Raw genomic sequence first — 71,624 nt, forward strand, 5'->3', positions numbered from 1 at the left:
TTAAGGAGAATAATGGTTACTCTATTTATTTGAATAATACCTTCAATGGTCTTGCACCTAAAATGAATGGTTCATTGAATCTCAATTGTAGCAATACACATGTTCATGCCAAAAGATATAAGATAGTAATGATAGTACCACATACTTGTGGCACTGCCATTTGAGTCGTATTGGTATAAAACGCATGCAGAAGCTCCATGTTGATGGATCTTTGGACTCACTCGTTTTTTGAAAAGTTTGAGACATGCGAACCATGTCTATTGGTTTATACGCATGAAGAAACTCCATGCAGATGGATCGTTTGGACTCACTTGATTTTGAATCACTTGAGACATGTAAATCATACCACATGGGCAAGATGACTGAAAGGCCTCGTTTTCAGTGAGATGAAACAAGAGAGCAACTTGTTGGAAGTAATACATTTGATGTGTGCAATCCAATGAGAGCTGAGGCACGCAGTGAATATCGTTATGCTCTTACTTCGCAGATGATTTGAGTAGATTCTAAGTATATTTACTTGATGAAACACAAGTCTGAATTATTGAAAGGTTCAAGTAATTTCAGAGTGAAGTTGAAGATCGTCGTGACAAGAGGATAAAATGTCTATGATATGATCATAGAGATGAATATCTGAGTTACGTGTTTGGTACACAACTAAGACATTGTGGAAATTGTTTCACAACTAATGCCGCCTGGAACACCATAGTGTGATGGTGTGTCCGAACATCATAGCTGCACCCTATTGGATGTGGTGCAAACCATGATGTCTCTTATCGAATTACCACTATCGTTTATGGGTTAGGCATTAGAGACAACCGCATTCACTTTAAATAGGGCACCACATAATTTTGTTGAGATGACACCATATGAACTATGGTTTAGAGAAACCTAAGTTGTCATTTCTTAAAAGTTTGGGGCTGTGACGCTTATGTGAAAAGGGTGTACCTGATAAGCTCGAACCCAAAGCGGATAAATGCATCTTCATAGCACACCCAAAACAGTTGGGTATACCTCCTATTTCGGATATGGAAGCAAAAGTGATTGTTTCTAGAAACGGGTCCTTTCTCGAGGAAAAGTTTCTCTCGAAAGAATTGGGTGGGAGGATGGTGGAGACTTGATGAGGTTATTGAACCGTCACTTCAACCAGTGTGTAGCAGGGCACAGGAAGTTGTTCCTGTAGCGCCTACACCAATTGAAGTGGAAGCTGATGATAGTGATCATGAAACTTCGGATCAAGTCACTACCAAACCTCGTAGGTCGACAAGGATGCGTACTATTTCAGAGTGGTACGTAATCCTGTCTTGGAGGTCATGTTTCTAGACAACAATGAACCTACGAGCTATGGAGAAACGATGGTGGGCCCGGATTCCGACAAATGGCTCGGGGCCATAAAATCCGAGAGGATCCATGTGTGGAAATAAAGTATAGACTTTGGAAGAACTACTTGGTGGTCGTAAGGCTATCGGGTACAAATGGATTATAAAAGGAAGACGGACAATGATGGTAAGTATCACCATTAAGAAAGCTCGACTTGTTGTTAAGATGTTTTCCGACAAGTTCAAGGAGTTGACTGCGGTGAGACTTTCTCACTCGTAGCGATACTAAGAGTCTGTTGGAATTGTATTAGCAATTACTGCATTGTTTATGAAATCTTGCAGATAGGATGTCAAAACATTGTTTCCTCGACAATTTTCTTGAGGAAAGGTTGTATGTGATACAACCAGAAGGGTTTATCCAATCCTAAAAGATGCTAACAAGTATGCAAAGCTCCAGCAATCCTTCTAAGGACTGGATTAAGCATCTCGGAGTTGGAATATACGCTTTGATGAGATGATCAAAGATTTTGGGTTTATACAAAGTTTATGAGAAACTTGTATTTCCAAAGAAGTGAGTGGGAGCACTATAGAATTTCTGATGAGTATAGGTTGTTGACATATTTTTTATCAGAAATGATGTAGAATTTCTGGAAAGCATATAGGGTTATTTGAAAAGTGTTTTTCAATGGAAAACCTGGATTAACCTACTTGAACATTGAGCATCAAGATCTATAAGGATAGATAAAAACGCTTAATAGTACTTTCAAATGAATACATACCGTGACAAGATTTTGAAGCAATTCAAATAAGATCAGCAAAGAAGGAGTTCTTGGTTGTGTTATAAGGTGTGAGCATTGAGTGAGACTCAAGATCTGACCACGGTAGAAGAGAGAGAAAGGACGAAGGTCGTCCCCTATGCTTTAGATGTAGGCTCTACAGTATGCTATGCTGTGTACCGCACCTAAAGTGTGCCTTGCCACGAGTCAATCAAGGGGTACAAGAGTGACCCAGGAATGGATCACATGACAGCGGTCAAACTTATCATTAGTAACTAGTGGACTAAGGAATTTTCTTGATTATGGAGGTGGTAAAAGAGTTCGTCGTAAAGGGTTACGTCGATGCAAACTTTGACACTAACCCGGATGACTCTGAGTAGTAAACCGGATTCGTATAGTAGAACAGTTATTTGGAATAGCTCCAAGTAGTGCATGGTAGTTGCATCTACAAGATGACATAGAGATTTGTAAAGAACACACGGATCTGGAAGGTTTAGACCCGTTGACTAATACCCTCTCTCACAAGCGAGATATGATCAAACCCCATGGGTGTTGGATTCATTACAATCACATAGTGATGTGAACTAGATTATTGACTCTAGTGCAAGTGGGAGACTGTTGGAAATATGCCCTAGAGGCAATAATAAAATGGTTATTATTATATTTCCTTGTTCATGATAATTGTCTATTGTTCATGCTATAATTGTATTAACCGAAGACCGTAATACATGTGTGAATACATAGACCACAATATGTCCCTAGTAAGCCTCTAGTTGACTAGCTCGTTGATCAATAGGTGGTTATGGTTTCCTGACCATGGACATTGGATGTCGTTGATAACGGGATCACATCATTAGGAGAATGATGTGATGGACAAGACCCAATCCTAAGCATAGCACAAGATTGTGTAGTTCGTCTGCTAAAGCTTTTCTAATGTCAAGTATCATTTCCTTAGACCATGAGATTGTGCAACTCCCAGATACCGTAGGAATGCTTTGGGTGTGCCAAACGTCACAACGTAACTGGGTGGCTATAAAGGCACACTATGGGTATCTCCGAAAGTGTCTGTTAGGTTGGCACGAATCGAGACTGGGATCTGTCACTCCGTGTGATGGAGAGGTATCTCTGGGCCCACTCAGTAGGACATCATCATAATGAGATCAATGTGACCAAAGAGTTGATCACGGTATGATGTTACGGAATGAGTAAAAGTGACTTGCCGGTAACGAGATTGAATGAGGTATTGGGATACCGACGATCGAATCTCGGGAAAGTAACGTACTAATTGACAAAGGGAATTGTATACAGGATTGATTGAATCTCCAACATCGTGGTTCATCCGATGAGATCATCGTCGAACATGTGGGAGCCAACATGGGTATCCAGATCCCGTTGTTGGTTAGTGGCCAGAGAGTTGTCTCGGTCATGTCCGCATGATTCCCGAACCCGTAGGGTCTACACACTTAAGGTTCGGCGACGCTAGAGTTGTTATGGGAATTAGTGTGCAGTTACCGAATGTTGTTCGGAGTCCCGGATGAGATCCCGGACGTCACGAGGAGTTCTTGAATGGTCCGGAGGTAAAGATTTATATATGGGAAGTCCTATTTTGGCCATCGAAAAATGTTTGGGATTTTTCGGTAGTGGGGGAAAGGCCCCACACCCCTGGTCAAGGCGCACCAAGATCCCCCCTTAGAAGGAATAAGATCATACCCCGAAGGGATAAGATCAAGATCCCTAAAAAGGGGGGATAACAATTGGTGGGGAAAGGAAATGATGGGATTTCTTTCCCCCACCTTTGCCAACGCCCCAATGGACTTGGAGGGCAAGAAACTAGCCCCCTCCACCCCTATATATAGTGCGAAGGCGCATGGGAGCCGCACCCCATCCCCTGGCGCATCCCTCTCCCTCCCCAACACCTCCGTAGTAGTAGTAGTGCTTGGCGAAGCCCTGCCGGAGAACTGCAAGCTCCACCACCACACCGTCGTGCTGCCAGAGCTCTCCCTCAACTTCTCCTCTCCCCTTGCTGGATCAAGAAGGAGGAGATGTCCCCGGGCTGTACGTGTATTGAACACGGAGGCTTCGTTGTTCGGCGCTTAGATCAGAATCAACCGCGATCTGAATCACTACGAGTATGACTCCTTCATCCGCGTTCTTGTAACGCTTCCGCATCGCGATCTTCAAGGGTATGAATATGCACTCCCCTCTCTCTCGTTGCTAGTCTCTCCATAGATTGATCTTGGTGATGCATAGAAATTTTTTAATTTCTGCAACGATCCCCAACAGTGGGTTATCAAGACCTTTTTCTGGTGCCGTTGCCGGGGAGAAATAGCGTGGGGTGAATATTCTCGTGTGTGCTTGTTTGCTTTATCACTAAGTAATTTTTATTTGCTGTTCTTAGTTGCTCCCTATCTTTAGTTATGGATATGGAACATGAAATACCAAAAAAAATTAGGTGTAATTGCTACTCATGGAGATGGGGAACCTCCTAAAACCCTCGATGTTGGTTATGTGAAAAATATTATGTACTACTTTAATAATCTTGAGAAAACCCCATTCAATTATGTAATGGGAGTAACATTGGATCAACGTGAATACTATAGGGATTACCGCTTGACACAAAAAGGGAAACTATTATGGGACCAAATTCATATATTGAATTGGTATGCTAGGCAACTATGCTTGAGATATGATTATACTTGTTGCTCTAAGGTGAAGGCTCCACACCTTCCCTTTTCATGTGAATTTAATGATAATGAAACCTTAGATTCTTATGCTAATGGTATATATGATTACTATGATGTGGAACAAATAGAAGAATTTGTTGCTTTTAAGGGTGCTTATGAAATTGAATCTTTGTTTGAAAAGCATGAAGCTTATGATGATGATGTTTATAGGCCTGCAAATTTAGCTATCTTAAAATATTGCTATGATAATTATGAATATAATTCCTATATTAATGCGCTTATTGAGAAAGTCTCTGCTGTCCAAGAAGAGACTAATATTTTGCAGGAGTCTATGGAAGAAGAAATTGATGAAACTGTGAGCTCATTGGATAAAAAGATGAGGAGGAGAGCGAAGAACAAAAGGAGGAAGAGCGGATTAGCTACCCGTGCCCACCTTCTAATGAGAGTAACTCTTCAACTCATACATTGTTTACTTTCCCTTTGTGCTTACCGGAGGATGATTGTTATGATGATTATTATGATCCCTTTGATTCTCTTGAAATATCCCTTTTTGCTGATGCTTGCTATGCTTGTGGCCAAGATGCCAATATGAATTATGCTTATGAAGATGGACTTGATATAGTTCCTTATGTTAAACATGAAATTGTTGCTATTGCACCCACACATGATAGTCCTATTATCTTTTTGAATTCTCCAAACTACACTATATCGGAGAAGTTTGCTCTTATTAAGGAATATATTGATGGGTTGCCTTTTACCATTGCACATGATGATTTTGATGAATATAATATGCATGTGCTTGCTGCTCTTATTATGAGAGAGGAACTATATCTCCACCTCTCTATGTTTCCAATATGATAAAATTGCAAGAAACTATTTATACTATGCATTGGCCTTTACTATGTGTGCATGAATTGTTCTTTTATGACATGCCGATGCATAGGAAGAGAGTTAGACTTCGTTGTTACATGATATATGTTACTTTGTTCTCACTACTAAATTACAAATCATTGTTAATTAAAATTGGCTTTGATATACCTTGGGATCCGGGTGGATTCACTACTTGAGCACTATATGCCTAGCTTAATGGCTTTAAAGAAAGCGCTGCCAGGGAGACAACCCGGAAGTTTTATAGAGTCATTTATTTCTGTTGAGTGCTTTTATATAGTTTAAAAAATACAAAAATAAAGATGGGAACCCAAAACTTTTTCAAAAAGGAAAGCGATACTGAGAAAGACAAGCATTGTTGAAGTGGGAGCTAGCCTTGAACTTTGACTTTGTTCATGCTCATGGAAACTTTGTGAATCTTGATTACAGAAACTTTTCAATAAAAATAATTATCCCCTTGTACAATTCCATTGTATTATAAAAATAATGTGCCAAGGTTTGCCTTTAGGATGTTTACATTTGCTTAATGGTTTGTACGGTGCAGGACAAAAACTTTGGCTATAGTGCGTGATTTTACAGTTTTTGCTGGAACGTCAAATGGTTCTGAATCTTTTTGCACTGTCTTCCTATACAAATTGTTTATTTTTCCTAATTTGGGTAGAATTTTTCAAGTATCATAAGTATGGTGAATGTTCAGATTATTACAGACTGTTCTGTTTTAGACAGATTGTGTTTTTGATGCATAGTTTGCTTGTTTTGATGAAACTATCGATTCATATCAGTGGATTAATCCATGAAAAAGTTATATTACAGTAGACACAATGCAAAAAAATGAATTGGTTTGCAACAGTACTTAGAGTAGTGATTTTCTTTATTATACTAACGGATCTTACCGAGTTTTCTGTTGAAGTTTTGTGTGGGTGAAGTGTTCGATGATCGAGAAGGTCTCGATGTGAGGAGAAGGAAGAGAGGCAAGAGCTCAAGCTTGGGGATGCCTGAGGCACCCCAAGTAAATATTCAAGGAGACTCAAGCGTCTAAGCTTGGGGATGCCCCGGAAGGCATCCCCTCTTTCTTCAGCAAGTATCGGTCTGTTTTCGGATTCGTTTCGTTCATACGATATGTGCAATCTTGGAGCATCTTTTGCATTTATTTTTATTTTTTCTTTTATGCACCATGCTGGTATGCGATAGTCCTTGGTTGATTTATAGAATGCTTTATGCACTTCACTTATATCTTTTGAGTATGGCTTTATAGAATGTTGCATGTGCTTCACTTATATCATTTGAAGTTTGGATTGTTTGTTTCTCTTTACATAGAAAACCACCATTTGTAGAATGCTCTTTTGCTTCACTTATATTTGTTAGAGCATGGGCATATCTTTTGTAGAAAGAATTAAACTCTCTTGCTTCACTCATATCTGTTTAGAGAGATGACAGGAATTGGTCATTCACATGGTTAGTCATAAAATCCTACATAAAACTTGTAGATCACTGAATATAATAAGTTTGATTCCTTGCAATAGTTTTGCAGTATAAAGATGGTGACATTAGAGTCATGCTAGTGGGTAGTTGTGTATTAGTAGAAATACTTGTGTTGAGGTTTGTGATTCCCGTAGCATGCACGTATGGTGAACTATTATGTAACGAAGTTGGAGCATGAGGTATTTATTGATTGTCTTCCTTATGAGTGGCGGTCGGGGACTAGCGATGGTCTTTTCCTACCAATCTACCCCCTAGGGGCATGTGTAGTAGTACTTTGCTTCGAGGGATAATAAACTTTTGCAATAAGTATGTGAGTTCTTTATGACTAATGTTGAGTCCATGGATTATACGCACTCTCACCCTTCCACCATTGCTAGCCTCTCTAGTATCGCGCAATTTTTGCCGGTACCATAAACCCATCATATACCTTCCTCAAAACAGCCACCATACCTACCTATTATGGCATTTCCATAGCCATTCCAAGTATATTGCCATGCAACTTTCATCATCATCATATACATGACTTGAGCATTCATTGTCATATTGCTTTGCATGATCATAAGATAGCTAGCATGATGTTTTCATGGCTTGTCCGTTATTTGATGTCATTGCTACGCTAGATCATTGCACATCCCGGTACACCGCCGGAGGCATTCATATAGAGTCATATCTTTGTTCTAGATATCGAGTTGTAATATTGAGTTGTAAGTAAATAAAAGTGTGATGATCATCATTATTAGAACATTGTCCCATGTGAGGTTCTCAAAATAAATGTGGTCAAAGAAGCCCCCCCCCCCAAAAAAAAGAGAGAGGCCAAAGAAGCCTACAAAAAAATGATGAGAGAAAAATAGAGAAGGGGCAATGTTACTATCCTTTTACCACAGTTGTGCTTCAAAGTAGCACCATGTTCTTCATATAGAGAGTTTCTTGAGTTATCACTTTCATATACTAGTGGGAATTTTTATTATAGAACTTGGCTTGTGTATTCCAACGATGGGCTTCCTCAAATGCCCTAGGTCTTCATGAGCAAGCAAGTTGGATGCACACCCACTTATTTTCAGTTTGAGCTTTCATATACTTATAGCTCTAGTGCACCCGTTGCATGGCAATCCCTACTCACTCACATTGATATCTATTGATGGACATCTTCATAGCCCGTTGATACGCCTAGTTGATGTGAGACTATCTTCTCCTTTTTGTCTTCTCCACAACCACCATTCTATTCCACCTATAGTGCTATGTCCATGGCTCACGCTCATGTACTGCGTGAAGGTTGAAAATGCTGAAGCGCATTAAAAAGTATGAACCAATTGCTCAGCTTGTCATCGGGGTTGTGCATGATGTGAATATTTTGTGTGGTGAAGATGGAGCATAGCCAGACTATATGATTTTGTAGGAATAACTTTCTTTGGCCATGTTATTTTCAAAAGACATGATTGCTTTATTAGTAGGCTTGAAGTATTATTGTTTTTATGTCAAATGATAGACTATTGCTTTGAATCACTCGTATCTTAATATTCATGCCATGATTAGATTACATGATCAAGATTATGCTAGGTAGCATTCCACATCAAAAATTATCTTTTTATCATTTACCTACTCGAGGAAGAGCAGGAATTAAGCTTGGGGATGCAGATACGTCTCCGTCGTATCTATAATTTTTGATTGTTCCATGCCAATATTCTACAACTTTCATATACTTTTGGCAACTTTTTATACTATTTTTGGGACTAACATATTGATCCAGTGCCCAGTGCCAGTTCTTGTTTGTTGCAGGTTTTTTGTTTCGCAGAATATCCATATCAAACGGAGTCCAAACGGGATAAAAACTGACGGAGATTTTTTTTTGCAATATATATGATTTTTGGGAAGAAAAATCCACGCGAGACAGTGCCCGAGGTGGCCACGAGGCAGGGGGCGCGCCTGTCCCCCCTGGGCGCGCCCCTGACCCTCGTGGGCCACCCGTAAGGCAGTTGATACCCTTCTTTCGCCGCAAGAAAGCTAATATCCGGATAGAGATCCTGTAAAAATTTCAGCCCAATTGGAGTTACGGATCTTCGGGAATATAAGAAACGGTGAAAGGGAAGAATCTGAGAACGCAGAAAGAGAGAGAGAGACAGAGAGACAGATCCAATCTCGGAGGGGCTCTCGCCCCTCCCGTGTCATGGAGGCCATGGGCTAGAGGGGAAACCCTTCTCCCATCTAGGGAGGAGGTCAAGGAAGAAGAAGAAGGAGGGGGGCTCTCTCCCCCACGCTTCTGGTGGCACCGGAGTGCCACCGGGGGCCATCATCATCACCGCGGTCTACACCAACACCTCCGCCATCTTCACCAACATCTCCATCACCTTCCCCCCTCTATCTACAGCGGTCCACTCTCCCGCAACCCGCTGTACCCTCTACTTGAACATGGTGCTTTATGCTTCATATTATTATCCAATGATGTGTTGCCATCCTATGATGTCTGAGTAGATTTTCGTTGTCCTGTCGGTGGTTGATGAATTGATATAATTGATTTAATTTGCTTGTGGTTATGTTGTTGTCATTTGGTGCCCATCATATGATTGCGCGCATGGATCACACCCTAGGGTTAGTTGTATGTTGATAGGACTATGTATTGGAGGGCAAGTGTGACAGAAGCTTCAACCTAGCATAAAAATTGATGCATGCGGGATTGAAGGGGGACCAATATATCTTAATGCTATGATTGGGTTTTACCTTAATGAACGTTAGTAGTTGCGGACGCTTACTAATAGTTCCAATCATAAGTGCATAGTATTCCAAGTCAGGGATGACATGCTAGCAGTGGCCTCTCTCACATAATACTTGTTATCGGTCTAGTAAAGTAGTCAATTGCTTAAGGGGCAATTTCGCAACTCCTACCACCATTTTTCCACAGTCGCTATATTTACTTTATTGCTTCTTTACTTACAACAGCCCCTACTTTTTATTTACATAATCTTTATTATCTTGCAAACCTATCCAAAAACACCTACAAAGTACTTCTAGTTTCATACATGTTCTAGGTAAAGCGAACGTCAAGCGTGCGTAGAGTTGTATCGGTGGTCGATAGAACTTGAGGGAATATTTGTTCTACCTTTAGCTCCTCGTTGGATTCGACACTCTTACTTATCAAAAACTGTTGTGATCCCCTATATTTATGGGTTATCAGTGTTGTCAGACATGCCTCGATCATGTAGCCCATCCTCGGGGTCATCTGCTTGTGAGGATTGGGGTTCGAGGTTGCTCCCTCTTGTGCCGGTTGGATGGCCATACAACCAGATCTGGCAGATACCATTTGAACTCGTGGTCCACGATGGTCGGAGTGGCAACTATGATGGCATGCCCAATGTGGTCACGAGGGTTGTAGTAGCCATGCAATGGACCAAAAATGTACAATTAGGTGTGTGATTTATCTGCAAATTCAATGCCGGAGGCCGTGATCCCATGATCTGCATCCCCATTAGGCGCCCTCTGCTAGGACACACAGATGGCGTTGCGGTTCTGCGTGTTGCTGGCATCGACAGCACGACAACTGACATGTGGTGGTGGTGTCTGATGCAGGTTTGTCACCAGTTGCCACTTTGTGAGAACGGTGCGGGCCACCAAAGCATCCTGAATTAGGATTTTGGCATTGTCATTAACCTTTCTTCTCTAATGGATCACATAATAGTGGAGGCAACGAACACATGATGACTTTGACTTGGTTGTGCTTTATGAGTACCTGGTCTCGAGCTTCGGGGGCAATGGTGGTGTTTTTGCACCGTAGCTTGTTGAAGGCATTGCCTGACGTTTGCTCCGACTTAATCTTCAGGATGAAAACTCACGATCTGACCTTTGGTGGCTAGATTCGACAACTACAATGTTTACTCGTCGTTCCTTTCAGAAGATGTTGCTGTTGAAGAACATTTATCACATTTCTTGTGTTGTCATAAGATGGTTGATATTGATGGTAGTTGTTGTATTGCCTCGATCACTTCGAGTTTTTTTCTCTATCTTAGGCATAGTTTTGACCTTGTATGCCTTTGTTATTTGCAGGCGTGAATGTGCGTTGTTGTTGGCTAAGTGCATCCTAGTCATGGAGACGCCAGGTTTACTCATTGATTTTTATATCATTTTGATGCTATATTGTGAGTCAATAAAAATACTGTTTTATACGTATTATAAAAAAAAAAGTGCGTGCCACTCTTCATGCACCAGCGCGCCGATGCTTTCCACGGCGAAAGGCACCGTGCACCGGCCTACACAAAGGGCATCGACCAAATTTTTGGACCATCATGGGAATCAAGATGATGGAAATATGGAATGTACGCGACCACCCAACCACCGTGTGGATTAGCACGTCAGGATCACTAAAGCCCGTCCTGGTCTGAGACTCGAAAGAGGTCTGAGGCGTGCACCACAGCGAGGTCTCCCTCCAACGAAAATGGCGCGCACTCTTCATCTCTTCCTCCCGCTTCTCTGCGGCCTCGCCGCCGCCCGCGGCTCGGTGGGCTTCCGAGCGGACCTTAACCACCCCTACGCCGGCAGCTCGCTCTCTACGGCCCATGTCATCGGCCATGCTGCCCGCGCCAGCAAGGCCCGGGCGGCGAGGATCAACGCGAGGCTCGCGCGCGCCCTGGGCAAAGGCGGAGACATCTCGGCAGCTCGCGTGCCGCTCGCCCCGCTCGGCGACGAGGGCCACTCGCTGACTGTGGGCATCGGCACGCCGCCGCAGCCGCGTACGCTCATCGTCGACACGGGCAGCGACCTCATCTGGACGCAGTGTGAGCTGTCGCGCGGCCGCGCGGCGAGGCAGCGCGAGCCGCCGCTCTACGATCCCCGCAAGTCCTCCTCCTTCTCCTTCCTCCCCTGCGGCAGCAGGCTGTGCCAGGAGGGCCAGTTCAGCGGCAAGAACTGCACCGGGAGAAGGTGCATGTACGACGAGCTGTACGGCAGCGCCGAGGCGGACGGCGTCCTCGCGTCCGAGACCTTCACCTTCGGCGAGCAGCGCAGAAAGGTCTCCCTCCCCCTCGGCTTCGGATGCGGTGCGCTCTCGGCTGGGAGCCTCGCCGGCGCCTCCGGCCTCATGGGCCTCAGTCCGGGGACCATGTCACTCATATCGCAGCTGTCCGTGCCAAGGTTCTTCTACTGCCTCACCCCTTTCGCGGAGCGCAAGACCAGCCCGATGCTGTTCGGTGCCATGGCCGACCTGCGCAAGTACAACACGACGGGACCGATCCAGACCACCGCCATACTGACGAACCCGGCAGAGGACACCTTCTACTACTACGTGCCGCTGGTCGGCCTCTCGCTCGGGGCCAAGCGGCTGGGCGTGCCGGCGGCCAGCCTCGCGATAAAGCCCGACGGCAGCGGCGGCACCATCGTCGACTCCGGCAGCACAATCGCGTACCTCGCGGGGACGGCGTTCGAGGCCGTGAAGAGAGCCGTGCTGGAGGCGGTGAGGCTCCCGGTGTTTAACGGCACCGTCGAGGGCTACGAGCTGTGCTTCGCGCTGCCTAGCGGCGCGGCAATGGCCGCGGTCAAGACGCCGCCGCTCGTGCTCCACTTCGATGGCGGCGCGGCCATGGCGCTGCCGCGGGACAACTACTTCCAGGAGCCGAGGGCCGGGCTGATGTGTCTCGCGGTGGCCAGGTCGCCGGAGGACCTCGGCGCGTCCATCTCCGTCATCGGCAACGTCCAGCAGCAGAACATGCACGTGCTCTTTGATGTGCGCAACCAAAAGTTCTCCTTCGCGCCCACCAAATGCCACGACATCTGATCTTATCTCAGTGACCAATAGTGCAATTGCAACTTTGCAAGCACCTACAATAACTCCCTCTTTCTCAAAACGAAATTTGGAAAACGACGAGGATAATCTTTCATCGGTTCTCTCGATTTGGAGAAGTACTCCCTCTGTCCCATAATATAAAAACGTTTTTTACATTAGTATAGTGTCAAAAACGTTTTTATATTATGGAACAGAATGAGTATTTATCATTGTAGTACATGGCTAGCCAGTGCCCACGCGCTTGTTAGGGTTGAGTCATAAATATATGAAAATCTAAGTCGCCATGTTTTAAAATATATGACTATAGTATTACTGTGCAACTCAGGAATGTACATCATTAGTGCAGAATATTAGAGAAGATTTTGCAGAACTTTATGTATATTGCATAAATCACTGCGAGACTCCACTCTAAATCACTTGCTTAAGAAAAGTAAACCTAGATATCAGGTGATGTTATACCGCCAAACTCCAGGGTTTAGAAATCATGATACATAGTCCAAAAAACAATTAGCACTCATTCGAGAAATGTTAGCACGCCCGCTTTCAAATTCATGAAATGTTCATAGATTCAAACAAATGATCATAATATAAAATAATGTTCAGAAAATTTTAAATTTTCATTTTTTGTTTATTTCGGAAAACAAATCAATAATTTAGAAGAAACTAAGTCACGAATATGAATATATATTCATGAATTTTAATAATGTTCATGATTTTTTTTGAAAAAGTGAAGTAAAAAAGAAGAAAAACATTAACAAAAAACCCAAGAAAATTTGGAAAAAAACACCAAGAAAACTGATGTAGAAAATAAAAAAAGGACGGAACCTTGTCAAAACCGAGCTTAAGTTGCAAAACCGTAGGAAGAACCTTCACAATACTGCTGCAAGGTTTACTACACTCCCGCTAATGGGCCAGCCCATGCTGTAGTGGGCGATTCTTTCGACATTTATCACAATCAGCAAACTATGTGCTTAATAGGTTAAAGGACTTTCATGACTATAGCATTAGTGTGCAACTCGGAAATGTACATCACTAGAACATAAAGGCGCGCGTTGCTGCGCCCGACTATTTGAAGATAAGAAAAATTACAATTGAAGATGACATCAACCCTTGATGCCCTCCTCATACTTGCAGTCCATTGACCCAGCCAAGAGATTGATGCAAATATGCATGGTCACAATCATTTGCTAACAATGTGCAAGAGTTAGTTCAGGTGAGTATTTGCTTACATTATCGTTGGAGCAGTTGTAGAGATTGGGGTTATCAGTGGAGCAAAGGGGCTCGAATCAGCGGCATAACACCTGAACCTGATGCTTTCCTCCCAGGAGCTCAGGCCGATCAAAGTTACACTGCAGATGACTGGTAGCAGCTTCTTCACCGGTGCCGCCGCCGCGTCGCTCAATCGGTCAAATGACTCGAAAGACATTCACTCACAAAGCTTCTTCACATTGATTTTTTTTTTGAAAAGGAGGATAGACCCCCGTCCTCTGCATCTGGACGATGCATGCGACCATCTTATTAATTATTCACATTGATATGTACTACCTCCTCCGTTTCTAAATGTTTGTGTTTCTAGAGATTTCAATAAGTGACTACATACGGAGCAAAATGAGTAAATCTACACTCTAAAACATGTCTATATATGTTCGTATGTGATAGTCCATTTGAAATATCTAAAAGACAAATATTTAGGAAAGGAGGGAGTATTACGAATTGGTGAAAAAAAGAGATCTTAGAAATTTATTAGAAATCGAGAGAGATCGAGAAATGCATACATGTGCTGCGTCATTTGCGATTATGAGACCTACGATGGATCTAATGGTGTGCTAGCGTAATTTGCGATTAGGTGGGATTAGACTTTGGGAGCGGTTATAACAATACGGGAAGGCGAGCGGCCGGGGACGATCTCTCTCTCTCTCTTGTTTTTTCTGAGGGGTTTCTCTCTCTTTCTTTTCTTTTGAGATGGAAGGGGTCTTCTCTCGTGCGTGCAAGGCCAGCCAGAAAAGTATGGGCCGCGCAGTTTTCTCAGCCCGACTTAGGAGAATGCGTCGAGGTTAATCTCGGGAGCAGCAGCCCATTAACGTTGGCTGGCTGGGACGCGCGTGGTGTGGCAACCTTAAAAATCCTGGCGGCGTCTAGTGGGACAACGGAGCGATCTAGTGCGTTAATGAGTAAATCTAATGGTTGAGAGTGTCAAGTCGCTACGAGAAGGCCTAGGTGGCTCTGTTTTACTGTTTTTCAATTAGTGCATAATATTAGAGAAGACTTTTCAAAACTTTAAGTATATTGCATAAATCATCGCGAGACTCCGCCCCAAACTATAACAAATGAGGCAACACTAAAGTGTCAGAAAACAACAAAATGAGACTCCAGCTAATGGGCCGGCCCATGCTATAGTGGGCGATTTATTTGACATTTATCACAAGCAAACTACATGCTTAATATTGTTAAGGACTTTTATGGCTACAGCATTAGTGTGTAACTCGGAAATGCACATCATTAGTGCATAATATTAGAGACGACTTTGTAGAACTTTATGTATACTGCATAAATCATGACGAGACTCCGCTCTAAATCGCTTGCTTATTAGAAGTAAATCAACCCCCCCCCCCCCCCGCGTCGCCCCCGCCCGGGCGACTCGGGCGGGATCCCAACCCTAGCCGCCGGGGCTCCCCCTCCTTCCATCCCTCCCTCCGCCGCCGCCGAAGGACGCCGCCGGCCTTTTGCCCGGGGGCTGACGGTGGTGGCGGGGGCCTTTCCTCTCTCCCGCGCCATGGGGACGGTGCGGAGCTCCGCGGCGTGAGGTGGCACGGCCGATCTGGCCTCCGTGGCGTGGCGGGCCTGCCTTGACCGGCGGCGGCGGCCTCGTCCTAGGGCGGTGGTGGTGGCGGTTGCGGCGGCCGGCCCTGCGTCGGGCAGTGGCCTTGGCTGCGTTCGGCGGTGGTGGCCGGATCTGCAGCGGCGGACCATCTGTCCTCGGATCGGCGGTGGCGGTATGGAGGGCCTGGTGGTTGGGTCGGCGCCATGTGTGGTTTGCCCTCCGGACAGATCCGATCTGCCCGGTGCGGCTTGCTCGATGTGCGGCGGCTCAGATCGGCGGCGACCCGTGCGCACAATACGTGATGGAGGTTCTTCGAGCGGATCCGGGTGAAAACCTTGTGCTCGGCTTGTTGCCAAGACCGGCGTTGGTGGCACCCTGTGGTGTCATTACCTTCTTGAAGGCATCGCCGTGGAGAAGCTCTAGACCTCTATCCGCTACCTCCGGGGGAAACCCTAGATCAGTTGATCTGATGACGGCGACGCGTTGGTGTCGTTTCCTCCTTGGGGGCGTCATTCTTGGAGGCGTACACGGGATCGAGGGACCAGCGGGTGCCTTATTGGTGGAGCGGTACTTCATCCTTCACATTGATGACGGCGAATCTCGGCGGCGTGGTGCAGTGGAGACTCGACGCCCGATGCGCGGGGATGGACTCGCGCAGGTGGAGGTAGTTGTTTGGCGTCAAGGTGGCGTCGATGACGGAGTGGCCTGACAAGGTAGAAGCCTCAATATCTGCTCTGAAGACGGACCTGTGAAAGATGGCGGCGACGACACATGTGAGTGCGTCAGACCAGTTTATGCCCCAGACCCGGTATGTGGCTAGGCTGGAGCTTCTGGCTTTTGATGATAGGTTTAGGTGAGTAGACCGGGTATGTGGCCCAGGTAGCACCCCTTCATCATATGAATAGGAGTAGTGGCATATGTTGCCAAGATGGCGGATTCAGGCATATTGTTGTAATACTTTGTAATGTCCTCGAGAATAATCAATAAAGTGGCCGTATGCATCTCCCAGATGCAGAGGCCGGGGGTCATCCTCCTTTTCTAAAAAAAAAAAGTAAACCTAGATACCGGGTGATGTTATATCACCAAACTCATGACACATAGTCCCATAAACTTTGAGCATTCATTCGGTTTAACAGAAACTGAAATTGTCAAACAAATGAGGCACCACTAAAGCATCAGGAAACAGCAAAATATTACCGCACTTCGTACTAACGAATCAACCTATTCTCTGCCCAAATGATCATTTACAGACGACAAAGGACAGAAAGATATAAAGGAAAATAATCACCGAATGACCTATTATATGTATTGACCATCACGTACTGTTAGGATTTGAACCGATCGTCAATTTCAGCACTTGCATAATACCAGTACCAAGGACAGAAAGATATATTATAGAGGAAAACGGGATCCAGCCAGACAATTGAGGCAAAATCAAAGCGTAGGAATGGAGCCAAAGATTAGGACAGGAACCAAAGATTAACGAATGAGATTGCACACTGACATCCACAGCAAGTATGAAGAGTATCATTCTAGAATGTGACTGACAAAGGAAACAATCAAGTATGTAGTGTCCACATTTGGCTACATCTTTGTCGAAACAGAGCAAGCATCTTTGTCAAAACAGAGCAAGCAGAGAAGGCTCCCAGAGTTCAGAAGACTTCACTCACACTGATTGGAGCGACGAAATTTGAGCTAGCCGAGCCCTGGCGATGGCGGGCCGTTGCTGTGGCAAAACCTGCACGCCCTGTTGCCGGTGCCCAAGGGGTGGCCACAAGCCTGGCAGATCGGGCCCGAAGCGACGGCCGAGCTTGAGCTGGAACTGGAAGAAGGCCTAATGGCCGCAGCCCCTCGAGGCGGATGCACGTAGCGGATCTCCGGGTGCTTCTCAAACACGTTTCTGAGGACGATCTTGGTGTAGCAATCCACGCACAATGGCGTCGATCCGCCAAAAACGATCGCGGGCTTGTTGCAACGAGGGCACACTCGATCGAGGGAACTGACTGGCGCACCTGGCGCGCTTGTGCAAGAGATCGCCGAAGAAGGCTGCTCACCAATGCAATGATCCACGAAGAAATCAATGAGTTCATGGCGGCAGGACAAGCCCAAATAACGATTGAATGGAAGATACTGCATCGCAAATTACCCCGCCGGAGCCGGAGTGGCCGCGCGGCTGGCCTGTTCCTGTCTTCCTGGGGCCGGCGACGTGGTTCTGGGTCTGGCCGGGGAGCGAACCATGGCTGGTCGGAGCGTGGTACTGGTACGGGAAGGGCGCACTCACAACGGCTGCGACAGAAACCAAGAAATCGAACTCCGACGTCAATGAAGAACCAAGAAACCGCACGGACCAATGAATGGCGCCTTTCTTGGGAGGGAACTCACCTGGATTGCCCAGTGGCGGCCGGAGCATCTCCTGAGAGGGCATCTGCGGCGCCCTCCCATGCGACTGGGAGAATCCCCTGTACCCCGACCCGGCCCCGGCCCCGCGAGCAGCTGCAAGAAACGATCCAAGAGCCGGCATCAACGCAAGAACGAAGGACGCGCTCGCTCGTATGATTTGATTTCTTGAGCACCCACCTCCACCTACAGCGAAGGCTGGTGTAGTCGCCGTCTGCCCTGGAAAAGCCTGCCGGTGCGGCGGAGCAAATCCCCTTCCCCTCTGCCCCGACAAGGCCCTGCCCCCGAGAGCTGCAAGAAACGAAGTTACCGGAGGTTACAACCCCGCGCTCGTCGTATGCTTTGATTTCTTGGGCACCCACCTCCACCGAACTGGGAAGAGCCGCCGGCGGAGCCTGTATTCGCCGCCGTCAGCCCCGCAGGCGCCTGCAAATTCTGGGCAATGCCGCCGCCGGCTGGATTCGCCGTCCGCACTGCTGTCCGCGCCGATGCACCGGCGAGGTCGTAGCCGGCTGCAGGCTCCGTCCGCGCAGCCGGATGCCTTGTCCCGGTCAGGTTGTCGTCGGCCTTCCGCTTGCCCGCCATCTCGCCTCGATCGAACAGCTTCGCAAGAACGCCCAGATGAATAGGAGGAGAAGGAGGGCGCGGAGGGGAGGACGGAAGGCGAGGGAGGGAGGGTATATAGACGACGGACAGAGCGTCTCTCCCGGTGTAACCGATTTCAAGAAGCAGAGAGATTCAGGTCGGTTGATTTGGGGGGAAAGAAGACAGGAACAGATTCAGAAATGGTCCTAATGCATTTCCAATAGCCCAGCAAATGGCCCAAATAAGTTGGTTAGTTTTCCAAAGTTTCTGCAAGCCTTGAAAGAGGGCAAATCCTAAAGGGCGCCCTCTGCGGAGAAGTGCATGGATGAACCCGGGTACATATGAACCCACTTTGAAAAACACATTTTGCAATGTCAAAAAATTCCGAAAAAAGGTGCGCGCAGACATCTCCATATTCTTTGTGTGTGCAGAAAGTTTCAACGAAAAACAACTTTTTTTGTAGCCTGTGCAAAAAAGACAAAATTTTGTGCCGTGAAACGCTATTTAGAAGCAGTAGAATTTGTCTTTTTTACTGAGACAAAACAAAAATACTTTTTTACACAAAACTTTGTGCCATGGACATACCTTTGCCAACATGTATGCATAATTTTTTTTTAGAATTTTTGAACATTACAAAACGCGTAAAAAGTAATTTTTTGAAAAGCGGGTGCAGATGCCCCCGTGTGCAGATCGTCCACTCTCGCCCTCTGCGCCCCTTCCTTGACCGACAAGTTTCGAACCCACCACCTCCTCGTTGAGATTATGTACAACCTTTTTATTCCTTTGTTCTTCTTTCTTCTTTCTTTTTCTTTTTCATTTTTCATTTTGTTTTGTTTTTCCTTTTTCCTTTCTTTGCTTCGATGGAAAAAGTGCTGAATTTTATGAATGGTTTTTCGAATTCGGTGAACTTTTTCTCAAAATCGATGAATATTTTCTAATTCGTTGAACAATTTTTCAAATCCGATGAACTTTTCTAAAATCTGGGGGAGAAATTCGAATTAATTAACTTTTTTAAAATTTAATGCTTTTTTGCAAATTCGATGAACATTTTAATAAAAAATCTATGATTTTTTTAAAATCGCAAACTTTTTTCTAAAATGGTGAGGTTTTTTTCAAATTCGACAAACTTTTTTTCAAAATTGATGATCTTTTTTCAAATTGATGAACTTTTTTTAAAATTCGTTAACTATTTTTTATGTTTGCTAACTTTCTTACGAAACATTTTTGAATTCATGATATTTTTTGAATTTTATTTGTTTTCACTTTTTTCAAAATTCAATGGTCGACCGGTCAACCGCGAACGAGGTAACCTGGGCCGGCCTAGTTCATGGGCGCGTAAGCGTCAGACCCTCAAGCCGGCGCTGAAGGCGCCCTCCTTAGAAAGAGCTCCTCCTCAGCTCACGCCCATGTACCGCTCAAAACAAAACAAAAACTCACATGCCGATCAAACGGGCGACATATTTGCTCACCAGGGTGCACCCACCGCACCTCCATTGTTTGCCTAAAAAACCACACCTCCATGGTTTCCTAGGTTAACGGTTGACCAAGATTTTCGGAAGAAATGAAAAAAAAAGTTTGAAAAAAAAAGGTCATGAATATGAAAAAGTTCATGAGTTAAAAAAAGATAGTGGATTTGGAAAAATGTCCACAAATCCAAAAAATAGAAAAATGTTGTCAATTTTTTAGAAACAGTTTGCAAATTTGAAAAAAAAATCATCGATTTTGCAAAACAAAATCCACTCCATAAGTGGGGAGGATATGAGGTTGTTCGGGCATGTTGGATGTGGCCCACCCGGACCATCTTTTCTTTGTCTTTCTCCATCTCCACCAATCATATGCACATAATCGGACAATTTAGTGGCACGGCTATACGGACGAACGAACGAGTGTTGAAAGTGGATGTGTCTAAACACTGTCCAGGCGCGTCCATGGACTTATGAGTAAAATTAGCCCAGTGCAATTATAGATGCTCTATGAGCACAGGCAGGCCGGGTAGCCACCTAGGGCATGGACGAAAAATGTTTAGTTGAATGTAGCTACTTTACGCTGCCAACTTGTTTGGTTCGGGGGAATTAGAAATGGAGAATGAGAGTTGAGGGGTGAGGAAATTAAAAGTCCACTGTTTAATTAGAGTGACGAAAGTTTAGGTGAGAAGGGGAATGAGGGTTGAGGAAGCCAATTCCCACCCATTTCTTCCCAGGGGATACCCTGTTAATTCGTGAGCAGAGTTTTATCCTACGCTAATTCTCATCATATACCAAACAAGAGAATGGGGGTAAAACTCTACTTCCCTGCCTAATCCCACCACAAACACCCTTGTGAAAACACCCATTCCTCTGTCCCGAGTGGTTACCAAACATGCTGTGTGGGTCTAGCCTGGGGCATCTCTTCGTCATGGCTCCGCTACTATCTATAACCACACATAGCTAATTTGAGTTGCCAAATGTCTGCGGACGCGGCCAGGTGCGTCCGCGGACGGTGACCTGTCATACCCCATATTTCACCTTCCATGATCATAGTACCCGTTTCACGATTTGCATTTCCAAATAAAAGCATGCAATGACATGATCTACGTACTAAACTACTAGTCCCTCAGTTCCTAAGTATAAGTCATTTTAAAGATTTCAATATGGACTAATAAGGAGCAAAATGGATGAATCTACATCGAAAATACGTCTATATACATCTGTTTGTAGTCCATATAGAAATCTCTAAGATGACTTATATTTAGGAACGGGCGGAGTACAAACTACACTACTCGTCCTCCTCGTCTGAGATGTTGATGAAGTTTGTGCTGGAACCGCCAGTCTCGCGGTCATTGGCGCTACGCGCAAAGCGGCTCCTCCTCCTCATCCTCCTCTTCGTGGAAGATGTCCTCCAGCACCATGTTTGCCTCCTATAGTACACGACGGTTTGCCTCCACCTCCGCCTCCGATGCAATAGAGTCAACGATGGCATGCGGCTCTGCCGCCTGCTCGACATGGCCGAGCTCGAACTCCGCCAAGTCGTCTCCCATGGAAAAGCCCGCCTTCAGAGGCGCCCGTTCAGCCTCGCCTTCGGCCTCCTCCTCCTCCGACTCCACATCCTTCGTGGCCGCCTCCTCCTCCTACTGCTCCTCCTCCTCCTCCTCCAAGTTCGGCGAGTCCGGAGGTAGGCCGACTGTGATCTGAACTTCACACCTGCCCCGGATCTCCTACAACAATTGCAACCGCCCCTCCAGAGTGAGCATGACGTAGGTGGTGACACTCTAATGGGCCATGACTAGCGGCTGATGACGAGCGGATTGGAAGATGATGATGTGGAGGGGAGGGAGTGGCAAGAAATGAGGACAGGACAGGGTGCAACACCCCTGTAATTAAGCTACAGTGATTTCCCTCTAATTATGGCAAGTCATCATGTTTTGCAAATCTTAAATGTCACTTGTCCCAAATTCAATTGAAATTGCATGTCAAACTATTATTTCTTCAAACAGTAAAACAAAAATGTTGCCAATATTCCTAATAATCACCAAGTAATTTTCTAAAGGAAAACAACATCACCTAAATTACCAAAATGACCCTAGCCACAAAGACACAGGACCTGCAACACTCATTTAACCCATTTTAATTTAGACATAAATTCAAAGGATTCCAAATGGCCTAAAATATTTTGAGCAACCCTGAAATATTGTCTAGTATTCTATGTGCCAAGTTTCATGTGCAACAAAAATCATTTGATAGCTCAAGTAAATTCAAAACAGAAGCAAAGAAATAAAAGCAGAAAAGGGAAAAAGGAAAGAATGAAAACCCGCTTTTTCACTCAGCCTTTAGCGGCCACAGTGCGGCCCTACCCATTTTGACCGGCCTTACCCTACCTCTCGCCGCGCCCTTGGAAGCCAGCGAGCCCCTCAGCATGGCTTGCGTGCCCCCTAGCGCTGATTCCATGATCGCCCAACTCCGGCCGCGGCTACACGTCGTCACCGCCATCGCCAGGCCACCCCCGCACCAACCAGTGCCAACGTTCGACGCGGCTCGTCGCCCACGTTCGATCCTGACCATCTGTGGTGCCAGCCCCTTCAAAAGCCGATGGGTTGCTACCAGGTGGGATCCCCGTGTCAAGAACGCCATTAGCATTAACTAACCCCCACCATCTATCATTGACATGTGGGACCAGCCACTATAGCATTAGGATTAAAAATAAATAAACATATTAATTAACCCAGTCACTGACAGCCTGGTCCCACTTGCTAAATAAGTTAATTATATTAACTAAATCCCTATTAACTAACCCGGTCACTGACACGTGGGTCCCACTGTCAAGTTTGACCAGTCAATAGTCAATGTTTACTGCTGACTGTGCCTGCTGACTGGGTTGTTGCCTAGGTCAACAGGCCCCACTGTCAGCCTCACATTCACACTCCTGGGTACACAGGCAATTTATCCATCTGGAAATTCAAATTAAAATAAATACTGAAATTCTAGAAATTTAATGGTGGATAAATGAGAAGTGTACCCATAGCAATTTATCCATCTGGAAATTCAAATTAAAATAAATACTGAAATTCTAGAAATTTAATGGTGGATAAATGACACATAAGAATAAAGAGAACAAACTTTCTGCATTTTGAGACAACATGGATACATGCCCATCGTACTTATGAATTCTCCCCAGTTGAGAATGCTTTGTTTTCATTGGGTTGATTTATCACAATTGACATGCATATACTAGCGATTGTTTCACCTAAAACCAGTTGTGACTGAACTATGCATTTGTTTGTAGACTGTTGGGTTGATCTCAACAATTCCCTCACTACCAGCTAATGACTATGTTCTGCCTTTCATGTACTTATGACTTGCAACTTCATCGGCGAGAAGGGCCGGCGTGATGCTGGTGGAGCGACGGTCACAATTTTTCTATGTGTGCTGCTACTGATGATATGCAGGTCTTAAAAACCAAGCATCAGGTCCTTCTCCTCCCTAGGTCTGAGGCTATCGTTGAGGAGATAGCAATAGGCTTAATAAAAGCAAGAAAATAAAACCATCTCCATGAGCTTAGGAGCAACACGTCATCAGCGGCAGGAGCTTTGCCGTACTGGAGAACCAAGAACAGAAGCTTTGCCGTACTAGAGAACGAAGAACAGAAGCTTTGCGTACTAGAGAACCAAGAACAGAGAGAGAGAGAGGAGAAACAAGGTTGAAGATGTGTGCCGTAAATTATAGATTTAGTGCGGAATATATTTTCCATTTGAGAATGATTTCATTTAAATATGCCGAGTACTTTGAATTTTGTTTTTCTATTTGCCAGGTTTTCTTTCAGTGATAAATTATTATTTAGGTTTCTAATCATTTATTTATTTTGTACCCGTTGCAACGCACGGTCCTTTTTGCTATAATTAATAACAACACAAAGCATCGTTGAATTTTAAGAGAATTCATATATCATAAAAACCAGAAATCTCACAGATATGACGACTTGATCTGTAGAACTTTTCCGTTTTCCCCCTGAAGCAGACAAGACAAAAGCATTCAAAGGAGTCAGTACGGAGGAGAGGGCCTAAGCAAAAGCAGAGGGCAGACCAACGGGGTAGCATACTTGCACTAATATGTTTCATGCGAGCTTAGTACTTTCTTATTCTAATTAGTTAAATTTGAGATTTGAAAGATATGTTTCCTGAGAGAGTACATAATTTTAGTTCCTATGTTCTGCTTGATTAGTTCCAATTTACAAGGATACGAGTGTTCAGAAGATAACTAATTGAAACACTGAACATGCTAGTTTGATAACCTCCGACTAGCAGTTATATGCATGTTCTTCTCTCTTTCGGTTGTGTGACATGGAAAGGTTCACATAATATGCTCTTGCCTAAATTAATTAGGCTTGAATAGTTTGATTTGCGACCACACCCAAGACGGGAAAGATGCCCAACAGGCCCAAGACGAAGATACCCAAGGCCAAGACGACCATAACCAAGACTCCGAAGGCGGTGAGGGTGTCTACATCAAGACATAGCCATTGGACTTGGAGGATGAGCTCGAGGCGCAAGGCCGGTCACTAAATAGGAGGAAGTGCGTGAGGACGGGAGCATACACGGATGCGAATGACAATTTGATTTGCGAAGTTTGGATGGCAATTGAACAAGATCCCAAAACCAGTGCCGAGGAACAACATTTTGGAAGAGGGTCAGTGATTAATTTCATGAACGTGGGAAGTTTGATCCCTACAAGTTTGAGAATGACCGGACCAATGTGCTAATTCAAAAGAGGTGGGGCTTCATCCAAGCCGAGTGCAACAAGTTTTGTGGTGCTCATAAGAATATCGAAAGCCATTGCCCAAAGTTCAAGGACCAATATGCCACCCAAAAGAGGTGTGTGTGTGGGGGGGGGGGGGGGGGGCTCAACGGTTGACGACCCAAGTGAAGTTGAGAAGAGGCTAAGGGGAAAGACCAATTCCAAGGTTGATGCAAGCGTGATGCTTCGACAATCAACTTGCAAAAAACTTTGAAGGGGTTCATGACCCAAAAGGAAAAGAAGGAAGAGAAGAAGCACCAAGAGAAAGAGGAGGGCGAAGAAGACCTACTTCAACATATGAAATAAGAAGCTCAAGATCGAAGAGGCCAATGCCAAAAAAAGAGCAAAGGAGGTCGACATCAAGAGGCCAATCCCAAAAGAAGAGCAAGGGAGGCCGAGCTCACGCATATCTCCAAGGAAGTTGAGATCATGGCGGCCGACACGAGCAAGATGACCCTAAAAAGGAAGGCTTGGTTTGAGAACAAAGAAAAGGCGATCCAAGACCGAAACAATGCTTGGTCGCCTTTCTATTTGTCCGTTTGTCATGAACTAGGGCCAAGATGCACGCTTATCGGGAACTTATCGGTCGACCCATGATAAGGGGTAAATCGGCCAGTTTATCGGCATATTGACCGATTTATCGCCATATCGGCTGATTTATCGGCCGATTTATATTATCGGTCTGACAGCGGTAAGCGATAAATCGGCCGATTTATCGGCATATCGGAAGATATCTTGAACAATGGCATGAACTATGGCCGTGGCGATTCTTTTGGTGTAATGTTGTATGCCGGCAATGGCATATGGGACTATGCAAAAATCTATCTATTTGCTTTCTATTTTGCTATTTGCTATGTTTGGTTATGAATATATGCAAGTTGACAAACTGCCGAGAAGGCCGAATGGGCAGGCACACATCACAAGAGCATTTTTATGATAGGCGCACTTTCCAAGACCAAATGGGTCGGCCGGTTGGGCGCATCGTTTGGATTGGCGCGGATAGGGGCCAAACTGGCGACGCAAACGGATGAAAAACATGTCAGTTTGTGTCCGTGCCAGTTGGCCTAACAGAGCCAATTGAGCGATGAGTGCAATATGCAAAAACTTAGGCACTGTGCGGTGTTTCGTGCAAAATCTCTGTAAAACATCTTTTTTGCGAGTGATGGCTTAAATGTGGTGGTTTTATTGCATTTAACTTGCCATGGCAGCATTTGGGTGACGTGGATGAACGAAATGTGATGGCAGACTTCATGTGACTATGGCGGAGAAAGTGCGTGGAGGAGCCATTGAACTGATCAGAGCGTCGAATCCGGTAGTGAGTCGGCGCCTTGATAAGCAATCTACAGTACGTACGACGTACGTACGTGCAGTCCAATCCGAATATCAATCAAATGTCTAATCCGGTAGTAACCAGCCTTCACCGCCATTGCTGAGTTCCTACGCCTCCGGTCAGTCCCACTCCGACGCCAACATGGCGAGGCCACCGCCTCGTGCTCGCTTGATATATAGCATAGCGCCCTTCCTCTTTTCACCGTAAATCTTCTCGCCGGCTCCTCCTCCTCCTCCGCAACCACCACCAAAGAGGCAAAGACCAAGCCATGCCGGCTCTCATGGCGAAACGCTCTTCCTCGGAGCGCTGCGCGATCCGCCGGGAGCTCCACCGGCGCAGGAAGCTCGCCGCCGCGCCCAAAGGAGGGATCGTCAAGAAGTCATCTGCAAACCAGAGTTCCGCTTCGACCCACAACTCGTCCGCGGACGAGCCAGCCGGACCGGCCACGAAGAAGCCGTCGTCCATGATCATGCCGATGCCACGCCCTCGAGCCGGAGTCGCGATGTCGCCTGCGTCGATCCTGCAGCACGCGCCGGCCACGGTCGCCACCAAGAAGCAGCATGCCGCCGTGGCCAAGGAGATCGCCTATGTGCCGATTGCGAAGAGGTGCACCGCCCCGCCGCGCCGATCCGCGCTCATCCCGACCGCGTCCGCCATGAAGGTGATGCCATCCGCAGCGACCCGGCCGCGCTCTCCGTCAACCTGGGTGAAGAAGGGCATGACGGTGAAGGTGCGCACGCGCGCCGGGATCCTGCCGACGGGGCACTGCCTCCTGCTCTGGCTCGCCGCCCGCGTCGTCTCCGACACAGCAGCAGATGACGGCTACGTCGAAGTGATCTACGACGGCAACTTCCCCCGCGACGACCCCCTCCGAACCGTGCGCGTCGCCATGGACGACGTCAGGAGCATGCCCGCCATCGTCGAGAGTTAACTCGATCGGCAGTTACTGCAGAAGCAAAGGCCGCTCAACTCAAAGATGGATGGATGGCCAAATTGGGCGATTTACGAGGATTCTAGTCTTCATAGCTAGTGATATTGTAGCCCGTTTGTTAGCTGCCAATGTCCAGTCGATCACCCGGCCGGGCTTTATTGATTCTTATCTAGTAGATGATGTAATGAAACTATATTTGAGAATCAATAAGGCTTTCTTCCCTTGGAAAAAAAGAAGAGATTCTATTGTTATGTGAACCTTTTAGCCCGTCTTTTCAGACTATTCTTATGTAAAAACTTAACTAGGCTTGAATTCTTGGTAGGGAATATCCGTATAACATGTATGAACCCTTGCTGTAAATTAATTACTTTGTTGTCGGAACTTTTTATAAAATGTTTCAGCCCTTTTTTAGTTTTGGAGATATACTAAATGGACATAGAGGGGAAAAAAATGAAATATAACATGTATGCATGTATTTATGGCTTTTCATTGCGAGAGTTAGATGACCTGAAACTGTTAAATGAGATACTTTTAATTACAATTATCAATTTTTAAAAGTTGGATCCCTTGACCAACTTGTCATTTTGTATATGTTGTGCCACATATCTTATTCAAGATTTATGGTCTTCAGTTTATTAAATAAGTTTTTCTCTATCACTGATGATCCATGTTAGTGTGCGGCTGATCTTGGTATTCTTGCAGATTTGTGCAATAGTGTAGCTGCAATGTTCTGACATATACTGACCTCTTACCTTCTCTCAAGTTATGCACTTCTTGAGTTAATCGTCGACGATCGATATTGAGCATTCAACATCCTAATTATCATTTATATCTGCAGCTCTATGCACTTCCCGAATTAGTGGTCAATGATCAATATTGAGCAATCTGCATTCTAATTACCATTTTGTTGCTCCCTCATCATTGACTTAACTTTGACATTTTTCTTATTCCGGGGTACCAATTTTATGGTGCCCAAAACAAATTTAATTCATATAGGATGTAACTTTTATGTTAGGATGAGCCATACAACGTACTTTATCCTGATGCCACCAAGTAATCTGCTATGCCGCTTCTCTACAGTGGTTTCTTTGAAAATGACTACCCATGAAATACAATACAATGTTCCTGTTTTCATTTTTCAGATAGGACGTCAACCTCTTTGGAACTCACATGACCTACTTGGAGCGTTGTTCATCTCCCTTCAACGCATTCTTGCATCTACTCCCTTTGTCCCAAAATAAGTGTCTCAAGGTTGAGACACTTATTTTGGGATGGAAGGAGTATATTATTTGGTTGCCACGAAGTGCATACATAATAAAAGAACAAGGTACCTCCTTTGTAATGTCAGATACTCTTGAGCTTTATTATTAATCCTGACTACGATATATAAAAACTCACTCAGTACAAAAAAAAGTCATGAAAATTTCTAGCTCATGTAGTTTCCTGGGTTGATGACTAGCTCAACTGCTCCTTTGCCACCGCTTGGAACCGTGCCATTGGCCTCCCCCCAGGTCTTCCTTATCAATTGCAATCTCTTCTTGCCCAAGTCAATTCCCTCCACCTTGCCAACGCCCCTTTCAATGGTGGCCTCCCACAAAGGTACTCAACACTACCGCGGAGTCGGCTCTGCATCCCATCGTTTTCTTCTGTTGCAACGCACGGAAAATTTTCCTAGTAAAAACTAAAATAAAACCAAATTCATTGGTGTAGAAAAAAAACCCAGACAAAATCTTTCAGAAACCGGGCGTTCGGTTCCCAAACAAGGGGAAGAACCCCCCCCCCCCCCCTGAAACTGGCGATGGCTTAATACACTCCAGCTAACGGGACGGCCTAGCTAAATCATGGTAGTAGGCAATTCTTCCAATATGTACTGGCCTAATAATAGCTTAATAATAGGTTAAAGGACTTTCATGACTAGCATTACTATAAAGCTCTGAAATGTGTGCCATTAGTACATACTATTAGTATATTGAATAAATCATCACGTGACTTCACTCCAAAGCACTTGCTTAAAAATACATAGATACCATTACCGGGTGATGTTATATGGCCAAATTCCAGGATTTAGAAACCAAGGTACATAGTACGAAAAAAAAGCACTCATTCTATTTAAAAGAAACCGAATCAGTGAAACAATCAGTGAAACAAATGAGGCATCGCAAAAGCATCAGGAAACAATAAAATATCAGCGAATCAACATAGTCTTTTCCGGAATCATCATTTAGTGATGACAAAGGACATAATGATATAAAAGGTGCTCACAAACGGACACTTCTGACCTAGCCAGACAAGCTTTTTTTCCATCCGAGGAATGACCACAATGAGGGTGCATGGTGACTTTATTTACTTTCATGACTAGCATTACTGTACAACTCTGAAATGTACATCATTAGTACATAATATTAGTATATTGAATAAATCATCGAGAGACTTCACTCCAAAGCACTTGCTTAAAAATACATAGATACCAGGTGATGTTATATGGCCAAACTCCGGGATTTAGAAATCAAGATACATAGTACGAAAAAAAGAGATTCCGTTTAAAAGAAACTCAATCTGTGAAACAAATGAGGCATCACAAAAGCGCAAGGAAACAACAAAATATCAACGAATCAACATATTCTCTTCCGAAATGATCATGTACTGATGACAAAGGACGTAATGATATAAAAGGTGCTCACAAACGGACACTTCTGACCTAGCCGAACAATGTCCTTTGAACAAGGTTTTTTTTGTTCATCTGAGGCATGACCTCAATGAGAGTGCATGGTGACTTTTGTTTACTTTGTTTTGTTTTCACTGTTGGTTTATTTTGAATTAAAAAATTCACAAATATGGAAAGAAAATTAAATCATGAATTAAAAAATGCAAATTTCAAAAATAATTAGGAATTTGGAAAAATATTCATGAGTTTGAAAAAATTATCATAATTTCAAAAATATTCAAGAATTCGAGAAATGTTCATTAATTCGAACAAAATTTCATGAATTTGAAAAACTATTCACAAATTAAAAAATGTTTAGAATTTTTTAGAAAACTACAAATTTTAGAAAATCTTTATGAATTTAAATAAATACTCATGAATTTTGAAAATGGAAAGGTAAAGTAAAAAAGTGAAGGAAAAATAAAAATAAACAGAAACTAAAAACCAAGAACATGGTAAAAAAACTAAAAATATATATAATGGTGCAGAAATAAAAAGAAGGAAAGAAATTAGACCTGGACGGAATCTTTCAAAAACCGAGCGTAACTTTCCGAAATCGGAGGAAGAACCTACCTAAAACTGTGTGAAGGCTTACACTCCAGTTAATGGGCCAGCTAGCTTTAGAGAAAAGGCCAGAGCCCGACTTTATAAATAAAGCCACATGGCAGCGTCACGAGACCAAACAGGAAAGAGACCAGTTAACGAGGAGAACGCACACAGCGCACGGAACGAAAAGTATAAAAGAGTAGCCAAGGAAGGATGGATACAGGCAACTGCCATACACGGCGCGCAGGCCGGAAAGGAGTGAGACCTAAACTCTGCAAACAGCACCACCAGGATTAGACGACAGGATCCTGTCCGGAGATGTGAGATGCCGAAGCCCGGATTTTGTCGATGAGCAGGTCCAGGGCATCCCGATCAACCTCCTTAGTCAATGATCTCCACTGCTGTAATAATATACATGATTTGAAAAGAACATCAGTAGGCTTAGATGGGAAGATATGCTCAATAGTAAATTTGTTCCTAATGGTCCACAGAGCCCAACATAAGGCACCCAGGCCAACCCAAAACACCCTCTTGGTGACCCCAACCAAAGCTTTGTCTAGGGTTCGAATATCGGAGAAAGAGGAGGGGTTCCAAGAGACCTGAAGCCAAGATCTGACACAGCACCAAACCAGCTTGGCCAGCACGCAATTGAAAAATATGTGATCAGAGTTCTCCAAGGCCCCACATAGATGACAGAAATCTGAGTCAGGCCCATTGCGCTTTTTAATCTGGTCAGCAGCCGGCAGGCAACCACGAAAGGCTTGCCAAAGGAAAATTTTAATCTTAGTAGGAACTTTGGACTTCCAAACACAAGAGAATCTGGTCGAAGGAGTACCACCAATAAGTCTAGAATAAAGCGACTTGACCGTAAATCTACCTGAGGCCGAATGAGGCCAGACTACAGAATCGGCCGACTCCGAGAGCACGGGGAAGAGGGCAGAGAGACTTTGCCAATCTTCCAACTCTTCAGGAGACAAGGCCCGACGAAAGGCCAGATCCCAGTTATTAGCCGCCACCTCCACGATGGAGATATCCGGATTAGGACAGTAAGAGAACAAAACCGGAAAACTCTCAACGAGGGGGGCATCCCCCGACCACCAGTCCAACCAAAAGCGAACTGCCATCCCATTACCAACATTAAATTTAACATGTTCCAGGAAAATAGGTCTGACTTTGACAAGGGATTTCCAAAATTGAGAGCCGCGCCTCGCGGTGGCAAACAACGGGTTGGAATGTGGGAAGTATTTAGCCTTAAGAATCGAGAACCAAAGCGAGTCAGCCCCACTAGTTAAAATTTTCCACCACCACTTGATAAGCAAACAAATGTTCATCACCCGAGTATTAATAATACCTAACCCCCCCCCCCCACGGTTTTTAGGCTTACACATATGCTGCCACTTGACCAGCCTATATTTCCGTTTGTTATCCGCGGAATTCCAGTAGAAGGCTTCCCTATGTTTGTCGAAGCCAGCATGCACGCCATCCGTAAGAAGATAGAAGCCCATAAGAAACATGGGGAGAGAGGATAAGCAGGAGTTAATTAGAGCAACTTTGCCAGCATTGGTATTATATCTGCCTCTCCAAGGGAGCACCCTGTTCCCCACTTTAGCGACCGCCGGAGCGAAATCTTTAGCATGGAGCACGCCAGGAGAGATAGGAAGGCCTAGATATTTAAAGGGAAAGGAACCCAAAGAACAGTTCAGAAGCCTGGCAACCCGCAAGGCTTCCGCCTCATCCACACCCGTCACCAGGACCTCACTTTTAGCGAAATTAATCTTAAGACCCGAAACAGCTTCGAAACACAACAGGATGAATTTAAGATTGGCAATGCAGGTGTCATCCAGCTCCACCAAGATAATTGTATCATCCGCATATTGCAAGTGGGAAACACCCTCCGGAAGTAAATGAGAGACCACAGGAGCAATGTGCCCACAACGGGCCGCCCTGGAAAGCATGCACGAGAAGGCGTCGGCCACAAAATTAAAAAGAACAGGGGAAGCAGGATCCCCTTGGCGAAGGCCCCTACCATTGGCGAAGAAATTGCTAACAAAACCATTAACCGAAACGGCAGTATGGCCACCCGAGACCAACTGCATGATACGATGAACATAAGCACCGTCGAAACCTTTAGCAAGAAGGACCTGCTTGAGGAAGGGCCAGCTAACGGAGTCATAGGCTTTCTCAAAGTCTAGCTTAAGGATAACCGCTTTAGCTCTCCGAGCGTGAAGATCGTGAACAATCTCATGAAGGGATAGGATACCATCAAGGATGAAACGCCCTTTGATGAAAGCAGATTGATAAGGACTAATAACTCTATGAGCAACCGGCGACAAACGATTCGCAAAGCCTTTAGCCGGGAATTTGGCGAAGTTGTTAATCAAAGCAATAGGTCGGAATTGGGAAATAACATCAGCACCCTTAACCTTGGGGATCAGGGTTATCACTGCATAGTTCAGGCGGGAGATATCGACAGTACCAAGACAGAAGCCCTGGATAACATTACAAACCAGCTGTTTCAACTGGGGCCAGAATTTCCGAAAGAAAGGAATAGAGAAGCCGTCTGGCCCAGAAGCAGCATTAGGATTGGCAGTGTTAACAACATCCCAAATTTCCTGATCAGAAAGAGGGATCATCAAAGAGGCATTCTCCTCGGGTGAGATTTTAAGACCTAAGTTCCAAAGGGAGGGAGAAATGGAGAAGCCCGATGGAGGTTTAGCCCCCAACAACGAAGAGAAGAAATCCACCACATGAGCCATAATAACAGACTGCTCCGAAGATCGCACACCATTAATGAGCAGGCTATTAATACCACATCGTCTACGCCTGCCGTTCGCGATCGCAAAGAAATACGCCGTAGGGGAGTCGCCTTTTAGAGTCCAATTTAGAGTACCCCATTGACGCCAATAAATCTCAGCCTGATGGTGTAACTGTATTAAAGCAGCCTCCAGATTATAACGAACCGCCCAACCATCATCAGAGAGCCCAATAGAATCAGCCGCGCGATCCAGCGACAAGATCTGGTCTTCGAGGAAAGATTTGGTGCGACGATCCTCCGCCGCACGATTATGAGACCAACCTCTGAGAAATTTACGCAGGTTATAGGAACACGAATGCCAATCATCCAAAGGCCCAAAGGAGCGAGCACTGGATGATAGAGAAAGGGAGATCTTCGCCGCAACCATATCGACAAAGCCATCCACAGCCAACCAGGAGGCGTCAAATTGAAATCTAGCCGGAGGCCTGAGGCTAATGGAACCATCGTCAAGAATTAAGGGGGTATGATCGGAACCGATAATGCATTTGGCGTTAAGAGAGGCCCTAGGGAATAAGGAATCCCACCTGGGACAAAAGAAGACTCTATCAAGCACTGATCTAATAGGGATTGACTGATGATTGGACTAGGTATAACGAGCTCCCCCCCCCCCCCCGAGGCAGCTCACGAATAGCATTGGCACTAATGAAGTCGTTAAAGGCATTAGCCAGCGGCCAGGAGAAGTTATCATTACTTTTGTCATTAGGGCACCGCAGAAGGTTAAAGTCTCCCCTGATAACCATCGGTAAATTACAAGCATCGATCTTCAACGAAAGTTCATTAAGAAATAAAGGCGACAAGGAATGGTCCGCAGGCCCATAGACGACGATAAACTCACAAAGAGTATTCTGAGCTTTATGAGAGAGAACAACACTGGCCCAAAAGATCCCATGATCAAAAGCAACAAAATCAAAAATATCTTTATTGGAGCCTATCAAGATCCCGCCAGAGTGCCCCAAAGCAGGTAAAAAGTTCCAATTAAATCTGTCCATGCCCACAATAGCAGAAAAGTCATTAGGGGAGAAGGATTCCTTGAAGGTTTCTACCAGCCCCACAAAGTCAATAGAGTTAGAACGAACCAGATCTTTAAGTTGGTCACGGCGCCCCTAGCACCGAACCCCCTAATATTACAGAATAACGCCCTCATTTATAAGAAAGATTCTTGATTCAAAGGCTCGACCTGCAAGGGGCCACGCAGGGTTTAGCACGCTTATTGGTGCCCCTTTTAGACAAGTTGGATTGGGGCTGGCCACTACTAGCGCCTGCATCCACGACCGGACCACTACTAGAAGCCCCTACCTGAGAGGCAACGGCCTCTTTGGCTTTGGCAATGGCAGCCTGAGCCATCTCGTTAGCCCGAATAATAGCAAGAAGAGAACTAGGAGAACCAACAGACGAATCAACCACCACCCCCACATCCGACATAATATTTAAAAGATGATCATCCGAAAGAGAAGGTAGAACCAACCGAACCGGAGAAGCAACAACAGAGGGAACGGGAGATGTACCTGGGGGAGGGAGATCCTTCGCCGCAGCCCGCTTTTCAGCCCGCTCCAGGACAGAAACACCTGAATTCGCCACCCGCCTTCCTTTGCGAGCCGTGGACACAGGGGATCGAATCGCAGGCGACCGCGCAGCAGGAGAGCCAACATGGGGACCCGAACGGGACATAGATCCCAAATCTTGATCAAGACGCCGACAAACCCCCGTCATGGAGTGCTTCGAGCCCGACGAGTTCCGGCTCTTAGCCGAGAATTTGCGCACTGAGGATTTCTTCTTCCGGAGGGACTGGGATTCCACCACATCGCGAGCCGGGGAGGCCGGAAGATCTTCAATTCCCGATCGAGTGGGGGAGAGCGGGCGGACAGGAAGATTGGAGCAAGCACCAGAAACGGGGGTAGCAGAGCAGGGCGGGAACTTCGACATATCAGCACCAGCAGCAGGGACATTGGGAGCAGCAGACGGGATCACCGAATCATCACGAGGAGCAACACCAGAGGGAGCTTGGGATTGAAACAACTCACGTTCAGAATCTGCCAAACCATCCCATTCAGATTGGGTGAAGCGGAGGTTAGACCCATGGCTCTGATTAGGGCCACCCAGAGATCCGTCCCCCTCCTTATCATGCTTGTCCGAAGGGTTAGAAGGGGGAGGAGGGGGAGGTGGAGTCTGAAAAGCAGCCGCCCCCTCCACCCGCACCCGAAGCTTAATACCATTGGGAGAAGGGAAGATATCAATCGAGCCATGAACCCGTTCAGGATCCACACACCAAACCTTCATCCTAGCAGGGCCAACCTTGTTCAGAGAGTCTTCATCCACCTCGATGGGCTTCCCAATCAGAACCCCGAAAGACATGAGAAAAGCAGACGAACGGAGACCAGCAGGCAAATCGTCAATCAAAACCCAGACTTGAGAGAGAGGACCAACTGCCGTACCACTGCAAGAAGCCGCTTTAACAGAAACCACCAATTGATTGAGGGGCAAGGTGAAGCTAGTGCATGAGGCAATCATCCGCAAACATTCTTTGGAGGGAAACACCACAGAGAACTCAAATTCAGATATCTGCACAACTTGCCAGTCCCATCCAGCCTCATCCCAAATGCGAAGCCCTTCCAGAAGAATTTGGGGCGAAATCTTTTGATCCTTGACCGTAACAATCGCAGCATTAGACAGAGCAGGTGCCACCTCCCGGACAGGCAGGTCACCGTCGAAGGCGAAAAAGGCGCAACCGGGGAGGCCCGAGCCGAACTGGATGACCGCGGGAGGTTTCTGCCTAGCCATGCAGTTGACCGTGAGGTGACCATCAGAGCGACAGATCAGGCAAAAAGGAGGGTTGGTGCAGCGAGACTGGAAATGGCCAGGCCTGTGACAAGCGAAGCAGGTGAGCGCCGAGGGGTTGTTATGGGAAGCAGAGGACGGGCGGGATTGCGGAAGCGACGGAGGAGGAGGAAGGATCCCATCCCCCATCCCCGGAAAAGGGGGCGCCCAGAGGCCGGACCGGGCGGCCGACGCGCCGGCCCCGCGAAGGACCGAGGCGGCGGACGAGCACCAGCACCAACCCCAACCGAGCGAGGAGGAGGAGGAGGGCGCGACGGAGCAGATGGACCGCGGCCCACTCCCGGAGCAGGAAGGGAGGCAGAAGACGAAGAAACACCACCGCCAGAGGCCACCGCCGCCTCCCACGGGTCCAGCACCGGAGAGAGAGAATGGCCAGATCCAGAGCCCTGCGGGCCGGATCCGGGCACACCAACCCTCTTCGAGCGCTGCGACCACTCCGGACCCGAAGCCCGAGCCTCGCGGTCACGAGCCACCTGCTCGCGTGCCGCCTGTTCCGCCTCCAACTTGGAACGGAGCGAAGCCTCGAGCTCCAGATCCACCGCGGAGGAAGGGGAGTCCTCACGGCGTCGCTTGCTGCCCGAGAGCGCCTCGCAGGAAGAGCCCCGCGACTTGTCCATGGATAGCACCACAGCAAAAGGAAGGAGGAGGGGTCGAGGTGGGGAGGATCTAATGAGGCGACGAATGGGAAGACGGTGACGGCGCAGATCAGAAGCGGAAGCCGGAAACCCTAGCAAAGGGGAGGAAGAGCCGCGGGGGATCCATAAATAGCCCGTCCGAGCCGTGCCCACCTGGGCCCGACTCGCCACATGGGCCAAAGAAGGTTGAGGAGCAGGAACCCGGACGATGGGCCCAACTGGGCCGGACGGGACCAGAGGGGGGAAATCTGCTACCGACGAAAGAGGGGGAGGAGAGGCAGGCCCACTGGGCAACGGCAAACCGCAAGGCCCATCAAGCCCACCTGAGGGGACGTCCCGCGGCCCGATGGCCACCGCGGAGAAATCGAGATCTAGGTTACACGAAGCCACCAGCGACCCCGCCGTCGCCGCCGCCGGCGACGAGGCCGCCGCAGAGGCTGCAGGAGAGGGGGATGGGAGGCCACCAAGCTCCCCATCAGGCGCACTGCCCAGGACAACGAGATCAGGTGACGCAACAGCAAACTTACCAGACTTACGCCGCCGCCGAGAGATCCGAATCCAGCCATCGACCGACGAAGACGCGGCCACCGACCGGCCCCGGCCACCAGGAGCGAACTTGCGGGGACGAGGAGCGGCGGAAGGCACCACCCCCCCCCCAGCACAAGGCACGAGACGACAGGGGGAAGGGACCGACGACCGTGAATCCTCCTCATCAGACGCAAGGGCCCAGAAACGGGATCCGAGCACCGGCAGCGGAGAAGACAGAGGGGAGAACCCCACCCGCGGGGAGCCAGGGGAGGGGAGAGAGAGAGAGAGAGAGCACCTGCAAGCGGAGAGGGGGATGACCGGGCACCGGCCAGCGGGTCAGGGCGGGGAGCGGGACGGCTAGGGCAAGGAGGGGAGGAGGGGGAGGAGGAGGCGAGGGAGGAGGGAGGGAGGGGATCCATGGCGCTCATGGTGTACCTTGCCTGTTCTGTCAACGCGGACGAAATATTCATGGGCCGGCTAGCTAAATCACTGTAGTGGGCGATTCTTCCGATAGTATCACAGTAAGCAAACTACAGGTCTCCAATAGGTTAAAGGACTTTTATGACTAGCATTACTGTACAACTCTAAAATGAACATCAATACTGTATGTAATTATTAGAGATGATTTTGCAAAACTTTATTTATATTGCATAAATCATCGTGAGACTCCACTCTAAATCACGTGCTTAAAAAAACTAGATATCGGGCTATGTTATATCGCCATTTACCAAACTCCTGGGTTTTTTTTTTGAAACAGAACTCCTGCGTTTAGAAATCATGATACATTGTCTGAATAAGTAAATTGAGCACTCATTCGGTTTAACAAAAACTGAATCGGTCAAACAAATGAGGAGACACTAAAGCGTCAGGAACAGCAAAATGTTACTCTAACGAATCAACCTATTCTCTGCACAAATCATCATTTACAGACGACAAAGAACAGAAAGATATAAAGGGAAATAACCACCGATTGATCTAGTATATGTATTGGCCCTAGAATACTGTTAGGATTTGAACTGATCATCAGTTTCATCACTAGTAGAAGAAAATGTAATCTCAACTCAAACTGAATCAGTACCAAGGAAGAAGCTCCCAAGTATTTATTTGGTTGAACTGAAAGTGAACCAGCCAGACAAGTGAGGCAAAATCAAGGCGTAGGAATGGAACCAAAGATTAACGAATCAGATTGCACACTGACATCCACAGCAAATATCATTTTATAATGTCAGGGCACTGACAAAGGAAACAATCAAGTATATGATCTACTCACTCTGATACACAGAGAGGATTCTCTCTCTCTCTCTCTCTCGTGATTCAGCTCCCGACCCCGTGCGGCGACATCCCGATCTTCCCTCGACTCCCCGTGCACCCCCCTCCCTCCGCCGCCGCCGGCAAAGTCGCTGGGCGAAGGCCCCGTGGCGCGGCGGCGGCGGACCTCCTCTGGCGTCCTGAGATCTGAGGCGGCGGCGGCGTCCTGATTTGGATCTTTCTCCCGACAAGGATGGCGGGCAGCGGCGGCCGGGGCGCGGTGGGGGGTTTGGCTGCAGCCGGCGGGAGTAGTACGAGATGGCGGCAGCGGCGGCCGGGGCGCGTCCCGGGCTGCCATTACGTCCTCAAACTGCTGCATCTCATCGGATTCGGCGACGGCTCGCTGAAGCACTCCGGGTCTGCATCGCATCACGAGGATTATGGCGGTGGTGGTCATCTCCTACGTTGGAGGTGGTCGACCTGAGACTGGATGATCGAATCTTGTGATCTGTAATCTAGTCCCGGCTACGAGTCGGGGAGACATAGTTGCCGGTGAAAACCGAGCCGATGGCGGGCGATGGCGGCGTTCTGCGCCGTTACCTTGATGAAGGCATCGTTTTGTAACTACTGTCGACCCACTCGTGCTGCTCCGGGGGAAACCCTATGATCTGGTTTTCCAGTTCGAACGATGGCGGCACTGCGGTGTCGTTTCTCTCTTGGGAGCATCGTTTGTGGAGCAGCGCTGGAAATCAGAGGCAGGAGGTGGAGCGGCTTCGTCTTGCACAGAGCTTCGGTGGAGATGTCACGTCATGCCTGACCGACAGGTGCTACGCTTTGTCATGCCTGGTCGGCAGGTGCTACGCACGACAGATCTTCCAAGGACTTCAAGCTGTGTCGGCTGGTGGTACTTGGCAGCATGGCGCTGAGGTGTATCAGTGGCGACCGCGACGTGCTCAGCTGTTTGCGCGCAGGGAGGAGGTGCCGTTGGGCGCCGTGGTGACGTCGACGATAGCTAGACCGAGCAAGGTTGATGCATCGGTACAGTTCTAAAGATGGAGTGGTGGCAGTTGGCGGCGGCGGCCTCTGAGAGCACGCCGGACCAGTGTGTGCCCTAGACCCGGCAAGTGGCTAGGTTGGGGTCTCGGGTCTTAGATGTTAGGCTTGGCTGCGATGTCTGTTTGGTATTAGGCCCAGGCTATCTGCGCCCCTTCATCAGCTGGATAGGTGTAGCGACAGTCTGTTGCTTAGACGGTGGCTTTAGTCTTACTGTTGTATCACTTTATAAGGTCTTGTGAGAATAATTAATAAAGTGGTCATATGCATCGCCTAGATGCAGAGGCCGGGGGTCATCCTCTTTTTCTAAAAAATATATGATCTACTCACTCAGTACAAAAAAAGTCGAAAATTTCTAGCTCGTGCAGTTGCCTGGGTAGCTCACCTGCTCCGTTGCCACCGCTTGGAACCGTTCCATTAGCCTCCCCCGAGTCTTCCTTATCAATTGCAATCTTTTCTTGCCCAAGTTAATTCCCTCCACCTTGCCAACGCCCCCTTCGATGGTGGCCTCCCATAAAGGCACTCAACACTATCGCGGGTCGGCTCTGCATCCTTTTCTCCCGTTACAACGCACAAGTAATTTTTCTAGTAAAAACTAAAATAAAACCAAATACACTAGTGCAGGGGAGAAAACCAGACAGAATCTTTCAGAAATCGAGCGTTCGGTTCCCAAACAAGAGGAAGAACCTCCGTGAAACTGGCGATGGCTTCATACACTGTAGCTAATGGGCCGGCCTAGCTAAATCACGTCAGTAGGCAATTCTTCCAATATGTATCACAGTAAGCAAACTACAGGCCTAATATTAGTATATTCAATAAATCATCACGTGAGTTCACTCCAAAGCACTTGCTTAAAAATACATAGATACCAGGTGATGTTATATGGCCAAATTCCGGGATTTAAAAATCAAGATACATAGTACGAAAAAAAGAGCACTCATTCCGTTTAAAAGAAACTGAATGAGTGAAATAAATGAGGCATCACAAAAGCATCAGGAAACAATAAAATATCAACGAATCAGCATAGTCTCTTCCGGAATCATCATTTACTGATGACAAAGGACATAATTGTATAAAAGGTGCTCACAAACGGACACTTCTGACCTGGCCGGACAATGTTCTTTGAATAAGCTTTTGTTTTCATCCGAGGAATGGCCTCAATGAGAGTGCATGGCGACTATTTTTACTTTGTTTTTTCTTCACTGTTGGTATTGTTTTAATTTAAAAAAATCACGATTATGAAGGAATTTTAAATCATGATTTTTAAAATTACAAATTTGAATTCTAATTAGGAATTTGGAAAAATATACATGAGTTTGAAAACAATTATCATAATTTCAGAAAAAATCAAGAATTCAAGAAATGTTCATGGATTCAAACAAAAGTTCATGAATTTGAAGAACTATTCACAAAACTATTTAGAATTTTGTAGAAAACTAAGAAATTTAGAAAATCTTCATGAATTTAAATAAATACTCATGAATTTTGGAAAATAGAGGTAAAGTAAAAAAATGAAGGAAAATAAAAATAAACAGAAACTAAAAACTAAGAAAAATAGTAAAAAGACTAAAAAATATATAATGGTGCAGAAAAAAAAAACGGATGGAATCTTTCAGATCGTAACGTTCCGAAATTGGAGGAAGAACCTACCTAAAACTGTGCGAAGGCTTCCTACACTCCAGTTAATGGGCCGGCTAGCTAAATCACTGTAGTGGGTGATTCTTCTGATAGTATCACAGTAAACAAACTACAGGTCTCCACTAGGTGAAAGGACTTTTATGACTAGCATTACTGTACAACTCTAAAATGAACATCAACGCTGTATATAATTATTAGAGAAAATTTTGCAGAACTTTATATATATTGCATAAATCATCGTGAGACTCCTCCACTCTAATCACTTGCTTAATAAAAAAACCTAGATATCGGGTTATGTTATATCGCCATTCACCAAACTCCTGGGTTTAGAAATCATGATACATTGTCCGAATAAGTAAATTGAGCACTCATTCGGTTTAACAAAAGCTGAATCAGTCGAACAAATGAGGCAACAGTAAAGCGTCAGGAACAGCAAAATGTTACTCTAACGAATCAACCTATTCTCTGCAGAAAACATCATTTACTGACAACAAAGAACAGAAAGATATAAAGGGAAATAACCACCGATTGATCTAGTATATGTATTGGCCCTAGCATGCTGTTAGGATTTGAAGTGATCACCAGTTTCATCACTAGTATAAGAAAATGTAATCTCAACTCAAACTGAATCAGTACCAACTACCAAGGAAGAGAAGTTCTCGAGTACTCATTTGGCAAGACAAGTGAGGCAAAATCAAAGCGTAGGAATGGAACCAAAGGTTAACGAATCAGATTGCACACTGACATCCACAGCAAGTATCATTTTATAATGTCAGAGCACTGACAAAGGAAACAATCAAGTATATGATCTACTCTATGTACTACATGTATTGCCACATTTGGCCACATCGATAAGAGTATCATCACAAGAATCATCACTACTCAAGGCAGCATCTTTGTCGAAGCAGAGCAAAAGCAGAGAAGGCTCCCAGAGTTCACAAGACATTCTCACTCACAGTACTGATTGGAGCGACGAGATATGATATGAGCTAGCCGAGCCCTGGCGGTGGCGGTGGCGGTGGCGGACCGTGGAGGCGCCAAAACCTGCACGCCCTGTTGCCGGTGCCGAAGGGGTGGCCACAAGCCTGGCAGATCGGGCCCGAACCCACGGCCGAGCTCGAGCTGGAAGAAGGCCTAATGGCCTCAGCCCGGTACTGCTGCTCACTGGCAGGGACTGGCCCCAGTGGCACACCCGCGTAGCTGGGGACCGGATTCGGAAGCACGTGGCCGCCGGTCTGCGCGTGCTGCGGAGGCACGTCGCCGGCGACGAAGAGGCGGTTGTAGCAAACCTGGCACAAGGGCGTCGAGCCCAAAACCTCCCTGGTTAGCGCTAGGCAATTATTCCACCAGCCATCAGTCGGTGCCCTTCTGAGTGGGCCGACGGCAGCCCGTGCCCGTGGCAGCGCCGCGGAAGAAGGCTGGCGCTGGTGACTATTGGAGATGCCCTGACCCTGCGTCGCGCGCGCGCCGCCGTAGTGGATCTCCGGGTGCCGCGGAAGCACGTAGCTGATGACGAAAGTGCTTAAGCAATCCGCGCACAATGGCGACAAGCCCAAAAACACGATCGTGGGCCTGTTGCAACGAGGGCACGCTCGAACGAGGGGATTGACTGAAACTGGAGCACCTGGCGCGCTTGCGGAAGAGATCGCCGAAGAAGGCTGCTCACCAATGCGAAGATCCAAGAAGAAATCAATGAGTTCATGGCGGCAGGATAAGCCCAAATAACGAATGAATGGAAAGTAATGCGTCGAAAATTACCCCGCCGGAGCCGGAGTGGCCGAGCGGCTGCCCTGTTCCTGTCTGCCTGGGGCCGCCGATCTGGCTCTGGGACTGGCCGGAGAGCGAACCATTGCCGGTCGGCGCGTGGTACGGGAAGGGCGCGCTCCCAACGGCTGCAACAGAAACCAAGAAATCGAACTCCGACATCAATGAAGAACCAAGGACCGCACGGATCAGAATCCCAGCGGCGGCCGGAGCATCTTGGGAAGGAAAGTACCTGGATTGCCCCGCGGCTGCCGGAGCATCCCCTGAGATGGCATCTGCGGCGCCCTCCTATGCGGCTGGGACTGGGAGAATCCCCTGTACCCCGCCCCGCCCCCGGCCCCGCGACCGCGAGCAGCTGCAAGAAACGACGTTACAATCCAAGAAGCGGGCATCAACGCAAGAACGAACCCCGCGCTCGTCGCGTATTCTTTGATTTCTTGGGCACTCACCTCCACCGGACTGGGAAGAGCCGCCGGCTGAGCCTGTAGTCGCCGCCGTCAGCCCCGCAAGCGCCTGCGAAGTCCCGGCAATGCCGTCGCCGGTTGGATTCGCCGTCGGCCCTGATGCCTGCGCCGATGTACCGGCTACTTCGTCTCCGGCTGTAGGCTCCGTCCGCGCAGCCGGATGCCTTGTCCCGTTAAGGTTGTCGTCGGCCTTCCGCTTTTCCGCCATCTCGCCTCGGTTGAACAGCTTCGCAAGAACGCACAGATGAATAGGAGAGGGAGGGCGCGGAAGGAAGGAAGCTACGAGATACAATGGGAGGGGAGGACGGCGAGGGAGGGTATATAGACGACGGTTAGAGCGAGCGTCTCCCGCTGCAACCGATTTCAAGAAGCAGAGAGATTCAGGTCGGTTGATTTTGGGGGGAAGATGATGATGATAGGAAGAGCCTTGAAAATGGGCCTAATGTATTTTGGAAAGCTCAGCTAGTGGCCCAAATAAGTTGGCTGCATGCTTGAAAGAGCTCCTTTTTTTCATCATATTCCATATGATGTGGGACACGTCTTTGGTCATGGGACCGACCAAACCAAACATGACGACCAGAACCTCTAGAAAAAGAAAATTGAGCTAGACTATGTGCTTCATAATTTGCAGCACGACTCTCGAAACTAAAAATACATTGAAACTCTGAAGCTTTTAGGTTTATCTCGCTTAAGATTGCTTCATATCGCCCTTGCGGTCGCGTGTTGATGCCCTGGACCACCTGTTTGCAATCTGAGGCAACCACAAAATTCATGATATGCAAATCTTCCGCTAGGGAAAGTGCTTCGCGGCAAGCTACTGCTTCCAAGGTGGCTGGATCAAAACTTCCTTCAATTACTAAGGCCGAACTACCCAAGTAGTTGCCCGCTTCGTCCCTGCACACAACAGCTGCAGATCCTCCTCGTGATCGCACCCCAGCGTCGACATGGATTTTACAGAAGCCCAGCGGTGGTCTTTTAGATTTATGTTGACGTACAACTGGAGCTTGATTATTTGGAGTGGCTCGGTGTTGTGAATTACCAACATTCCCTAGTTCATCAACGAACCCCTGAACAAAAAGATGTGTTGCTTGAGGGCTCTGGAAGATCCCTTCGTGGATAGCCTTTCGTCGAGCATACCATATCAACCATAGAGTTACAACCATCTTGACGAATTTCTCGTGGGGGAGCACTTCCATCAGAGTAAATAACCATTGCTTCGCATGTGGTTCTGTTGTGGATGTGATTTTATGGGTGATATCCTCTTCTGACAAAGCCCATACGCTTCATGGTGACGAACACTCCAGCAAATAATGCCGCCATGAGTCTTGGTTTCCACACAGTCCACACCGGGCCGAATCTGCCATGTGTCTATGAGCACGGACATCATTTGTAGGCAGAGACTGTTTAGCTAATCTCCACATAAACATATGAATCTTGCCAAGGACTTTCATCTTCCATAACGACTTCCACGCACCCTGCTCCGCAGCGGAACTAGATGACCCTGCATTACTCTCGAGCCAAGCTTCTCTTCTCTGTCTTGTGGCCACAAGCATGTTATAAGCTGATTTAACTGAGAAAATACCATGTTTATCAAAATGACATGCCCAGAAATCTGGTATATTCCGTGTGCACAATGGGATGCTCATTATCACCTGAACGTCCATTGGCATGAACGTTGCAGCAATGCGTTGCTTATTCCATGAGGCCGTTGTGTGATCAATTAATTCAGAGACCAATGTTGGCCTATCGTGAGAGATACACCAGTACGGGCGGAGCATTTCATCTCATGGTAGCCAATTTTGTGTCCATATTTGTGTTGTCTCCCCATTGCCAATTCGTCTTATCAGACCTTGTTTCAGAACATCTCTCCCTTCGACAATTGCTCTCCAAACTTGGCTCGGGTGACTACCCAGGGTCGCCTCAAGGAAATCAGACGACGGGTAGTATATGCTCTTTAGCAAACGGGCGCTTAATGTCTCTGGGTTCTGCAGAATCCTCCATGCCTGTCTGGCTAACATCGCCAAGTTGAATAACTCAAAGTCTTTAAAACTAAGACCACCTAAACCCTTCGGCTGAGTCATAGCTTTCCAGGACACCCAATGTGGTTTCCGTTTTCCTTCTTTGCTTCCCCACCAAAACTTCCTTATTAACATGTTTAGGTGTTCACATAAACCCCTTGGCAGCTTAAAACATGACATTGAAAAAACTGGCACTTCTTGAGCAACCGATTTCACTAGCACTTCCTTGCCCGCAGAAGACAAGGTGCTCTCTATCCACCCTTGAAAGAGCTCCTACTTACTACTACTCAGCTCACGTCCCCGTAGTCAGATATTTGCAGGCCCATCAAACGGGCAACCCTGTTTGAACAAAGGCTCGTGAATTTGTTGATTCAAAAAAAAGTTGAAAAAAGTTCACGTGTTTGAACAAAGGCTTGTGAATTTGCAAAAAGTTTTATATTTCAAAAAAGTTCACGCATTTAAAAAAGAGAAGGAAAAGAAAAATAAAAACGAACAAGAAAAATAGAATTAAAACCATCCTAAAAATAGAAAACTAAAAATGGTTAGAAGCTTCCCAAACCAGTCGGAAGCTTCTAGAAGCTCCACATATGCTAGAAGTTCATGCATTTTAAAAAGAAAAGAAAAGGAAACAAACAGAATAAAACACATCCCAAAAACAAAAAATAAATAAAAACCAGCTAGAAGCTTCTATGCAGTCCCCAAAACAAGTCGGAAGCTTCTAGATGAAGGAAATATGCCCTAGAGGCAATAATAAAGTTATTATTTATTTCCTTATAATCATGATAAATTTTTATTATTCATGCTAGAATTGTATTAACCGGAAACATAATACATGTGTGAATACATAGACAAACAAAGTGTCACTAGTATGCCTCTACTTGACTAGCTCGTTAATCAAAGATGGTTATGTTTCCTAACCATGAACAATGAGTTGTTATTTGCTTAATGGGATCACATCATTAAGAGAATGATCTGATTGACATGACCCATTCCATTAGCTTAGCACCCGATCGTTTAGTATGTTGCTATTGCTTTCTTCATGACTTATACATGTTCCTATAACTATAAGATTATGCAACTCCCGTTTACCGGAGGAACACTTTGGGTACTACCAAACGTCACAACGTAACTGGGTGATTATAAAGGAGTACTACAGGTGTCTCCAAAGGTACATGTTGGGTTGGCGTATTTCGAGATTAGGTTTTGTCACTCCGATTGTCGGAGAGGTATCTCTGGGCCCTCTCGGTAATGCACATCACTTAAGCCTTGCAAGCATTGCAACTAAATGAGTTAGTTGCGGGATGATGTATTACAGAATGAGTAAAGAGACTTGCTGGTAACGAGATTGAACTAGGTATTGAAATACCGACGATCGAATCTCGGGCAAGTAACATACCGATGACAAAGGGAACAACGTATGTTGTTATGCGGTCTGACGATAAAGATCTTCGTACAATATGTAGGAGCCAATATGGACATCCAGGTCCCGCTATTGGTTATTGACCGGAGACATGTCTCGGTCATGTCTGCATTGTTCTCGAACCCATAGGGTCTGCACGCTTAAGGTTACGATGACAGTTATATTATGAGTTTATGCATTTTGATGTACCGAAGGTTGTTCGGAGTCCCGGATGTGATCACGGACATGACGAGGAGTCTCGAAATGGTCGAGACATAAAGATTGATATATTGGAAGCCTATGTTTGGATATCGGAAGTGTTCCGGGTGAAATCGGGATTTTACCGGAGTACCGGGAGGTTACCGGAACCCCCCGGGAGCTATATGGGCCTTAGTGGGCCTTAGTGGAAAAGAGAAGGGGCTGCCCAAGATGGGCTGCGCGCCTCCCTCCCTCCCCTAGTCCTATTAGGACAAGGAGAACAAACAAATGCAAACAGATCCCTCACGTTAGGGTTTTTTTCCTCTCGCCGCCAATGGCGACGTTGAGATCGCTCGTCCCACTCCTCCCCTGATTCGTGTCCTTGCTTCTCGGCTGACTCCGGGGCAGTTTTTGACTGCTTCCCGGCCTTGGGACGGATCCGTTTGGGGTAGGGGTTAGGTTTTTCTGTTATCTCTCGGGGCTGGGAGGTCTGCGAGATCGATCTACAGTCTGTTCTTCTTCGGCGTCGATCATGGCGTGTCAGGGTGATCCATCTGCATCTGGCTCAAAGGGGAAGGATAAGCTGGAGGCACTCATGAAAGAGTTAGCTCTGAAGGACGATGACCTTGATGATGTGGTTTTCGATGAGGATGATGCCCCAGCGGAAGAGGACCTGCGTTGGATGATCCTATCTCGTGTTCATATGGACAAAAGTTTCAGCACATATTGGTTCTTTCGCAATATGAGATCAGCTTGGGACCTGGCAAGGCCGGTTAAGATCAAAACACTTGAGGAAAACTTGTTTCAGATGCAGTTCAACTGCTTGGGCGATTGGGAGAAGGTTACCCAAGGAGGGTCGTGGCACTTTAGGGGAAACCCGGTGATTATTGCTCCGTATGATGGATACACCAAGCCATCGTCCATTGAGTTGTTCACTTTTGAAATCTGGGCAAGAATACTTGACTTTCCAATGGCATACCACGGCAAGATAAAAGCTCTAGCATCAAAGATCGGCGAGTATGTTGATGCTGAACCATCCTCGTTCGACTTTGAAGGCAATTTCTACCGGGTACGAGTACGTCTTGATGTTCGGAATCCGCTGAAAAAAGCCACATCTTTGATTCGTGGCGGAGAGAGGGAGATATTCGCCGTGAAATATGAGCGTTTGCCGGACTGGTGTCAAGTATGCGGCATGATGGGCCATGAATTTAAAGAACATGGGGATGGGGTGCATCCTCCTTCTGCTCTTGTTTTCAAGAATTTGCGAGCCCCGGCTACTACAGCATGGGGGACACGTAGGCGTAATAACGTGCAAAAGGCGAAAAATCAGTCCAGAAACTTTGAAGGGAACTCACAGTCCGTAGATGCTGATGGCCAAGGTACAGAGGATATCGACATGGAGGTGGTTGACCAGAACCGTAAGCGCTCATCTGATCAGGTCGAGGGTAATCAGCCTGCTGTAGCAAGTTCGGGGCTAGAGCTTGTTGTTACTGGAGTGACTATCGGTGGTGTTGTGCCCCCTAGCCCACCGCCAAAGCAAGACCCAAAGAGAACTAAGACTACGCTGCAGGCTGAGAAGCAAAGCAACCGTGTGGAGAAAACTCTTGGAGGAAAAAACAATGATGCAAGATTGGCGGCCTCCCCGGTGGAGGACCGCCGGGCTCAACGAATCTTTTGAGCTGGAACTGTTGCGGGATTGGCAACGCCCCGACAGTTCAAGAGTTGCGTGAACTCGCACAGAAGTTTGCCCCTAGAGTGCTATGTATTGTGGAAACATAAATTAGTAGAGATCGAGCTAAAAATCTAAAATGTACTCTAGGTTATGATTGTTCGTTTGCTGTTGACCCCTCCGGTAGAAGTGGAGGGATTGCTTTGTTCTGGAATGATGAAATAAAGGTCGAAATTTTAGGTTATTCGAAGTATCATATTGATGTGAAATTAAGTGACCTGGGTGGGGATCCATGGAGACTCTCATGTTTCTATGGTGAAGCGCAAACCCATCTAAGGCATCATACGTGGACGACGATGAAGAACCTTTCGGTGTTGCATGATCTACCATGGGTCTGCATGGGAGATTTCAACGAAGTTCTGAAGCATGATGAGCATGACGGAATTGGTAGTAGGAGCCAAGCACAGATACAGGGCTTCCGTGACGCCGTTGATGTTTGTGGCTTGCTCGATCTAGGCTACAAAGGGACTAAATGGACTTTTGAGAAGAGGGTAGCAGGAGGAACTTTTACCAGGGTCCGGCTGGACAAGGCTCTTGGTTCGGTGGACTAGTGTGCACGTTTTCCTGCAGCGGTAGTGCAACACCTGAATGCCGCAACGTCCGACCACTCTCCCATTTTATTGCAGCTTGATCAGTCGAGTAAGACGAGACGGGATCAGAAAGTTTTTCGGTATGAAGTTATGTGGGATACCCATCCAGAATTGAAACCAACTATCCAACTGGCATGGGAGCCGAACAGCCATAATTTGTCAACAGCTGAAGTTCGAGTAAAACTGAATGAACTAGTAAGAAATCTAGGGGACTGGTCCAAGTCCTCATTTGGAAGTGTTAGGACAGAGATCCGACAACTAAAAAAGGAGCTCGAGCGACTCCGTTCAGATGTTTCTAGGGTGGGACCCTCTCATGCAGAGATTAAGATAAATGATCGTTTAATTGAGCTATACCTGAGGGAGGAGCTAATGTGGAGACAACGATCCCGAGTGGCATGGCTTGCTGAGGGCGATCGCAACACACACTACTTTCATATGAGAGCTTCCCTGAGACGGCGGAAAAAATTAATTAAAGCTTTGCAACGGCAAGACGGACAAATGACAGATGACGTGTCTGAGATGCAACAGCTAGCTTTGGAATTTTACAAGAACCTATATACCTCCGAGGGTGTGCAAGGGGTGGCTGATGTACTTGAGCATGTTCCTGTAAAGGTAACTCCGGCGATGAATGATATGCTTATGGCTCCTTACGAGGCCAAGGAGGTGAAGACGGCGCTCTTCCAGATGTTCCCGACGAAAGCTCCGGGTCCTGACGGATTCCCTGCTCATTTTTTCCAGAGGCATTGGGATATTTGTGGCGAGGCTGTCACCAAGTCTGTGCTAAGTATTGTCAGAGGCGACGAGAGTCCAGCTTGCCTAAATGATAGACTGTTAGTGCTCATCCCAAAGGTATCGAATCCCACGCTACTTTCTCAGTTTCGCCCTATCAGTTTATGTAACATTTTTTACAAGATCGCCTCCAAAGTTGTGGCGAACCGCTTGAAGCAAATTCTTCCTGACATTATCTCTGAGGAGCAATCGGCCTTTGTTCCCGGAAGGCTTATCACTGACAATATTATATCAGCGTATGAGTGTTTGCATTTTATGAAGAGAAATAGAGCGAAGAGCAACACCTTTTGTGCCTTGAAACTTGACATGATGAAGGCGTATGATCGAGTGGAGTGGAGTTACTTAAGGTCAATTATGGAGAAGCTGGGTTTTGCTGCACCATGGATATCAGTGGTCATGAATATGGTGAGCTCAGTTTCTTTTTCTGTTATGTTCAATGGAATCAAATCAGAGGAGTTTAGACCTACAAGAGGTATTCGACAGGGAGATCCGATCTCTCCATACTTGTTCTTGTTAGCAGCGGAGGGCCTTTCGTGCCTTTTAAAATCCCAGAACCAGTCATCCCAGCTTAGTGGTATTAAGGTAGCACCATCGGCCCCGACAGTGAACCACCTTTTATTCGCGGATGATAGCCTGCTGTTTTTTAGGGCAAGTGTAAGTGGAGCAGAAGAGGTGTCAAACCTATTGAATACATATTGCTTGGCTTCGGGCCAATGCATCAATAAGGAGAAGTCATCAATTTTCTTTAGCAAGGGCTGCCCGGACATAGTGCGCACTGCGGTAAAGGGCTACTTGCAGGTACCAAACGAGTCATTGAGTGATAGATATCTTGGGATGCCAACAGACGTTGGACACTCCAAAAAAGGTACTTTCAAATACCTTAGTGATAGAGTTTGGGACAAAGTGAAAGGATGGATGAGCAAATGCCTCTCTGCTAGTGGCAAAGATGTTCTCATTAAATCAGTTGCACAGGCGATCCCTGTTTATTCTATGTCCTGTTTTAAACTCCCTAGAGGGCTATGTGATCACATCAAATCAATAATTCGCAAGTTCTGGTGGGGTTGCAAACAGGGAGAACGTAAACCAGCTTGGGTTTCATGGGATGTTATGATAAGACCGAAGCATCTGGGAGGTCTTGGTTTCAGAGATATGGAATTATTTAACTTGGCTCTTTTGGCACGACAGGCATGGAGAATCCTTCAGGAACCTCATACTTTGAGTGCGAGAATACTCAAGTCTGCTTATTTCCCTGATTGGCCGATGCTTGAGGCGGAAATTGGTTCAAGGCCTTCTCAAGTTTGGCGGTCCATTAAGGAAGGGTGTGACCTTTTGAAACAGGGAATTATACGTCGTATCGGCAATGGTCAGAGTACCGACATATGGGCTGATAATTGGATCCCCAAGGAAACAGTACCAAGACCTATAACATCTCTAGTGCCGAATCCCCCAAGGCTGGTGGCGGAGCTCCTGTCTCCTGCTACAACATCGTGGAACGAGGCTTTGGTAAGATCGATCTTCATACCAATGGATGCTAATGCTATTATGAAAATTCCCATATGCACACGTAATGTTGACGATTTTTGGGCCTGGTATCCAGACAAAAAGGGCAAGTTCTCGGTCAGCTCGGCTTATAAATTATTTTGAAAACCAAGTTGCAGAGAGAGGAATGGCTAGAGGGAAGGGGTGGATCATCGAATCAACAAGATGAGAAATCTTGGGTTGTTTTGTGGAAATTAAAAATCCCTTCAAAAATCAGAATATTCCTGTGGAGACTTGTCCATCATTCTCTCCCTACGACAGATACTCTGAAGAAGCGTAACATGGCGGTACAAGACACTTGCCCCTTGTGCGGGTGCGCTGACTCGTGGAGACACGCTCTTGTCTCCTGCACCATGTCCAGATGTGTATGGGCACTATCAGATGCTGATATGGTTGCACGCATGACGAATAATTTGGAGCCCAATGCGAGGCTCTGGCTATTTGAGCTCTATGATTCTATGGATCATGCGGTATTCATTAATATGGCCGTGACGCTATGGTCAATTTGGTATGCTAGGCGCAAGGCAGTCTACGAGGCCATATTTCAGAGTCCGGAACATACTGTTTCTTTCATAAATAACTTCATTGCGGAACTAGGGCAAGTGCAAACTAAAGATGAAGGAAGAAGAACCCCGGGCGTTCCCTCTGTACAGGTGAACAGGTGGCTGCCTCCCCCGACTGGCACCGTCAAGGTGAACGTGGATGGGGCAGTAGCTAGGTCACGCCATGGAGGAGCGGTCGCAGTAGTGTGCAGAGATGAGACAGGCCTATATCTCGGATCATCGGCTATCGTTATCCAAGGTATAAATGACCACGTGGTCTTGGAGACCTATGCGTGTCGTGAAGCCTTATCTTTGGCGGATGATCTTGCAGTACAGTCTATATGCGTTGCCTCGGATTGCCAGGGAGTCGTGACTGATATTGAGAAAGGAACCGGAGGCACAAATGCTGCTATAGTGCATGAGATCAAAATTCATTGTAATAGCTTTACTTCTTGTTTTTTCATCCATGAGCGTAGGAACCATAATTATGAGGCTCATAATCTCGCCAAGTTTGCTTGTAATCTAGATGTAGGTAGACATGTTTGGTTGGGCATTCCTCACGACCCAAACCGTGTACCTATGACATTTGCTGATAATTAATAAAGTTTGGCGAGTTCAAAAAAATTTAGGACAAGGAGAGGTGGCCGCCCCCCCCCCCTCTCTCTTTTCCCCCTCCGCGAATCCTATTCCAACTAGGGTTGGGGGGGATCCTACTCCCAGAGGGAGTAGGACTCTCCTGGCGCGCCACCCTTGGCCGGCCAGCCTCCCCCTCTAGTCCTTTATATACAGAGGCAGGGGCACCCTAGAAACACACAAGTTGATCCACGTGATCTATTCCTTAGCCGTGTGCGGTGTCCCCAGCCACCATAGTCCTCGATAATACTGTAGCGGAGTTTAGGCGAAGCCTTGCTGCTATAGTGCATCAAGATCGTCACCACGCCGTCGTGCTGACGGAACTCTTCCCCGACACTTTGCTGGATCGGAGTCCGGGGATCGTCATCGAGCTGAACGTGTGCTCGAACTCGGAGGTGCCGTAGTTTCGGTGCTTGATCGGTCTGATCGTGAAGACGTACGACTACATCAACCAAACGCTTCCGTTGTTGATCTACTAGGTATGTAGATCACACTCCCCCCTCGTTGCTATGCATCACATGATCTTGCATGTGCGTAGGAAATTTTTTGAAATTACTACGAAACCCAACACTAGAAGCTACCCAAAACCAGTCGGAAGCTTCTAGAAGCATTGCACCGGCTAGGTTACTTTCAGAAAATGAAACAGTGTCGCGTGCAATCAAAGAAAAAAAGTGAACTAGGCCGAGCCCAAGTGGAAGAGTAAGCATGCACGAGTCTGCGATTTCCCCTACAAACGGCACGTGAAGCGCCGCATAGGGTTTAGCTAAATTTTAACTCATCTTGTTAAAAAGGACTTCTAAAAAATGGTAAAGGCATCTTGCCAATGATTTGCTTTGAAAAATATTCCTTTTGTTTGGAGCATGATTTTCCAGTACCAGTGTTGTTACATAATAAACTTTGGTGTTTGAAGGCACAATGCTATCATGTCGGGCTTCCTTGATAAACTTCATCTAGTACAAAAAGAAGAAATACTCAAAACAGTGATGTCAATCCATCATCGGCTTAATGATGAAGGCATTTTAAACTTTTAGCCAGTCAAAGATAACTAGTAATCTAGGGTTGTTTTGCAGTGAGCTAGATCCATGTTCAGTTACATGTAAATATTCTCGAGTACATGTTCTGGTGACAAAATTAACTTGACTAGTTAGATTTACACAAATCTAGCTTGTAAAAGGTGAAATAGACCATTTTTCTCGAAGTAGTCTCGTACCAACGAACTCATCTGCAATATGATTATATTTAATAAAATGTTAAACAAAAGTTACTATCTATTTTATAAGATAAGGTGTATGCAGTTTTTTCGTACAAAATTATGATCAATTGCATGTTTGACATATAGAAATACTATCTTGCATATGCTAGTACAATCCGGTAAAAGAGAAGGAAAAGCAAGATAAAGAAAGCAACAACTTTTTTTGGCAGGGGTAAAGAATGCAACAACTTGATTAAACATAACCTTACATGCGTGGTAATGATATCATGCAATTTTCATATGATATTTTGAAAATTTAAATACTTTAATTATCTAAATGTGTTTTAATTGAATTTATGCATATTATTTGATTCCCATCCACCTCTTAATTGTTTTCTTGTTAATAGTGTGGTTTCTCAACTTTTGTTTTGTTTAAATCCCCTCCCCCACCCCATTCTCTTAATTACTTGTCCTTACTATTTACCTATTGTTGGTTTTCTTTTGCCAAAATTTGGAGTCAAGGGCTTTCTTGTCCTCCACATGGACACTGTGGTGCACACATAGTTTCCATGCAACATGTACACCTAATGGAAGGGCTCAATAGTTGCTCACAAAGGAATTTGGGTAATAAACTTGATTCTTATTGTTGGGTTTACACAATGTCATTAACGTGCCATAATGGATTATGCTTCAAAGCATGAATTACCCTATGACCTTTAGTTTTTGAAAGAGCTGCAAATAAGGTTAAGTAGACTACTCCTCCAACCTACGAGCGATGCACTAGGGGTAAAATCTCGGATCTCGGCTATGAGTGGAACAATGACTATAGTGGCAACAACAATCTTCTGAAACTTCAACTTCCCCTACAACAATACTTTGAATTTATCAAATAACACTTTGGCATAATCTCATAAACTAATAAGTTGAGTCTCTTGAAATCAATGGCTAGAGAGAGCGCTTGTAAAGCCTAGAATTAATATCATTTATCGGCAGACTAAAACACGCTAGTTTTATTCAAACTTTTAGATGCTACTCACACTCTTACTAGTTTTTAATTTCATTTTCAGTTTTTTCATTGACAAGTAGGTGTTAGCTATATACAAGTAGATCAAGTTTAAAGCTTCTAAATTAACTTCACAAATAAGGATTTTGCTATAATCGACTTGGTCTAACAAAACATGTGCAATAACCTTGTCGATGCTCTTACTTTAGCTAAGTTTATACGTGGACGTGTCATGGGCTATCTAGGTGTGCCAACTGTAAATGAACACTAACCTCCTTTTAATCTCAAGACTAAACTTTCTATTCCTAACATATTATGTTTCTTGCTTGACAGCAATTAGAACTTAAGCTTTGGGAGGATGATGAGTGCATCTACACTCATTTTCCCTCAATTTAATCTTCATGAGGGACGACGATGAAGTCACTCAAAACCTCTGCCTCCATGATGGTGGGGGTGCTCGGTGGTGGCGTGAGCAGAGTACATGCTCGACGACGGAGGCCACTACTTTGCTACTCCCGCAGGAGTCGTTGGGATTCCCCCAAGAGGAAGGGTGATGCAGCAAGTAGCAAATTTTCCCACAGTGAAGAACCAAGGTTTATCAAAACAGTAGCAATTTTTAAGCTACACAAGGCAACAACATCTGCACACAAATCACAAACAAAACTTGTGCCCAACACGGCAAGAGGGTTGTCAATCCCCTTGTCTTGTTAGTTACAAAGTAAAATGCAACTGAACGCAAGTGATAGAGATAAATAGTAGCAAATAGCAGAGAGGCACCATAGTGTAAATTGTGTACAAGAATTTAAGAAATGAATAATAGACCCAGGGGCCATGGGTTCACTAGGGACACCTCTCTCGAAAACAGGAAGTAGCATGGTAACAAATTACAATTGCGAAATTGAAAAAGAGTGCAATATTTATGACTATGATCATTCATGGTATAATCTCATATAGGCATTACGTCTGTCATAAGTAGACCGTTAATCTAACTGCATCTACTACCAATACTCCACTCCAAAACCGCTATCCAGCATGCATCTCAATGCTTTAAGTTTGCAAAAACTAGGGTATAGCAATAAATAAGATGACGTAATGTACACAGGAAGAAGTCAATCAATATGACAAAATAATGTCATTTTACCCTTAGTGGCAACAATAAAATACATGCTTTAGATAGATCGGTGAGCATGCAAAGCTATTTAATTATACAACAAATAAAACCTCAAAAGATTCAACTGATTTTAATGAACAATCTGATCATAAAGTGACAATTCATCATATCCCAACAAATACACCACGAACTACATGGAATTGATCCTGGTCATGTGAGAAATCTCATGGGAACATGGTATTGAAGATCCAAATAGAGAGATAGAGAGTCATCTAGATACTACTCTAGACCCATTGCTCCCGATGGAACTGCTCACGCATCATCATGAAACTAGCAAGGTTGATGAAGAACACTTCGGCAATGGCTTCGCCCTCGGTTGAGCTTCAAAAAAAGGCCTCCAGATGGGACCTTCGTAGAACAGATGCTTATCGCGACGATAAAATTCTTCTGGAGGCACGATGAATAGTTTCGATATTATAGGGATTTATGGTGGCGAAATTGTTGGGGAACGTAGCAGAATTTTAAAATTTTCTACACATCACCAAAATCAATCTATGGAGTCATCTAGCAATGAGGGAGAGAGGAGTGCATCTACATACCCTTGTAGATCGCGCACGGAAGCGTTCAAGAGAACGGGGTTGATGGAGTCGTACTCGACGTGATCCAAATCACCGATGACCTAGCGCCGAACGGACGGCACCTCCGCGTTCAACACACATACGGTTGGGAAGACGTCTCCTCCAACTTGATCCAGCAAGGGGGAAGGAGAGGTTGATGAATATCCAGCAGCACGACGGCGTGGTGGTGGAAGCAACGCTGATCTCGGCAGGGCTTCGCCAAGCACAGGGAGAAGGAGGAGTGTCACGGGAGGGAGAAGGAGAGGCCAGGGGCTAGGGTACGGCTGCCCCCCCCCCACTATTTATAGGACCCCGAGGGGGGCGCCGGCCCTAGGAGATGCCATCTCCAGGGGGGCGGCGGCCAAGGGTGTGGCTTGCCCCCCAAGGCAAGTGGGGCGCCCCCCACCCCTAGGGTTTCCAACCCTAGGCGCAGGGGGAGGCCCATGGGGGCGCACTAGCCCACCAGGGGCTGGTTCCCCTCCCACTTCAGCCCATGGGGCCCTCCAGGATAGGTTTCCCCACCCGGTGGACCCCCGGGGACCCTTCCGGTGGTCCCGGTACAATACCGATTACCCCCGAAACTTTCCCGATGGCCGAAACTTGACTTCCTATATATAAATCTTCACCTTTGGACCATTCCGGAACTCCTCGTGATGTCCGGGATCTCATCCAGGACTCCGAACAACTTCCGGGTTACCGTATACTAATATCTCAACAACCCTAGCGTCACCGAACCTTAAGTGTGTAGACCCTACGGGTTCGGGAGACATGCAGACATGACCGGGACGACTCTCCGGTCAATAACCAACAGCGGGATCTGGATACCCATGTTGGCTCCCACATGCTCCTTGATGATCTCATTGGATGAACCACGATGTCGAGGATTCAATCAATCCATATACAATTCCCTTTGTCAATTGGTACGTTACTTGCCCGAGACTCGATCGTCGATATCCCAATACCTCGTTCAATCTCGTTACCGGCAAGTCACTTTACTCGTACCGTAGTGCATGATCCCGTGATCAACCACCTGGTCACATTGAACTCATTATGATGATGCATTACCGAGTGGGCCCAGAGATACCTCTCCGTCATACGGAGTGACAAATCGCAGTCTCGATTCGTGCCAACCCAACAGACACTTTCGGAGATACCTATAGTGTACCTTTATAGTCACCCAGTTACGTTGTGACGTTTGGCACACCCAAAGCACTCCTACGGTATCCGGGATTTGCACAATCTCATGGTCTAAGGAAATGATACTTGACATTCGGAAAAGCTACAACAAACGAACTACACGATCTTTGAGCTATGCTTAGGATTGGGTCTTGTCCATCACATCATTCTCCTAATGATGTGATCCCGTTATCAATGACATCCAATGTCCATAGTCAGGAAACCATGACTATCTTTTGATCAACGAGCTAGTCAACTAGAGGCTCACTAGGGACGTGTTGTGGTCTATGTATTCACACATGTATTACGATTTCCGGATAACACAATTATAGCATGAACAATAAACAATTATCATGAACAAATAAATATAATAATAACCATTTTATTATTGCCTCTAGGGCATATTTCCAACAGTCTCCCACTTGCACTAGAGTCAATAGTCTAGTTACATTGTGATGAATTGAACACCCATGCAGTTCTGGTGTTGATCATGTTTTGCTCTGGGGAGAGGTTTAGTCAACGGATCTGCCACATTCAAGTCCGTATGTACTTTACAAATCTCTATGTCTCCATTTTGAACACTTCCACGAATGGAGTTGAAGCAACGCTTGATATGCCTGGTCTTCCTGTGAAACCTGGGCTCCTTGGCAAGGGGAATAGCTCCAGTGTTGTCACAGAAGAGAGTCATCGGACCCGGCGCATTGGGTATGACTCCTAGGTCGGTAATGAACTCCTTCACCCATATTGCCTCTTGTGCTGCCTCCGAGGCTACCATGTACTCCGCTTCACATGTAGATCCCGCCACAACGCTTTGCTTGCAACTGCACCAGCTTACTGCCCCACCATTCAAAATATACACGTATCCGGTTTGTGACTTAGAGTCATCTAGATCTGTGTCGAAGCTAGCATTGACGTAACCCTTACGAGCTCTTCGTCACCTCCATAAATGAGAAACATATCCTTAGTCATTTTCAGGTACTTCAGGTTATTCTTGACCGATGTCCAGTGTTCCATGCCGGGATTACTTTGGTACCTTCCTACCAAACTTACAGCAAGGTTTACATCAGGTCTGGTACACAGCATAGCATACATGATAGACCCTATGGCCGAGGCATAGGGGACGACACTCATCTTTTCTCTATCTTCTGCCGTGGTCGGGCATTGAGCCATGCTCAATCTCGTACCTTGCAATACAGGCAAGAACCCCTTCTTTGACTGATCCATTTTGAAGTTTTTCAATATCTTGTCAAGGTACATACTCTGTGAAAGACCAATGAGGCGTCTCGATCTATCTCTATAGATCTTGATGCCTAATATATAAGCAGCTTCTCCAAGATCCTTCATTGAAAAACACTTGTTCAAGTAGGCCTTTATGCTTTCCAAGAATTCTATATCATTTCCCATCAACAGTATGTCATCCACATACAATATGAGAAATGCTACAGAGCTCCCACTCACTTTCTTGTAAATGCAGGCTTCTCCATAAGTCTGTGTAAACCCAAACGCTTTGATCATCTCATCAAAATGAATGTTCCAACTCCAAGATGCTTGCACCAGCCCATAAATCGAGCGTTGGAGCTTGCACACCTTGTCAGCATTCTTAGGATCGACAAAACCTTCCGGCTGCATCATATACAATTCTTCCTTAAGGAAACCATTAAGGAATGCCGTTTTGACGTTCATTTGACATATCTCATAATCATAGAATGCGGCAATTGCTAACATGATTCGGACGGACTTCAGCTTCGCTACGGGTGAGAAAGTCTCATCGTAGTCAACCCCTTGAACTTGTCGATAATCCTTAGCGACAAGCCGAGCTTTATAGATGGTTGCGTTACCATCCATGTCTGTCTTCTTCTTAAAGATCCATTTATTTTCTATGGCTCGCCGATCAACGGGCAAGTCAGTCAAAGTCCATACTTCGTTTTCATACATGGATCCTATCTCGGATTTCATGGCTTCCAGCCATTTGTCAGAATCCGGGCCCGCCATCGCTTCTTCATAGTTCGAAGGTTCACCGTTGTCTAACAACATGATTTCCCAGACAGGGTTGCCGTACCACTCTGGTGCAGAACGTGTCCTCATGGACCTATGAAGTACAGTAGCAACTTGATCTGAAGTTTCATGATCATCATCATTAACTTCCTCTCTAGTCGGTGCAGGCACCTCAGGAACATTTTCTTGAGCTGCGCCACTTACCGGTTCAAGAGGTAATACTTCATCAAGTTCTACTTCCCTCCCACTTATTTCTTTCGATAGAAACTCTTTCTCTAGAAAGGACCCATTCTTGGCAACAAAGATCTTGCCTTCGGATCTGAGGTAGAAGATATACCCAATAGTTTCTTTAGGGTATCCTATGAAGACGCATTTTTCCGATTTGGGTTCGAGCTTTTCAGGTTGAAGTTTCTTGACATAAGCATCACATCCCCAAACTTTTAGAAACGACAGTTTAGGTTTCTTCCCAAACCATAATTCATACGGTGTCGTCTCAACGGATTTCGACGGAGCCCTATTTAAAGTGAATGCGGCAGTCTCTAAAGCATAGCCCCAAAATGACAGCGGTAAATCGGTAAGAGACATCATAGATCGCACCATATCCAATAGAGTGCGATTACGACGTTCGGACACACCATTACGCTGAGGTGTTCCAGGCGGCGTGAGTTGTGAAACTATTCCACATTTCCTTAAGTGTGTGCCAAATTTGTGACTCAAGTATTCTCCCCCACGATCTGATCGCAAGAACTTGATTTTCCTGTCACGTTGATTCTCAACCTCACTCTGAAATTCCTTGAACTTTTCAAAGGTCTCAGACTTGTGTTTCATTAGGTAGACATACCCATATCTACTCAAGTCATTAGTGAGGGGGAGAACATAACGATAGCCACCGCGAGCCTCAACACTCATTGGACTGCACACATCAGTATGTATGATTTCCAATAAGTTGGTTGCTCGCTCCATTGTTCCTGAGAATGGAGTCTTGGTCATTATACCCATGAGGCATGGCTCGCACGTGTCAAATGATTCGTAATCAAGAGACTCCAAAAGTCCATCTGCATGGAGCTTCTTCATGCGTTTGACACCTATGTGACCAAGGCGGCAGTGCCACAAGTATGTGGGACTATCATTATCAACCTTACATCTTTTGGTATTCACACTATGAATATGTGTAACGCTACGCTCGAGATTCATTAAGAATAAACCATTCACCAACTGAGCATGACCATAAAACATATCTCTCATATAAATAGAACAACCATTATTCTCGGATTTAAATGAGTAGCCATCTCGAATTAAACGAGATCCTGATACAATGTTCATGCTCAAAGCTGGCACTAAATAACAATTATTGAGGTTTAAAACTAATCCCGTGGGTAAATGTAGAGGCAGCGTGCCGACGGCGATCACATCGACCTTGGAACCATTCCCGACGCGCATCGTCACCTCGTCCTTCGCCAGTCTCCGCTTATTCCGCAGCTCCTGCTTTGAGTTACAAATGTGAGCAACCGCACCGGTATCAAATACCCAGGAGCTACTACGAGTACTGGTAAGGTACACATCAATTACATGTATATCACATATACCTTTAGTGTTGCCGGTCTTCTTGTCCGCTAAGTATTTGGGGCAGTTCCGCTTCCAGTGACCACTTCCCTTGCAATAAAAACACTCAGTCTTAGGCTTGGGTCCATTCTTTGACTTCTTCCTGGCAGCTTGCTTACCAGGCGCGGCAACTCCCTTGCCGTCCTTCTTGAAGTTCTTATTACCCTTGCCTTTCTTGAACTTAGTGGTTTTATTCACCATCAACACTTGATGTTCCTTTTTGATTTCCACCTCTGCTGATTTCAGCATTGAATATACCTCAGGAATGGTCTTTTCCATCCCCTGCATATTGAAGTTCATCACGAAGCTCTTGTAGCTCGGTGGAAGCGACTGAAGCATTCTGTCAATGACTGCGTCATCCGGGAGATTAACTCCCAGCTGAGTCAAGCGGTTATGCAACCCAGACATTTTGAGTATGTGCTCACTGACAGAACTATTTTCCTCCATCTTACAACTGAAGAACTTGTCGGAGACTTCATATCTCTCGACCCGGGCATGAGCTTGGAAAACCATTTTCAGCTCTTCGAACATCTCATATGCTCCTTGTCTCTCAAAACGCTTTTGGAGCCCCGGTTCTAAGCTGTAAAGCATGCCGCACTGAACGAGGGAGTAATCATCAGGACGTGACTGCCAAGCATTCATAACGTCTTGGTTCTCTGGGATTGGTGCGTCACCTAGCGGTGCTTCTAGGACATAATCTTTCTTGGCAGCTATGAGGATGATCCTCAGGTTCCGGACCCAGTCCGTATAGTTGCTGCCATCATCTTTCAGCTTGGTTTTCTCTAGGAACGCGTTGAAGTTGAGGTCAACATGGGCCATTTGATCTACAAGACATATTGTAAAGATTTTAGACTAAGTTCATGATAATTAAGTTCATCTAATCAAATTACTCAATGAACTCCCACTCAGATAGACATCCCTCCAGTCATCTAAGTGAAACATGATCCGAGTTAACTAGGCCGTGTCCGATCATCACGTGAGACGGACTAGTCAACATCGGTGAACATCTTCATGTTGATCGTATCTTCTATACGACTCATGCTCGACCTTTCGGTCTTCCGTGTTCCGAGGCCATGTCTGTACATGCTAGGCTCGTCAAGTCAACCTAAGTGTATTGCGTGTGTAAATCTGGCTTACACCCATTGTATTCGAACGTTAGAATCTATCACACCCGATCATCACGTGGTGCTTCGAAACAACGAACCTTCGCAACGGTGCATAGTTAGGGGGAACACTTTCTTGAAATTATTACGAGGGATCATCTTATTTAAGCTACAGTCGTTCTAAGCAAATAAGATGTAAAACATGATAAACATCACATGCAATCAAATAGTGATATGATATGGCCAATATCATTTGCTCCTTTTGATCTCCATCTTCGGGGCTTCATGATAATCGTTGTCACCGGCATGACACCATGATCTCCATCATCATGATCTCCATCATCGTGTCTTCTTGAAGTTGTCTCGTCATCTGTTACTTCTACTACTATGGCTAACGCTTTAGCAATAAAGTAAAGTAATTACATGACGTTTATGTTGACACACAGGTCATAAATAAGTAAAGACAACTCCTATGGCTCCTGCCGGTTGTCATACTCATCGACATGCAAGTCGTGATTCCTATTACAAGAACATGATCAATCTCATACATCACATATATCATTCATCACATCCTTTTGGCCATATCACATCACACGGCACATGCTGCAAAAACAAGTTAGACGTCCTCTAATTGTTGTTGCAAGTTTTTACGTGGCTGCTATAGGTTTCTAGCAAGAACGTTTCTTACCTACGCCAAAACCACAACGTGATATGGCAATTTCTATTTACCCTTCATAAGGACCCTTTTCATCGAATCCGATCCGACTAAAGTGGGAGGGACAGACACCCGCCAGCCACCTTATGCAACTAGTGCATGTCAATCGGTGGAACCAGTCTCACGTAAGCGTACCTGTAAGGTCGGTCTGGGCCGCTTCATCCCACGATGCTGCCGAATCAAGATAAGACTAGTAACGGCAAGCAAATTGACAATATCCATGCCCACAACTGCTTTGTGTTCTACTCGTGCATAGAAACTACGCATAAACCTAGCTCATGATGCCACTGTTGGGGAACATAGCAGAATTTTAAAATTTTCTACGCATCACCAAAATCAATCTATGGAGTCATCTAGCAACGAGGGAGAGAGGAGTGCATCTACATACCCTTGTAGATCGCGCGCGGAAGCATTCAAGAGAACGGGGTTGATGGAGTCGTACTCGACGTGATCCAAATCACCGATGACCTAGCGCCGAACGGATGGCACCTCCGCGTTCAACACACGTACGGTTGGGAAGACGTCTCCTCCAACTTGATCCAGCAAGGGGGAAGGAGAGGTTGATGAAGATCCAGCAGCACGACGGCGTGGTGGTGGAAGCAACGGTGATCTCGGCAGGGCTTCGCCAAGCACAGGGAGAGGGAGGAGTGTCACGGGAGGGAGAGGGAGAGGCCAGGGGCTAGGGTGCGGCTGCCCTCCCTCCCCCCACTATTTATAGGACCCCTAGGGGGGGCGCCGGCCCTAGGAGATGCCATCTCCAAGGGGGGGCGGCGGCCAAGGGGGTGGCTTGCCCCCCAAGGCAAGTGGGGCGCCCCCACCCCTACGGTTCCAACCCTAGGCGTAGGGGGAGGCCCATGGGGGGGCGCACCAGCCCACTAGGGGCTGGTTCCCCTCCCACTTCAGCCCATGGGGCCCTCCGGGATAGGTGGCCCCACCCGGTGGACCCCCGGGGACCCTTCCGGTGGTCCCGGTACAATACCGATTACCCCTGAAACTTTCCCGATGGCCGAAACTTGACTTCCTATATATAAATCTTCACCTCCGGACCATTCCGGAACTCCTCGTGACGTCCGGGATCTCATCCGGGACTCCAATCAACTTTCGGGTTACCGTATACTAATATCTCAACAACCCTAGTGTCACCGAACCTTAAGTGTGTAGACCCTACGGGTTCGGGAGACATGCAGACATGACCGAGACGACTCTCCGGTCAATAACCAACAACGGGATCTGGATACCCATGTTGGCTCCCACATGCTCCTCGATGATCTCATTGGATGAACCACGATATCGAGGATTCAATCAATCCGTGTACAATTCCCTTTGTCAATCGGTACGTTACTTGCCCGAGACTCGATCGTTGGTATCCCAATACCTCGTTCAATCTCGTTACCGGTAAGTCACTTTACTCGTACCGTAATGCATGATCTCGTGATCAACCACTTGGTCACATTGAGCTCATTATGATGATGCATTACCGAGTGGGCCCAGAGATACCTCTCCGTCATACGGAGTGACAAATCCCAGTCTCGATTCGTGCCAACCCAACAGACACTTTCGGAGATACCTGTAGTGTACCTTTATAGTCACCCAGTTACATTTGTGACGTTTGGCACACCCAAAGCTCTCCTACGGTATCCGGGAGTTGCACAATCTCATGGTCTAAGAAAATTATACTTGACATTCGGAAAAGCTACAGCAAACGAACTACACGATCTTTGAGCTATGCTTAGGATTGAGTCTTGTCCATCACATCATTCTCCTAATGATGTGATCCCGTTATCAATGACATCCAATGTCCATAGTCAGGAAACCATGACTATCTTTTGATCAACGACCTAGTCAACTAGAGGCTCACTAGGGACGTGTTGTGGTCTATGTATTCACACATGTATTACGATTTCCGGATAACACAATTATAGCATGAACAATAGACAATTATCATGAACAAAGAAATATAATAATAACCATTTTATTATTGCCTCTTGGGCATATTTCCAACATAAATCAGGTCAAGGCAATGCTTGTGGGCCCCACACGGGCAAGGGCGTGGCCACCTGTGGGCCTCCTATCTCCTGAAGCTTCCTGTGTTTCTTATTGCCCCCAAAAATCATGTTAAATCGTCAAAGTATTTTAACCTCCACAGATATTGATTTCCTACGAGACCAAAAACAAGCAGAAAACAGGAACTGACACTAGGCATTAAATTAATAGGTAAATACGTAAAAATAATACAACTCACTATAAAAATTATATAAAAGTGATAATATAATAGCATGAAACAATCAAAATTATAGATACATTTGAGATGTATCAGGCATGGCGTGTTGACGGCGGGGTGGCACAAGCTCCTACTCAAGGCTATACCTGGCCATACCTCGGGCCAGGCCGGGCTTCGGGCCGGGCCTAGCCAAGCCCGACGCAAAAAACCCAGGCCCGAGTCCGGCCCGGCCCGGCCGTCGGGCCTGTTTTCTGGGCCCGAGCCCGGCCCGAACACGTAAAAGCTCGTTGGGCTTCGGCCCGGCCCGGCCCGTCCTTCAAAAAAATGCGAAAACGATGGGCCCGGGCCCGGCCCGGCCCGGCGTTCGGGCTCAAAATCTAGGCCCAAGCCCGGCCCGGAAGCGGCGTCGGGCCGGGCCGGGTCGAGCTTTTTCGGGCCGGGCTGCCCATGGCCAGGACTACTCAAGGACAACCAATACACGACGCATGGTATGATGGCTACCATGTTCGCGCCGAATGCCCAATGCGCGGCGTGGGTCCACAATGGGTGGCTCTAGGAGTGGCAAGTCGCGAGGCGCTAGAGCTTGTGACACCACGCTTGAGGCGCAAGCCGAAGAACATCAGGGAGGTACTACATGGCAGAGCCATTGGACAAGCAAGAGCGTGACTGGGCTAAGAGCTAGCTAGGTGGGGCCTCTAACGTTGATTGACTATACGCGCACGTAGGGAGGCACTGCATGGCCGAGACGTTGGACAAGCAAGAGCATGACTGGGCTGAAAGCTTGCTAGGTGAGGCCTGCAACGTCGATTGACTCTACGCGCATGTAACAACTGTCCGTCACTTAAGGATATGTTTGGTAGAGTGCATGGAGGGTGCATGAGCTCAAAAGTTCCTTCCTTGACCCACTTTTGGGTGTTTAGTAGCGTGCGCAGGGCCTTCTCAGCATGCACAAGCTCAACCCAAATACCCTCGTAGCATGCACGAAGAGAGAACGCCCCAACAGCCGTTCGCTGGTCAACCTGCATGAGCGAGGCGAGCGACAACGTGCTATAAAAAATGTTCAAAAATTCTAAAAAAATCAAAAAATGTTCATAATACCAAAAATTGTTTAGACTTTCAAGATTTGTTCAAATTTTCAAAAAATGTCCAGATTCTCAAATTTTGTTGAAATTTTCAAAAAAAATCAGAATTTCAATTTTTCTTTAAATTGGATTAAAAAATCATTTTCAAAAATGTTCAGCTTTTCAGAATTTGTTTAAATTTTAAAAAATATAAAGCTTTCAAAATTTGTTTAAATTTTCAGAAAAAACTTCAGAATTTCAAAAATGTTATTTTTTCCATGTTTCAAATTGTTCACATTTTTTTGTTCACTTATTTGAAAATACCAGTTGCTATGTACCGATCGACGTGTATAAAAAGATGCAAGCTGCTAAACAGAGTATCAGCTTAGCATGTCTCAGCACATTCACCATTACCAAGAAACATTAAATACGTGTACTCAACATGTATCAGAGGAGAACAATCATGTTAGGTTGGGAATACTACCAAACACACCCTTATAATGTGGTGGTTATAGTTGTTTGTGCAGTAGCACTTTATGGCTTCTTCCTACTTAATCATGATTCCACATAGTAATTTAGTTGGATTTTCTTCATCTCGGGTAGACCTACGCATGGGCAGCCCGGGCAGGGTCGGGCGTGGCCTTCGAGCCGGGCTCAGGCCCCACTTTCTGGCCCGAAAGGAAGTTCAAGCCGGGCTGAGGTTTATCATTTTCATCATTTGGGGCAGTTTTTTGGGTTTGGGGTCGGGCTTGCACATGGAGGTGCTAAAAAGTGTCATCTGGGTTGGGTTTTTGGGTTTCAGGCATGTGTTTGGCTGGCCTTGGGCTTGAAAAGGTAGTGATTTTTAGGATTTCGGTCGGGCTCAGGCTTGGAGTTTGAAGGTCGGGCTTTTACAAGCCGGGCCTAAAACCCGGTCCGGCCCAATCAATGATGAGGTTTGGTCCAAAAGAATGCCTTCCTGTTGTGGAATCTTCTCATATTTCTAGATTCCAGGGAACCCTCCCTCTCTATTTATTCGTAAATGCAGGGGGGAGGGGTAAAAACTAGAGTACTTGAATATGTATGCTATTTTATCAATTTATCTTATTAAATAATGATACAAATGCACATAATAATGGACGTAGAGGGGGCAAGCCTCTGGAGCCGCACCCTTTGTGATCCTTCGCTAGGAGAATTGACAATTAGCTTGTTTTGTGCATATTAATTGCATTCATGTGATTAGCTTACAATATGTGAATAATGTTATTAGTATTATCGTCTTGATTTTGTTATGTCTTAAATTAATCAGAAAATTTCTAAAGTGTCCAACAGTATGCACTCTCGCACTCTGTACTAATTGGTAAGATATAAGAAACTTGGTTAAATATCTGTTATGCTGGGCTACTTTAGACACGGTGAGTGAGCTGTGTTTGAAGAAGAAACTGGTTGATTCAGTGGACTAAGTAAAGCATCTACAATCGAAGGCCCACTTTGTTCCTGTACATCTGGGCGGACAGACTGAATAGGGCTCAGACATGAGAGAGAAAAAACGCCACCCGGCCCCGTTGGAAAGCACGTTGTTTTTTGCCATCCATCAAATGACCCCAATTTTTTCACCAGCTTCTATGACCAATTCAAGGCATCATGCTAAGTTGTTCGAGTTTTCGATAATTCTTGCATTTGGGGGGGGGGGGGGGGGGGGTCTCGGTGATAAATGTCGATAAATGGCTGGACGTGACGCAGCTTGCATACAATATCAGAATTCGTTCAAACCTGGCATTGATGCCTCATATGTCTGTGTCAGACTGCCGCCAGAATTTGAGCTCATTTGTCCATAGTCCAAAAAACCCACAAGTTCATAGGAGTGTGATAGACTAGGCCAGATGGGTGCATCCATGAGCATGTAATTTTTCCTAATTTGAATGATTATGTTATTTGCAATTTCCACCATTTTCAATCGACATGAACATTTTCTTATATCCTAACGATTTCTCAAAATTTGTCAAAAAATTTGTAATTTCAAATTGTGTATGAAAATTGTACAACTTTGAACACTTTTTTAAAAATATGTTAATAATTGCCAGAAATTGATGTTACGCAAATTGCAAACCACATAATTTTTTTAAAATTTATCAACTTTTATGAAACGCAAACATTTCTTAAGTTTGTGATTTTTTTGGAAAATAGGCACATTTCTTGAAATTCCAGAACATTTTGCAAATACGCTGGGATTTTCTCGTGTGGAGGCGGAATCAGACTCTCTTAATGTGATTGAATTTTGCACTATCCAATCAAAATGGTGTGATGCGGCTTCAGCATTTTTTGCAGAGTGTGTTGGTGTTTCAGCGTTAATTGGGAAGCTCGAATTTAAGCATTGTTTTCGTTCTGCAACCAGCGGCACATGTGCTAGCAAATTTTAGTTATTGTAATAAGACTTTGCTTTCCTGAGGCTGTCTCGTCTCTAAAGTCTTAGACGCTGTAATGCTGTTTTAATTTTAATAAACTAGCCATGAAGGCCTTCCCTAAACAAACTCCGAAATGTACATCATTAGTACAATGATATTAGAGAAGATTTGGCATAAGTTTATGTATATTGCATAAACCATCAGGAGAATCCACGGTGAAGCACTTTCTTAAGAGAAAACCTAGATATCAGGTGTAGTTATCACCAAACTCTGGAGTTTAGAACTGAAGATACATAGTCCGGAAATAATGTGAGTAGTAATTCGGTTTAACTGAAACTGAATCACCAGTCAAACAAATGAGGGCAACACTAGAAACGCTAATACGTATAATAGGAAACAATCCTCTGAATGATCTATCATATGTATTGGCCATAGCATACTGTTAGAGTCTGAACTGATCATCACTTGTATAACAAAATGTAGGCTTAAGCTGAATAATCAGTACTGTATCTACTAAGCTTTGAGTATTCACCTGGTTTAACTGAAAGTGAACCAGGCAAACACTTGAGGCAAATTCAAAAGTGTCAGAAAAGAACCAAAGATCAACGAATATAAAGTGGCACTGATCTACTGTATGTATGTATGTATTGCGACATTTGGCCACACCATTACGAGTATCATCACAAGAATCATCTCTACTCAAGGCAGCATCTTTGTCAAAAGTCAAAACAGAGCAAGCAGAAATGGCTGCCAGAGTTCACAAGACATTCTCACTCTCACAGTAATGCCGTACACTCATCGGATGTCTAGATATCACGTGCAGTGCGAACGTGCACATCTTTCTCAAAAGCTTACTGGTTATAATGTCAAGCTCACAGATAACAATGTCCAATAATATTGACGAAGAGACGGCTGTAGCAAACCTCGCAAAAGGGCGCCGAGCAATAAACCCGCGTGGCGGGCGCTGGGCAAAGACGGCACCATCGAGCAACCTGTGCCGTCGCTGCAGAAGAAGGCTGGCGGAGGCGGTGGTCGAGCTGGGGCTGGTGCTGGTGACCAATGGCGATGCCCTGACCCTGAGTCGCACCGCCGTAGCTGGGGACTGGACGCGGAGGCACGTAGCGGATCTCCGGGTGCTGCGGAAGCACGTTGCTGGCGCAAGACATCGCCGAAGAAGGCTGCTCACCAATGCCAAGATCCAACAAGAAATCAATGAGTTCATCGCTGCAGGACAAGCCCAAATAACGAATGCATGGAAAATAATGCATAGCAAATTACCCCGTCGGAGCCGGAGTGGCCGAGCGGCTGCCCTGTTCCTGTCTGCCTGGGGCCGGCGATCTGGCTCTGGGTCAGGCCGGCGAGCGAACCATTGCCGGTCGGCGCGTGGTACCGGTACGGGAAGGGCGCACTCCCAACGGCTGCAACAGAAACCAAGAAATCGAACTCCGACGTCAATGAAGAAGCAAGAACCGCAGGGATCAGAAAGAATTTGACACTTTTCTTGGGAGGGAACTCACCTGGATTGCCCAGCGGCGACCGGAGCATCCCCTGAGATGGCGGCTGGGAGAATCCCCTGTACCCCGACCCGCCCCCGGCCCCGCGAGCAGCTGCAAGAAACGAAGGTACGGGATGTCACAATCCAAGAAACGCAAGAACCAACGACGCGCTCGGTCGTATGCTTTGATTTCTTGGGCACCCACCTCCATCGAACTGGGAAGAGCCGGCGGCGTAGCCGTAGCCTGAAGTCACCTCCAACAGGAACGCCATGTCCGGCGAAATCCCAGCAATGCCGTCGCCGGCTGCATTCGCCGTCGGCCCTGCAGTGTTCGCCGATGTACCGGCCAGGTCGTCGCCGGATGTAGGATCCCTCCGCGCAGCTGGGTGCCTTGTCCCGGTAAGGTTGTCGTCGGCCTTCCGCTTGCCCGCCATCTCGCCTCGGTCGAACAGCTTCCGATGAATAGGAGAAGGAAGGAAGCTACAAGAAACAGTGGGAGGGGAGGACGGAAGGCGAGGGAGGGAGGGTATATAGACGACGGACAGAGCATCTCCCGGTGTAACCGATTTCAAGAAGCAGAGAGATTCAGGTCGGTTGATTTTGGGGGGAAGAAGACAGGAACAGATTCAGAAATGGGCCTAATGTATTTTGGATAGCTCAGCCAGTGGCCCAAACAAAATGAGTTAAATTTCGGCTCACTTCCCCGTAGTCATTGGCCGGCCCATCAAACGGGCTACGCGGTAGCTCGCCAGGGCGCACCTTCGGTTAACAGTTGACCTACCTTAAAAAAAAAGGTTAATGGTTGACCAGTTGACAGGTCCACCCTTGTCGTTTGGAAGAAATGCAAAATAAATAAATAATAAAATTCAAAAAAGTTCGAAAAGAACAAAAAAAGTTCATGAGTTAAACAAAAAAGATAGCGGATTTGAAAAGCCGTCCACAAAGTCAAAAAAGTTTAAGAATTTAGGAAAAAATTCATGATTTTTAAAACAGTTGCAAATTTGAAAACAAGTTTGTGTATTTGAAAAAGTTCATAGAT

The 71,624-nt window shown here is 46.1% G+C and overlaps 4 protein-coding genes across 4 annotated transcripts; 1 reads left to right on the forward strand and 3 right to left on the reverse strand.

Annotated features, from left to right (window-relative positions):
• Positions 1-11,436: 11,436 nt before the first annotated feature.
• LOC123108091 (aspartic proteinase nepenthesin-1) lies at positions 11,437-13,000 on the forward strand. Its single transcript, XM_044529945.1, has one exon. The coding sequence runs from the start codon at positions 11,570-11,572 to the stop codon at positions 12,902-12,904; it is 1,335 nt and encodes a 444-aa protein (XP_044385880.1). The 5' UTR covers positions 11,437-11,569; the 3' UTR covers positions 12,905-13,000.
• A 4,314-nt stretch (positions 13,001-17,314) lies between these two features.
• Positions 17,315-18,810, reverse strand: LOC123108093 (uncharacterized). Its single transcript, XM_044529946.1, has 5 exons — positions 18,494-18,810; positions 18,312-18,422; positions 18,117-18,227; positions 17,881-18,020; positions 17,315-17,780 (listed from the first exon to the last, which is right to left on the reverse strand). Exons 1-5 carry the CDS (start codon positions 18,714-18,716, stop codon positions 17,430-17,432), a joined length of 936 nt encoding a protein of 311 aa, XP_044385881.1. The 5' UTR covers positions 18,717-18,810; the 3' UTR covers positions 17,315-17,429.
• A 23,181-nt stretch (positions 18,811-41,991) lies between these two features.
• On the reverse strand, positions 41,992-43,922 carry LOC123108094 (protein SPT2 homolog). The gene is made up of 5 exons (XM_044529947.1): positions 43,804-43,922; positions 43,459-43,699; positions 43,242-43,364; positions 43,004-43,137; positions 41,992-42,903 (listed from the first exon to the last, which is right to left on the reverse strand). The coding sequence occupies exons 2-5, from the start codon at positions 43,679-43,681 to the stop codon at positions 42,235-42,237; spliced, it is 1,149 nt and encodes a 382-aa protein (XP_044385882.1). The 5' UTR covers positions 43,682-43,699; positions 43,804-43,922; the 3' UTR covers positions 41,992-42,234.
• Positions 43,923-69,589: 25,667 nt separating this feature from the next.
• Positions 69,590-71,149, reverse strand: LOC123108095 (uncharacterized). Its single transcript, XM_044529948.1, has 4 exons — positions 70,791-71,149; positions 70,608-70,697; positions 70,369-70,508; positions 69,590-70,268 (listed from the first exon to the last, which is right to left on the reverse strand). Exons 1-4 carry the CDS (start codon positions 71,017-71,019, stop codon positions 69,963-69,965), a joined length of 765 nt encoding a protein of 254 aa, XP_044385883.1. The 5' UTR covers positions 71,020-71,149; the 3' UTR covers positions 69,590-69,962.
• Positions 71,150-71,624: the final 475 nt, after the last annotated feature.

Source organism: Triticum aestivum, chromosome 5A (genome assembly GCF_018294505.1).
Source record: "Triticum aestivum cultivar Chinese Spring chromosome 5A, IWGSC CS RefSeq v2.1, whole genome shotgun sequence".
NCBI lineage: Eukaryota > Viridiplantae > Streptophyta > Magnoliopsida > Poales > Poaceae > Triticum > Triticum aestivum.

Excerpts from the sequence above, each read along its gene's own strand:
- LOC123108091 (XM_044529945.1), top strand. The coding sequence starts at position 11,570 with ATGGCGCGCACTCTTCATCTCTTCCTCCCGCTTCTCTGCGGCCTCGCC.
- LOC123108095 (XM_044529948.1), bottom strand. The coding sequence starts at position 71,019 with ATGGCGGGCAAGCGGAAGGCCGACGACAACCTTACCGGGACAAGGCAC. Across the intron at positions 70,509-70,607 it reads GTCGCCGCTGGGCAATCCAG|CCGTTGGGAGTGCGCCCTTC; the intron begins GTGAGTTCCCTC and ends TTTCTGTTGCAG. Across the intron at positions 70,269-70,368 it reads GCCACTCCGGCTCCGACGGG|CCTTCTTCGGCGATGTCTTG; the intron begins GTAATTTGCTAT and ends ATTGGTGAGCAG.
- LOC123108093 (XM_044529946.1), bottom strand. The coding sequence starts at position 18,716 with ATGGCGGGCAAGCGGAAGGCCGACGACAACCTGACCGGGACAAGGCAT. Across the intron at positions 18,423-18,493 it reads CTCTTCCCAGTTCGGTGGAG|CTCTCGGGGGCAGGGCCTTG; the intron begins GTGGGTGCCCAA and ends CGTTTCTTGCAG. Across the intron at positions 18,021-18,116 it reads GCCGCCACTGGGCAATCCAG|CCGTTGTGAGTGCGCCCTTC; the intron begins GTGAGTTCCCTC and ends TTTCTGTCGCAG.
- LOC123108094 (XM_044529947.1), bottom strand. The coding sequence starts at position 43,681 with ATGGCGGAAAAGCGGAAGGCCGACGACAACCTTAACGGGACAAGGCAT. Across the intron at positions 43,365-43,458 it reads CTCTTCCCAGTCCGGTGGAG|CTGCTCGCGGTCGCGGGGCC; the intron begins GTGAGTGCCCAA and ends CGTTTCTTGCAG. Across the intron at positions 43,138-43,241 it reads GCAGCCGCGGGGCAATCCAG|CCGTTGGGAGCGCGCCCTTC; the intron begins GTACTTTCCTTC and ends TTTCTGTTGCAG.